The sequence below is a fragment of the Drosophila obscura genome, unplaced genomic scaffold (genome assembly GCF_018151105.1).
Source record: "Drosophila obscura isolate BZ-5 IFL unplaced genomic scaffold, ASM1815110v1 contig_208, whole genome shotgun sequence".
Classification (NCBI taxonomy): domain Eukaryota; kingdom Metazoa; phylum Arthropoda; class Insecta; order Diptera; family Drosophilidae; genus Drosophila; species Drosophila obscura.
In genome coordinates, this window is record NW_024542799.1 from 1,073,946 (window position 1) to 1,146,034 (window position 72,089).

Below are 72,089 nucleotides of genomic sequence, written 5' to 3' on the forward strand. Positions count from 1 at the left end.
TCATTAAATTCATACGCTCCACGGGTTGCACTTTTGCAGAACATTTTGTCGAGGCTTTGTTCCGAGGCGTTCCACTCGGGATTGACCGCTGGCCTCCCCTGGTTGCTGCCCAGATTGTCACTTCCTGATTATTTGGTTTCCGTTTTCATTAAAATGCACGAGCCTGCCTCATCCTTCGCCCCCAAACCTGCCTCCTGCATCACCTCCCTAGGCTGCTGCTGCATCAATGGTTGCATTGGTGTTTGGCCCTTTACATCCTTGGATTTGGTTTTTGGGTTTGGGTAAATGCTTTTGGGGCATTTTTTAATTAAACGACATGCTGCCGAGGCAAAGGCTAGATTTCGGTGTCACCACCTCGCCGCCCTCTGTGGCAGCAGGAGCTCTGGGGCGCTGGGGGTGTTGCAGCACTACCATTGGTCCCCCTTGGGTGTATTGTGTGTGTGTGGCACGTGCAATATGACAAATATTTTAGGCACACAAAAGTGCAGTAGAGCCTGGGATTGTGAATGGGAATGGAAATGTTGTCCAGAGGATGACTAATTCATTATAAAGCTGCTACGATCCCAGTTAAACTGCCTGCAGATACAAATATTGCATTACTATTATCCCATATTCATCCTCTACTTTCACAAAGAAATTTTCGAGTCAGAGAAGTGCCGACACTGTTCCTCACTTAATTAACAAGAAAATAGTTGATCCCTCTTGGTAAATTTACTCCTATTGTCCGTACACCTGATCTTGCCCTGCGTACTCCGCTTGCCCATCCTTCCTGTTGCAACAATTTCATCCGACTCCAGCGCCTGCATTAAGTAAGGTTAAGTTAAACAACTGAATGCAAAATACATTTCACATTTTCATTTTGGCATTTTCGCTTAAAAGCTTTTCCCACCAAATGGAAAGGGAGAATGAACCAAGCAGGGGTAATACACGTAGAAGAAAACCCAACGAATATCAAGAATATACTCTTGAAAAATGGTAAGAGCCTTAAAAAAAAAGTGAATAGGAAAGTTATTCCAAAACTATATAAAATAATTCTAGAATATTTCTACAATTTTTGGCTTGTACTTTTCACTCATTTTTCGCTCACTGTAGAGTGCGGTGCAAAGAGAGAGGAGAGTGTAAGCTCTGTAAACCGACGCTCCGCTTGTTTGGCCACGGCTGACTTCCGGCCTGATTTCCTGGCCACTTTCCACGTCCCACTCTGCCTTCTGCTGCCTGCCTGCCTGCCTGTTCTACAACACACTAAATAACCTTGTTAGCGTTTTTAATTAAAGGTGTAAATATTGATATTTACCCATGCAAAACCTTGCCACCCTGCCGCTGCCGACGGCTCTGTTGCTTCACTCTGCACTCTGCTCCGCTCCGCCCTGTTTTGGCTGCCGCGGAAATGCATTTTCGCAAAAAGCCAAATAAACTACATGGAAATATGAGCCGGTTATTAAATACGGTTATATGCGAGTTTCGCCTCCGGCGGATAAATGTCATGTTTCGGTGAATTACGAAGGCAGGGGAGGGTTGATGTTCCCTTTAGGTTTTTAAATTTTTGAACCAAAACTTTGGGTAGATTTTCTGAAACTGAGTCTACCCGTCTGACTTTTCTCACATTCGGACACTCGTGCATTTTCCGACTGCAGTGAGTGAATGCGTAGCAACGCGTTGGCTGCGCTAATAAGTATGCTATAGGAAAAAAACGAATAATTTGACTAAAAATCACATATTTTGTATAAACTTCTTACCAAAAAGAAGTCTTTCCCCAATGGAAAACTAAGTGTTGCATATAAATAAATATAAAATATAAATAAATATTGCTATACTTATGTATGTATGACTCTTATTTAGATACTAAAATCGATCAAACTCTTTAGTAATTACTGACACAACATCAAAATCAAAGCACCAAAATACACACTGCATGTGCTCCACATCACTCACTCCTAACATGGCTAATACATTTCTTTACAACATCCTGGACATGTTAGCAATGTGGCCCTCTGGCCTTAGCCCCCCTCTCTACTCCACTCCTGCCAGCCGGCCAGCCGCTGGCTATTAAAACGGCAAATGCACTCAAAAGCCTCTTCTCTCCCGGGCTACGCATCAATAACGCACACTTGACGCTCCAAATTAAATAACCATCATCAGAATCAATAGAAATAGATGATGCTGCGGCACATACGGCACCCATAGCCGCTCACACATATCCATGTCCACATATCCACGGCGATATCCTGTTCCATGGCCATGGGCTGGCTGGACACACAACAAATTGAGTTAACTCTTGCCTAAAAGCGTACACCCGTACAATGTAAAAGAGGAAGAGAGAGAGCGGCAGAGGAGAAAGGGCTCTCGAGCCGAGAGCCAGGGGCCAGTTAAGTTTTGTGCAAAAAATGTTAATTTTAATTAAGGCCTGCTATCGACACCCGAACAGACACGACTCTGCCACTGCCACTGCCTCTGCCACCCCCACACGACCAATGCATTTCGAGGCACTCCACTCAACGCTCAACTCTACTCCAAAGTGCAATGCAGCGCAACTGATGCACTTTATGGACATGCCATAGACGGTTCTGTTGTTCAGGCCTTGTTGGGTCTATTCAGTGGAGTGGGAGTGGGAGAGAGACCAGCCCGAAATGGTGTCTGCTCTGGGCTCCTGTTCATTGTGGTCGTGTCATGGACATGTGTAAACATTAACACAACATTGTTGCCCGCCCGCCCACACAACCTGAATAGAGACAGAGACAGAGACGGGGGCACGTCGAACATTAGTTGGAAAGGCTATGCAACAATTTGTTGCACTCCACACACATCGTCAGCGTCATCCAAGCGTTGCTCTTTTATATGATGCCAGAAGCATGGATTGGCCAAAATACACTCCCTTCAGAGAGGGTATTCAGAACGCTATTAACTGTTTGGAATATATCTTCGAATTAGTTTAAGGGCATAAAATGAGTAAATAAATAATTTAATTGTGTTTTCCATTATATTTCCATAGTTTTAGCTCAAATATGATCCATTTCCTATGGTAAAATTCTTCTACCTTCGAGCATTTTTTCTCATTTTCTTTTCCCTAGTTAGGGTATTTCAGCACTCGCTTTCATTTCAACACAAAATTCTGCATTTTTCTGCGTTTCTTTTTTTTTGCATATTTCTGAGGCACTTAAAAATTTAAATTAGCGCTGGCCGAGTGAATTGCATTAGCGCGCTTTTTAATTCGACTCGTAAATATTTCACCTCTGCTCGTATATGTATGAATTTTTCAGCATTTTAACGCGTTCTGCCCAGCTCGATGATTATCCTGCACAGCTTATCAGCGCCTGGCCAGTCCTTTTTTCCTCCTCCCTCTCTCTCCCTCTCGTGTTATTGAAAAGCAATTAAAAAATCCCAGCGCCATGGAGTACGGAGAAATTATTGAATTATAATGCACACACGATGCCCGGGACTGCAGGGGGCACTCCTCTTATGACCTGGGTTCGGGTTCGTGGGTCAAGCTCATAAATATAAATAGGTGTTCGCATTTTGGAAGAGGTTATCGCTGGTGGAGAGAGGCAGCAGATCCGTGGCTGCCAAACATCAACTTTGTGTTAGAAGGAAGAGACTGATTAATGTAGAAAGTATTTTAGTTCCAGTGCAGATTGAAGCACGAACTCCCTTAATAACTTCCATTTAATTTGTTTATTACACTAAAATTTAATGACAAGCTAATTAAATACTTCTTCATAAATATGATCCCCATTAAAGGACACATATGTGGGTATCTTCAATCACCTCCAATTAATTGACTATATCTGCCCTCGTTCTCTGTATAATCCGGCAATCAGCTTATTGCGATTAAATTCTCATCTCGCGGATATTCGACACCCCGCCAACTCTTGCAACGTCTGCTAATTGCGCCTATCAGATTACCCGACGCCAAAAGCTATTTTCAATAGCAAACACAACGCCTGGCAAAAAGTGCAAAAATGAAATTTTATAATTGGCTTTTCGGGCCAAAGATGAAAAAATATAAAATCGTAGGAAAATGAATGCTTCGCGGTGCATTCGAAAATAATTAGCATAAAATAAAACACAAACATTGAAAAAGCTCGCAAAAATATTAAATTTCAGGCAATTAAAAAATGCGCAACGCAACGCTGGAAAGTGCGCTACGGATTTGGCTTTCAGCCCAAAAAAGAAAAATAAAAGGGTTGCCAGGCCATATCAAATTACCCAGCAGAAGCAGAAGCGAGCTGGAAGCCAGCAGAAGTCTCGACTTTTTATGTGGCTAAGACAAACAAATAAATTGAAGTATTTTCCATTCGGGGTCCATTCCATTCTGCCCAAGAAGCTTAGAGCCATAAACACAATCAAAGCCAAGGCAAATAGTCGTAAAGGTCATAAAAATTGTCTTAAACGAAATGAGCGAACAGAACCGAACCGAACCCTCCCCCGCACAGCACAGACAGACTGTCAGTCACTCAGCCCATTCCCCAAGCCCATTCTGCCTTTATAGATATCGTTTTTTTTTTTTGTAAACTGTGAACAGAACGATAAAAATGTGGCCCTCGACACCTGCGACCACAATTAAGCCGCGTTAAGCGCCGCCCATTCGCGGCAGACTTTTGGCACGGGTAAACCCCCAAAACTTTTCTCAACCAAATTGAGTTAAAACTCGACTAAAAAAATGAAAAAAAAAAAACGTTTGGCGTGGCCAATTTTTTCTCCCTCTATTTTCTCTTACAATTAAATGCCGCCCAGCGGTCGAGACTTTTACGTGCTGAAAGTTGATAATTTAATTGAAGTTGTTAACAATTTTTTGCTCCTTTTTTTTGCATTATTTCTAAAAAAGAAATAAAATATGTATATTGCAGAGAGGGGGCCTTATTAAAATTTGTTGAAATATAATTAAAGTCATGCTGAATTTAATTGCTCTGCTGACAAGGGTGTTGCTTCAAAAACCAAAAAAAGGGGTCTGAAGATTTAATTTGGTTTAATTTTAAGTGATTTGGAGGAGGGGTAAGATAAAGGGCGGCGCAGCGATTAGCAGGTGCAGAACTTGAATAAAAATCCCTTATATTCATTACCCACTCCCAAAATCTGTAACCTATTCCCATCACCAAAAATCGCGTAAGATCTACAAAAAAAAAACCTCACTTTCATTTTCAATTTGGCAACAATTTGCTGTACGAGTATGTAATCCAAGACTCAATCAAGAGTCAAATACTAATAATGCAAACAGACAGACTGAGCCCCAGTATCAAATTTTTGGCTAGAGGCGGCACAGAGAAAAAAAATACATCTGAAATTACCATAACCAAAGCGGAACCAGGAGCCAGGAAAGAAATAAGACCAGAAGCAGGACAGGACACACACATCCCTGTGTTATATCTGGAGGAATCATTGCAATTATTTGTGGAATGCATTCGGGAGAGAGAAAGAGAACTTTATTGAGGCGCAAAAGGAAATGGAGAAAGCGCAAATTGAAACAAAATGTACAAATCAGGCGGCAAATTTGCATGCGACAACATTTCTGAGACTCCCAGCTACAGAGTTCTCCTCCTCCTCTGATGCTATGCGACAATGGGACAAGGGGATCAACTTATTGGCAATTTTTATAGTTCATCGAGGGTTGCAGAACAGCCAACCTGCCAGTCAGCCAGCCAGGAGGGGTGTGATGTGGTGTGGTATGCTGCGGATGCGGTGTCTGTGTGGGTCCCAGTGCAAATTTATGTTTATTGAGGCAAGAATTTCACGATGTCATAAGAGTTGGTCGATGGGAGAAAGACCATTGAGAAGCCTAAAAGCGAATAGGAAATACTCTGTAAGAAATTAGAATAAAAGAAGGAAAAAACATTATATAAGAAAGATAAATAGAGTAAGGGAATATATAAAAGAAAGGAATTAGAAGAATGGAATATTAGGGGAGCTGCATGTAACTTTTGCGTACTTCCCTTCTGGGTTCGGGTTCCCACAAGGTGTATGCCTTTTTCGCTATGCTCCGTTTTGCACTGAGAGTATCGTATGCAGATTTCTGAGGCACGGGATACCTTCTCTTCATATCATATCAATATCCAACCGATGTCATGGCAACTTGGGCATAAATTTATGCAAATTTCTGAGCAAATAAGTGAAATATTTCACTTGTCCACCACGCTTTGGTTTTCTTTGGCAATTTCTTATTTAATTTTTTCGTGTTTCTCTTTCTCTTTTTATTTATGGCAACTAATTTGGCAAGGAGAGGGCGTGGCCACTCGTACACAAATCAATTCCACTACATTGAAGCAAAAATCAATTGGAATAAAAAGCGATATGGGGTTGGGGGAGATGGCAGATGAAACTCCTTCCATGCAGCGAAGCGCAAAGGCAGACAAACAGACAGACAGACAGTCAGTCAGTCGAACTCCTTTCCTGGACGGGCAATTATATCTGAAGGAGTCGAGTGGGCTCCACTACACACCACTTGGCTCTCCAGCGAGAACACAAGTTTATCTGTGTGTGTATCCTGGTTCTGGTCCTGGTCCTCGTTCTGCTCTCTTGCAGATCCCTTTTTTCAAGGACCTAGGACCAGCACACCCCCCATGGCTGCTGCTGCAACTCAATTAAAATGAGCTCAGGTGTAAATTTTATTGAAAATGTTTAATTGCCGACGACTTGGCATCGTCTGGCTGAGGAAGCCTCTGCCTCAGCCTCATTATCTGCCCCATTATACTCTCGCATCGCAGCGATTTTTACTTGTAATTATTTGTTTTTGTATGTCTGCCCCACACACACACACACACTGTTGCGCAATATTCTTTGTCCTTTCGGGTTTTTCGAGGATTTATTTCTATGTATGTACGTATTTATATATTTGCCTAAGCTGCTTCTGACATTGTCATGATGATAATGCTGCTGCTGATGCTTATGCTGGTGTTGCTTCTGCTGCTTCTGCTGGTGTTGCTGCTGCTGCTGATGTCGTTCCTGAATTTATGTGTATTTATGTGAGCGAAATCAGACCAGAAACAGGGAAATGTATAAGCAGTGGATTCTGCTAGAACGAGGGCAGATCCATTTGGTTTCAACTTTTGTGGAAGGAATAACCGAAATACTCTTTGAGCACTCCTCGCTACTAACTCCCTCATAGAACTGGCGCTAGCAACGATGTCCTGCGGTGCCTTAGTGCATATTGAAATTTACACAATTAACTTAATTGCCAATAGTTGTGCTACGTCCATCTACGTACCCGTACCCGTCTCCGCCTCTGTCTCTGGTTCCCACTTCAACCGCCACTCTTCTTCCCATGCTGCCTCTTGAGGTTGTTGTGGCAACAGCAGCACTTTGTTCACAGCTATGCTAAGCTAACCCTTGTGCCGATCTATTTAATTTGAACAATTAGTATGACCGAATGTCAAGCATTATCTAATGCGAGAGAAGGCAGTCACGTGACCGCACGAATGCAAAACAGATTTGCGTGATGAATTTATGACTGACATTGATGGGCCCCGGCCACGGCCACGGCCCCGGCCCCGAATCCAGTCAGACACTTCACAACATGCAACAGAATGCGAGGACCGAAACCCGAAGGGTGTTTTCTTTTAAAGTTGCTCTTTTTTCACGCCCGCGCCTTTTCGACAATCCTTTCTCCTTTTTTTTTATAACCCTTTCATTCAGCTCGATCTGCTGCTGCTGCTAAGGGGATTACGAGGCCGAGGTCGTGTGTCTGATGTTGATTAAACTGCTCCCATCTGAAATGAAATGCTCTTTCTGCTCTTTCCGCTTTTTCATTCATAATTTATGCAAGTTGCTGGAAATTCGATACACCCGCATGGTCTAGAATTGCTTTAAATTCAAAAGTACAGTGCGTTACGGGAACATAAGAGGAGCATTAAGCACAACGTACAAAAGAAAATGCATATAATACATATATGTAAATAGTTGTGTTTATTTCACTCCTCGTCAGCGGATTATCTTCATAAATTATAGCCATAAAGGTCACTTGGGTAAAAGTAAAGTATTCGATAATGAAAATATTACAGCAAAAGTCAAAATAAAATCAAGGCTAGTTCACAGCCATAAGTTTTCCACGTCTCCATATTGCAGTTGAATAAGTCCTGTTAATATCCGTTTCCAAATCCATTTACTTCTTCGGTAGAACACCCAGAGAAAGAACACCTGAAAATGTAACATTTACACATTTAATACAATACATTAAAATAAATATATAGCTATTACTAAATAATAAATAAATAAGAAAATTAATAAATATATTAAATTTTTATTTTAATTTTAAAAAACTCTCTCATACATTTATGTTTGAGTCAAACTAAAATTATATTTAATTTTACCATGTTTGTATTTAAAACTCCAATATTTAAGTAAACTACATTTGTTTTTTTTTTCTCTGAGTGTCGCTTTTTAGTTCGAAGACACCGAAGATCTTCCTTATACGGTGATATTACAACAGATATCTCTAAAACTTCTAACCAATAAATTTTCCCAGAGTCCCACACTTTTCTCCCCTCTAACCACGGGCAAATCAAAACAAAAATCAACATGGAACAATTAATAACAAATTAACATGATGGGGTCGCCTGGCCGGAAGTGAAACCAAAACCAAAACCGAAACCAAAACGGCGCTGCCCCGAACCACACTATTCATCGCATAATGAAATGTATTTGTACAAAAATTAAGCGACAAATGCTTCGTTTCGAGTCCCAATTTCTGTTTGGGCATTGTTTTGGTTTTTGTGTGAGAAGTTTGGCCCTCAAATATTTACACTAATCATTGTAAAACATATTCCTCAAGTGCTGACTGCCCCGTGAGCCCGCAAAATGGTCGGAAGGAAGACCGAAAACAATGGATGAGGTGGTCTCAGGTCCAGTTTCGGTTGCAGGAGAACAAGAGAAACCTGGCCCGAGTCACGTGCCTCCCTGCACGTGTCCCTTTTAATGACCAGCGAATTGTGAAAGGAAAACACACACAGAGACAAGGAGAGAGAGTGAGAGACATGGAGACAGGAGAAACCAGCAAAAGGAAAATCAAAAGTAACGCGGTTCCTCCTTTCATACGATGCGATATATATTGAAATCCAATTCAATGAAATTGTTGCCACGCTCGAGTTCCATTAGACAAAACCAATCACAACAGCCAGGAGGTAGAGTGGGGGCCATGCCCAAACCATCCACCCACTCAATTGTTGGTCAGTTGAAAATATTTCGACAATTTGCATGACCAACCCTCCTCTGGCTCCTGCCCTGCCCCCACACACACAAAGGAATATGTCAGGCAGCAATTGAACTCTTTTCTCTGCCATCAATGAAAGGTATTCCCTCCATTCACCCCCAACCCTGCCCAGAGTGCTGGGCCCTTTTTAATTGAGGAACTTGGCTGCGGCGTGTGTCGGTGTGGCCAGCGAGACCAGAAACAACAAATAGATGACAGCCAACGCCTGACAATTGTCCTTTGGGCGGCAGGCATGGCTGCATTGAAAACAGGAGGCATGTAATCGGGGAGTAACCGACACTGACCAGGATTCCGAAAAAGGACTGGGAGCGGGGTCGGTCTCTTCTGGGTGTAATGTGAATTACAGAACAGGAGAGTTTTGAGATTGAGAGAGAGAAAGAGGAGTTATCGGACGAGACAGATGCTCCTCATATGTCGGCATTGAATCATTTATGATTCATTTGCGAATAATCAGATTTGATTTTAGTTTTCTCTTTAGGAAGGAATTTAGTCACAGGGGAGAATTTTATGATCTCCAATCTAGTAGAAAAACCTGTGTCACAACTCTATTGCACATTTTTCTTGGCAGTTCCTCCCCAACAAGTGTCGAGCAATCACTTCCAGAGACAAACTCATCATCTGGTAGACAAGTTCAACCAACTCCATCATATAGCTTACACTTGATTCCTCATAGTAAGACGCAATATATCAAAAGTGAGGAAAGTACTCCGATACTTGGCCACTTTGTCAGTCCATAAACAATTCATTTATTATCCTCGCAGGCTGCCGTGTGCTCTGACTCTGACTCTGATCTGATCTACTCCTCGTAATGCTGCATGCTTGATTTACTGGCAGCGGCTGCAAATCATCGCCCTGGCCCAGGAAAAAGGGATAGAGACAATGGTCATATGGGGAAAATATGAATATATTCACTCTAAGCGTGGTGTGTGAGGAGCAGAGGGTGAGGGTGTGACATGGTCGTGTAGGCATGTGCGATAAATTATCATGTGTGGCAGTAGAAGGCGAAGGGAAGGAAAGGTGTCGTGTCCTCTCAGGCATCGTAATTGGTAGTCAAATATGTGGGTCTCCGCCCTCAACCTGGTCTTCCCCTGTTCAATGTCCCCTGTTCCCCTTTTGATATATTGGAATGGATTTGGCTGGCAGACAATTTTATGATCGCTGAATTTATTCGATGCATCTCCTCCCAATTGAAGCCCTGCCATAAATTTCAATTGTTTCCCATCAGTCGAAGAAATCCTTCAAAAAACGGAAATTTATGCCTCCTGTTAAAAAACGTTTTGTACGGAATTTGTTCTCCTATTTCAAGTTCTTTTGCTCAAAAATTAAACGAGTCAAGCTACATTTTTTAAGAACTAATAAATATTATCCCATAAAAATGGAAAGGCTGCCACAAAGTTGCCAAACCACCCTCGGGATGGCAGATAAACAAAAATTGTTATAAAGAATTTTCAAAAGAATAATTGCATATGAAATTGCCGATAAAAAATTACCTTTAATGTGCCATTTTTACTTTTGAATGTCTGCACAGAAAAAGATGTGGAAAATGCATTAGTAAAAGTGGAGGAATTTTGTATACTCTCACAAGAAAAGACTAAGGGATATGTTGGACGAAAAAGATTTCCTTTTCATTTATTTTCATAAAAGTTCCTAGTATTTTCTTTCTCATTCTGTAGAGTATTCACCACATTCCTTATTCCTAGGATTCCTTTTTTAGAGCATCTCACATATCCCACAATGTCTGTGTGTGTGTCTTTAAAGTACCTTTTCGGGGGTGGCATATAAAGTCAAACGATTTTGTGTTATATCATTTAAATTAAAAGCTGAGCTGACAATAAAAAGTATACAATAAACATTAACTCTCCGACTCAACAACTCAAAAATTGTATTCCATTGTATTGTATGTATCAGGGAGCTTGGACTGGCCTCTGTTGTGGCCGTAAAACATTTAATAACAACCGAATCGGGCTTTTGATATGCCCAGCAGAAGACATTTCTCCCGCAGCAAGCAGCAACCCCCAAATAGGGGGAGTTTAAAATAAGAAATGCATTTAGCATTTAATCATTTAAGTAACAAGTGAGGAAGAAGTTTTTAAAGTGGCACTTTCGTCGCCTTTTATGCTTACTTGAACTGACCGCAGCACATCAGGGGCGCCGCCTCGAAGAAAGAGATCTTTCAACAGTCATTCCCAAGACCTTTCCTTTTGTATTGGCCAGTAAATCGGCCCACCCACCCCCTCCCCATTGGTCTGCCCAAAGGAAGTTGGCTATTCTTGTCCAAGTTGTCCAAGTTTGTTGTCCTTTTTTTATGGCCCTGAACTGGACACACATAAATTTCCATTCCATTCTCACATGTGACGGGGACGTTTTCCCACAGTTCACTGCAAGCGTTTTTCGGGGGAGTCAAATCAAAAAGGAATTATTCTTGGCCCATTGGAGAGAGAGAAAGGAACGAATACTCGGGTTGGGTTGTTGGTTGGTTGGTTGGTTGTTCCCTTTTGTATAATTCCCCATTTAATGCCTAAGCCAACACCTCAAAGGGACCCCACAACAACTCTGACGAAGATGAATACTCCTCCGCCACTCGATTTGCATAGTTGGGGTCTCGGTCCGGTGCGAGACAAAGGACCTCTCTTTCGGCCTGCCCTGCCCTGCCTGGCTGAGGCTAAGGCTGACCTAACGAACCATAAATTAAACACGCTTTTGATGTCTTGGTCTGGCCAGAATGTTTACTTACTAAAGTTCTCGCAACATTGTAGGTTTTATCGCCTCAAATTCGATTATAATGAAACCCACCCAAAAATAAAGACCATTCTACGTTTTTTGGGCACTTGTATGATCGAGCCGAACTAGCTGTGGAAATTAATTGTGCTACCCTGGGAGTCGGGGCTCTGTTCTGCTAAACAATTTGCATAAATTACAATAGGAAGAACCAAAGCAGCAGCATCCAGGCCACATATCGCACTGGCAATAAATTCAAGTCAGACTTTTCAGCCTGGCTTAAGTCATCAAAATGTGGCAGCCCAAAAAGAAAAATTGCCGGACAGCTGCACGGAAAAGTAGTTTTTTTTTTGTTTTTTGACAGAAAATAAGGAAATAAAAAATAAAACAAACGGTTAGAAAAATTGCAAAATAAGTACAAAGATTCTGGGTTAACATCTGTGGCCACAAAGCATTTTACTCAGGGAACTATTTAGTTTGGTTTTTTCTATATAATTATACTTTAGAAATGATAATTTTGATCATATTTTTCAACTCGCCAAAAACTAAAACCCAACTGTACACAAAGCTACGACAATTACTCATCCCGAACCGAACCGAACAGAGCTGGCGGAGGAGAGGAATACTTTCTGCCGCTCTGCCATATGAATTATGTGGCAAATGCCTCGTTATTAATTAGACTCATTTGACGCTCGAGAGATTGTTGCCATGAAGACACCTTAATTAAATGTCTGTCTGCGGTGGATGAGTCCCAGATTTAGCCGCAGAGTCAAAAACTCTTCTCAAAGGGTGGTTCTGTTCTGTTTTTTGGCAACAATATTTTGCATATGGTTGTTTTTTTGCTCTGATGATTGTGCTGCCTGCTCCTGTCGCTGTCCCTGGAGATTTGTCATTTTAATTTGCATAAATCAATTTGTTAATTAGTGCGGCACTTTTGGTTGCCTCTGCCACACACAGACAATGGGAGGCGATTAGCCATCAGTTTTGGGTATTTCCACACAATAGGTAGTAGATGTACAGCAAGATGCTCGTGGTTTGAGTTAATTAGTTTTGGCTAAACAGATCTATAAGGAGTGGAATATAGAACATTTTAAATACTAGTTAAGAGATGTGAAATATATATCTTTGCAGGGAAAAAAGTTTGTAAAAACAATCAAGGCTTTGGCTTTGGCCTTCAATTAATTTTCTAGTTCACTCACACAAAAACTAATTTTTCTGCTTTATTTTCATTTTATTCGTTCTATTTTCTGGAAACCAAATCAAGCACAAATAAGAGCCCTGATTTCATTACACCGATGAAGAGAAGAAAACCTAAACTTCTGCATGTCAATGTCCCACACCTCACATAAAGACAAAGCAAATAAACAAATAAAGCTGCCAGTTGCCAGGGCAATCAGCAATCGGAATCTTTAATCCCATTTAGTTTTCGCATCGAACTACCGGGCGGGCATTACTTCAATTTATTCTGATGGCCAATAGCTGAAAATATAAATATTTTATGGACAATCCAATCCAATCCGGACAGGAAAAGCTTTAAAGTGCATTGGCAGCTAGCTTTAAGCTGCTGCCACTTGAGTCCCACTTTTATGAATGCCCCCAGAACACAACACACATACATAAAGGAAGAGACACCGCAGGCGGAGAGGAGCGAGGAGACCGTGCAACAAACCGAAGATGTGGCGGCAGCCATTTAATGTCACTTGGGCGCAACCATCAAGCATATTACGAGGACGAAGGAAGGCCCTTCTATGGGGTTTGCTCCTCTCTCTGGGTTCGTCTTTTCCATTATTTTAGCTGCACATCTGTGCGTTGGATTTCACATATTCCGACTATGGGCTACCCTCTTAAATACCCTCGAAATGCAGAGGACACTGCAGACCACGAATCACGCATACACGATTTAATATACATATATTTGTTCACTTTCCTCCACCTGTTACATCAATCTTCTGGAGTCAAATATACCCTTCGTACCCTACGAGTACCCTTATTTGATAACAACAACAACAGTTTACACAACAAAACAAACCGAAACGAAACCATAACAGAGACAGCGGAGGGATGGGAGAGAGTATTGCCAGCCACATGTAGAGTGCTCTGTTCTGGCTTTGACTTTGACTTGAGGTGCATCCCGCCCGCCATCATCCAAAGTAAAATGCATTCAGCAACAATTGTTGCTAGCTGTAAATAAACACGACTTGCTCCGCCCCCCACATGTGAACTCCACACCCACACATGATATGTACACACACTTCTGCTCGTGTATGTATGTATATCAGCGGGGGCAACGGCAGCAACAGCAAACAGTGAAATGATAATAAGGTATATAATTTAATATCAATCTGACAGCCAGAAGGCAACAAAGTGCGCCAAAGCCAGCGACCGACGACGACGACTTTTCAGCGTTTTCGACGCTGCTTTTTATGCTACAATTTTTGTGTTGTGCGGTAAATATACACTGATAAAAATATAGATCGATTAACTATAGCCATAGAGGTGTGACAGTGGAAAAAATTATAGAATTTTCTCTAATGGAAATGTTGTAGATAAATTCTTTACCCATTTTTAGCCCCTATTGAAAGATGAATGGTGCCTGGCCCCAGGCCAGGTAAGAGCATCACTTAGTCGCTCTCAATTTAAGCTTAACTTGGCCTCTGCTCGCCTGAAATTTTTTTCGCCGTCTTGTTGTGTTTGTGCGCTGCTGCACATGCCATGCCATGCCCTCTGCTGCGCACTTCACTTTTATACACGAGTATGCATTGTCTGTCCGTCTGTGTGTCGCTGCTGTCGTCGCGGTACCCCTGTCTAGAGGTACTCAAATGCTCTGCTCCTTCTCCTACTCTCCATCCTTTGGCACCCATATTATTTCTGCTCATCTCACCTTTTTGCATTTTTTCTGCTCCTTGCTACATGTATTCTGTTCCTCTCTCTCTCTCTCCCTCACTCTTCTATTTTGTTTGCTAACCAAATAAATGCAGTTTGTTGTTTGTGTTGAGCCAAGCAGAACATTTCCATTTGAATGTTCTTTTAAGCGAAAACAATTTCTTCTTTGTTTTGCTTTTGAGAATGTCTCTTCACATCTTTCCTGCTGTCAGGTATCCACATCCAGTATTGGCCTTTGTGCCGGAGTGTTTAGCAAATTAGATCATGGATTTTCCCTTCTGATTTTCGGAAGGTTATCGCTTGGATGTCATTATCGGGTCCCGCCCACACACACACACCTGACTGCCCCCGGGGGTAATATTCGTATTCTTCCCCTTTTGTTGTGTACCTTTCTGATATTTTTTTTTTTGTTCTTTAAAGTATTTCGCTTGGATTTTATTTTACATTTTTTTATGCGGCAACTATAAAAAAGTTTTTACATTTTTTTACGGCACTTATTTCTGCTTTCTTTCTCTTTTTCTGCTGCGGGTAACAAAAGAAGTTTTCCGAGGGCGAGTGCATTATATTTTGGACTTACGGAGAGAAGTTGATTATGTTGATTTGTGGAATTGATTTGCCCCCGCAGAGGATGGAGTGCAGAATAGAGGAGCCCACAGAGAGGAGACCCAAGCACTCCACTCCGTCGTCAGGCACTCCTTTCTATCATAAAATATTCGTGGCATGTGGCAAAGAACATGTTAAGCGATTGTTCTTTCGGTTGTCAGTAGATGTAATGCTAATGCAATGGTTAGAGAGATAGAAAACTGTTGAGAAATGTTAAAAAAAAAGCATCTACTATTAAAAAAAAAAATCTGCAGACATTTTAATTGGAGATCTTCTGAGAAGTTAATTAGCGAGCTTACTTAAATGACATCGCTGGGAAAATTAAATTTTTTTAGACTATAAATGAGAGAAATATATTCCAAAAGCCGATTTTCAAGCCACAGACCTGAGAATCTGAAAACTATATAAAGAAACAGTGGAGCGCATTGGAATTTCGAATTTCCACAACGAATGGCAAATTCTAGTACAGATTTTACTAGAAATTTCGTTAAAAGAAAAGAAGGAATTTAAATATTTCAGATTTAATAACATTTTCCAAATAGTAACACTTTGTAGGAATTAAAAATATATCAGGGACATAGTACTAGAGAATTCAGTTCGAAGAAATTTCTGTGGCACCCCTGACAAAGATATTTGGGATATACAAAAATGTACTAAGAAATTTCGAAATTCATCACAAAGTTCGAACTGAAACGACATTCGAGGTTCCCCTCAATGTTCTTCGCTGCTTCCCCTCAATTTCGAATTTCGAACTGCGTAAGGGCGGAAAACGTACGCCCAAGCGAGTAAGGGGTGAAACAACGTAAGCCCACGGAAGCATGCACAGTGCACGTAAATGTAACATGCCACAAGTGTGACTGCAGCCGCGCTCTCTCCGTCTCAGCCTGATACGCTCCCTCTCACAGTCTGGCTTTCGCTCTCTGTCTAGGAAACGTTTACTGCACGTGACGGCAAGAAGCTAAGCATTACGGCACTGCACAGCGCTCTGCCAACAGGCAGCAGCACGTGAGAGAGAGCCACAGAGAGAGAGACAGACAGATAGAGAGAGAGAGGGAGAGCGGAGCGCGCTCTCGTGCGGCATTGGGTGGCATGTGGTTTGGGTGGTTGGAGTGGTTGGGGTGGCTGGCTAGAGACCTTGGCCGCTCTTCCCGGGTATAAATACGGGCGCACTGGCAGGCAGCGCCTCAGTCGAACGACAGAGCTCGACCTGTGAAAAACTTTCGAGGAAAAATCTCAAGCGGAAAAGCGCATCAAGTGAAACACCGTATCCTGTTTTTTGACGTAACCTTTGCCTACGAGTCCTGCCATGGCCATTCCCTTCTACGAGAACGAACACGCGTCGGCGGCGTCGGCGACCGCGCCTAGTGACATAACTGCCACTGCCACCGCTGGCGACCAAGTGGATGGACCGCCGCCTCTCGGTACGCCCGGATTCGACCAGGTGGACTACGACGGACCTCCGCCGGCGGCGGCTGCAGCGCCATCGTCAGCGGCAACAAGTGAACCGCCACCCAGCGCCGAGGAGCAACTGTTGGCCTGGAAAATGCTGGCCCTGACCATGTGCAAGGTCCTCAAGCAGTTCTGCCAGCAGCACAAGCAGACCAACGGGAAACCCAGCCAGATGACGGCCACCGTCCAGATTCAGCCACAGAGCCAGTAAGACCCACTAAGTCCCCCCTCCCCCCAAAAGCAGAATCAAAGCCCGGTACGACCCGTACCCGTAGCTCTGAAGCGGCTCCTAAAAGCGCAACTTGTGATTACTTTACTGTTGGAACACGTGAGAACTAGCCAAGCCCCCCCCAGCCCAGCCCACCCCAACCCTGGGACAGAAGGAGACGGGAGAGAGAAAGAGATTTAGGAGTGAAATGTGAATCAATTTCCCAAGGAAAAGAAACCCCAGAAAGTAATTTTTATACACGTATTTTCTTTGATGGAGAATTGATTTCGAAATTGTCGTCGCACTTTTTGGATAAGCGCAAATGTGATAAATAGTTTTGCTAAAAATATTTCCAGTCCCCCCCCTATTTGGTAAAATTATTTAAGTTTAGTTTTAATCCTAAGTTAAGTTCTCCCAGATGGTCCCGCGAGAACCCAAGATGATACCCGCAAATGATGATCTGGAAGCGGCAGCTAGTTTTCAGAGAGAAACCAACTTAGTGGATAAGCCAAAAAGAAACTCTTCGAATATGCAATTGCTATATATCCATCGTATATATAAGTCTCAATATCTGTGTGTGTAGGTACAACTTTTTTACAAACAACTCTCTTGGTGTCTATTTATGAGATACATATCCATATGTATGTGTATCTCAGAGTTTCAACTTCCTAGGTAGATTGCTTCTTCGACTTAGCAAATAGTTATGAAACCTATACAATATATGAATATATTTTTGATATTTTTATATTTGCTTTGCCATCGATAAGTTTACGCTGTGCGTTTGTGTCAATTTAGTTTCTAGTTTCCCCACTACTCATAAGCAATACTGTGGACTTCACTAAACACTAAGATCAACGGAGCAGAAGTAGGAGAAGGAGAAGTAAGGACGACAGACACACTTTCGTGTCAGGAGGAGCATACACATAGTACAAGTTCAAAAGTAGAAATATTTACAACATCCATAAAACAAACAACAAACTAACCACACAAAATAAATATTAGCTATTAAGAAATTTAAATCTAAGTTAAGTAAACCAAACAAAATAATAGTATGCATAAAGCAAATTACAATAAAATATGATATAAAATGTATTGGCTATTGAATTTATTTTGATTGGTGCGTCAGTACGTATTGGATTCCAGATTTTTTTGGAATGGCATTGGATCATCATAGAGCTCCATGGGCCACATGTCAGACTATGACCATCAGTTTTAGTCACAATCTTATTGTACTTTCGACTGTTCGGTTCGCTCGATAAAACATATGTAGAACAAAACAAAAGTTTCCAAAAATTTCTAAACAAGTTTATAATATGCTACCGTTTGCTGTGACTTGCAGTGATGCCGTGCTGGTATTAATTTACAATATCTTTTTATATTCGGTGGCTCCCATAATTATAATCAATCCAGAAAGTAAGTGCTACCAGAACCGAGGGAATTTTGTTCTGAAGCTCTCTACTCTTTCTACAGCTCCACAAGATAATCAGCGTATAAAATGGCAAAGTAAATTTCGGAGCACATGCCAGAGCATCTGGCAGAGCATAGTTGGTAACTGGTTGCCTACCAAGCAGCAGCCCACACTGCAAAAGCCTGTCGCTACATTCTTTGTATTGGAGGACATGTTTTGGTTTATAAACCTGGCCATAAACATACTGATAGTGGTCGCAGCAGTTGTCCATTACCTTTCGAAATACCATTCCAAAAATCGTCCCAATCTGCAGCAGCGCAAAAACAAATCGAAAAATCTAAAGCTAGTCATATTTTTATGGAAAGTCCTGACCTCAATCCTAGTGCTGTGGGTTTCATATAAATCCGTTTTCCTGTTTTGGGCATTCTGGCAAGGACAGCCGACCGTTGGTCTCGCCAAGTTCCAGATTTGCGTTCTGGGTATGTGCTGTGTTCACGTCCTACTTATTCGCAAGTCTCTGAAGCCGAGATGTGGTTTTCGCGAATTCAAGCCTTTGATCAAAGCGATGCCGTCGCAGTCGAGTTCATGGCACAGTTTTTTACGGTCGATTGATCGCTCCTAAAATGAGATTTATTATAAATTTTATCCGAATTAAATTAATTATTATTATTGATGAATTTGGAATCCTGGGTATCCTTTGTTCTTCACTTTGGAGAGCTGTGACAGTACAATCTAAGGTAAACTTTTGGAAGTTGGAAAAAGTGTAACCAGGTTCGGGCAATTTAAATGTCCTACGCATCCCAATTAGCTCGGGACCCCTTCTTTGCACAACTAATAACCATAATTTACTGGCACAATCGTTGAGAATGCTTTACCACCTCAAAGAGAGTATTATTTCTCTCAGCCAATCCCCACCATACCCCATACATTACTGTTGCCAGAGCCAGAATGAGATCAAAGCCGTTTTGCCAGACAAAGGACACTCGATAATTCCTCATATATCTCCCCCCTGCACAAACCCTCGGAAAACTTCATACAATTGATGCGGAAAAATGTCGCGTGGCGCCCCCGTAAAAAGGCCTTTGGGCAAAACGAACGAACGAAAAAAAACAAGACGGGAGACGACAGAAATCTTTCAACACGCGATTTTTTAATACGCTTTGTATAAAGGCAAATACGGTGAAAGGATGTGGATGCTAAGCTGCTTTTTTAATTTTCTAAAATCCAAATAGAAGGCATCGTCCATCGAAGCCATCAATCAATCCATAATAATATCAATCAGGGCTGGGCAAAGAACAAATAACATTTGGCCAAATCAACTCCTCCCCACCACTCCGTACCCTGAAGAAGATTTTATAATTTTTTTTTTTTTATTTTCCTTCCAGGCAGATAAGCAGAAAGTGAAGGATTTCGTGGGTTTTCAGTTTGGGAGTTGGAAAAATGCGCATTATGGGAGAGACGGCGGTTAACTGTCTGAATTCAATCAAATGTCCCCCCGGGAATTTGCACTTTTGTTTGCTTCCACTGCTGGCTTACACATCCACACATGATACCCATACAGCCAGCCATCCTTCAGCAACCCTTTCTCTCAGTACGGAGAAAGTAGAGAAAGCGCTGCTCGAGTGCATGTGTGTGCGTCCCGTCCGTCCAGTGGGTAGGGTGAAGTGGTTTTGGTAAGGTGACCCATAAACAAACAGATTTCTATTTTTTTTTGCGTATGCAACATGTGAGGAAAATCTTAGTGGGTGTGTGTGTGTAGGGTATGTAAGGGGTGTATGCAGCAAAGTGAGGCATACATCAAATGGTATCATTTCCAGAGCATCGTCTAGTCTAGTACACGAAGCCATATCCCTCCATCCTAACTACTTTCCTTAAGCAAACATTCGTATCATCCATACCAAACAATCATACATATATGTATGTATTTATGTACATAGATCTGTGGCTATTTGAGTGCCTTTAGAGGCATTTTTTAACTTAATTGAAAGTACACAAATTTACTAAGCAAATCAATTGGGTTTTTTTCTGTACTTTTTTGCAGTCCCTGTCTCGGGGGTACGTACGTACAGAATGTTTGCGCACTCAAAAACGAGATTATTAAAAATAAATTAGAGGTTTCTTTTTTCCCTAATACTACTCGTAGAAGTGGTCCGCCGTTGCTGATGCTGCTTCAGTTGGTTCTGGTTGGAACGTGCTCAAGTGCAGATTCATTTCAATTTGGATGGGCCAGAACCTGGTTCTGGTTTAGGGAGTTACTTTGAGTTGGATTTGTGGTCATCATTAGTGTGCTTTATTAAGTGGAAGCTCTGGCAGCGGATGCTTTAAGACCTAATCTCTCGTAATGCATCTGCTGGAGGCTTCGGCTCAAGGTCGTCTTTTGTGCAGAGTTTGCTTGCATATGTTGCATCTTTGAGCACGTACCCCCTCTCTGCAGTAGAGCCAGCATACGCTGAACTAGAAAAACACGAAGCACAGGCTAGAAGGAATAGGGATTTGCTTCCCTAGGGTTGGCTGAACACACACGCATCTGGTATCTGGGTCAAGGTGAAGAAGCGCACTCGGAGTGCACTCAAACTGGTTGCACGTATAAATCAAGGAGCTTGCACTGTTCAAAAAAAATAAAAAGACAAAGTTTAAGTGAATGTGTCAAATGTCTGTGGCAGTTGTGGCAGTTACAGGAATAGCTGCAAAAAGTAAACATAGCCCCCCATGTTAGATCACTGTCTCTTGGGATGGCACAAACCGATTGCAAAGATTTATCAATTCGGATCGAAAGGATATTTACACGAAATACCTAAAAGCAAAAACCATTCAATTGAATTTCATGCTCCAGCGGGGTGGATCCCATCCCTTGCCGCAGAGGAGGCGCTGCTTGCACTTCATCATTACAATTAAAGCAGATCAAAGCAGTTGCCGAGTGCGAGAGCAGAGAGCGGCATAAACAGGAGAAGGGAGACAGAAGGAGAGAGGGAGAGAACGCGGACAAAAGGCGCGAAAGACAAAAGGCGGCGACAGTCAAAAGGCAACAACAAGTTGGCAGCGCCAATGTCAAAGGTAATGACAGAAGCCAAACAATTGAAAAGTTGCAACAAACAGAGACAGAGACAGCCCCAGCCCACTGGTTGGGTGTGAGAAAGAGAGTGGAGAGAGAGAGAGAGTGTGGAGAAGCGGAAGGCAAAAACAAAGAGACTTCGTTAGCTTTGGCTACAAAATGCAGCAACAGAAAAATGTATAAAATAAACAGAAAAAAAATAATGGATATCTAGGCTTAAAAGCCGATGCTTTTAATACCCTTGCAGATCCAACGTGCTTTTGAGTGAATTATATATAAAATGGTATTCTGAGTTGGATTAGATTTCTTTCAAATTAGCTGGAATATTTTCTGGTTTAATGCGAAGCGCTTCTCACGAAGATTTTTCCTGCAAACTTTATCTACACAAACTCTTAGTTAGAATCTCTGCCTTCGGTCTATTGCCGACATATTTGCAATATCGTAATACACCCAGTGCAAGGGTATACAAAAATATGGCAAACAATTGTCAAAGCAAAAACGAAAAGCGAAAAATAACTTGGCAACAATTTTCGAGCAATATATTTTCCGCTGTTAAGCAGAACTTTTCACGCGTTTTTTGATGTTTTCCCTGTTTTCTGAAAAGTGCAAAAATAACAAGGAAAAATTGCGTAGAAATATTTAATGAGGCCAGAGTGCGAGTGTGCAAGTGGGAGAGCAAAAGAAAACCCAGCAAAAGAAAAAAAAAATCTAATTTAATAATCAAATAAAAAGCTGGTCAGAGGGCAGCAGAGCAGGGACAGGGCCAGGAGCAGGAGCAGCGCTGCCCCCAGGGAGTAAAAAGAGAGACCCAGAGAGCGGTAGAGTGGAGAGTCGGAGAGAGAGTTATGCAAATACAAGAGAGATAAGGGGAAAAAATGGTATTCGCATAACTTGAGCGATTTGACAAATTTACGAGTGAGTTTAGCGGACTAATCATTAGAGATCTTTATTCCACTCCCCCACAAAGAGCGCCACCCCCTGAGGCCAGCATCAACATGGAGTGCCTGGAGAGGTGGGTGCAGGCAGAGAGGATAGCTGCGTTGACAACGGACGTCGCTGCTGTGTGGCCTCCCCCGCTGACTCGCTGGCAGAGCTTTTTTTATGTCTTTTCTTTTGCTGAATACCCTTATTAAGAGAAGATCGGGAGTCATTAGGTTTATCTATAAAACATGTACGCGGCAGGGTTTTCAAACTGGAAGACTGTCGGCAATGGGCTAATAAATCCTATTCTACTTGGTTGATCTTCTTTGCAATCTTTGGCGGTCTTGTCTCGAAATTCTGCTATCTGAAAGAAATATATTTGTTGCACAACAAGTTCCTATAAGAATCAAGTTTAACCTGATGTTTATAATATTTAAATACTTGTAAGAGTATTTCGTATTCAGCTCTGTGCCAGCATAGACTTTTTCTCTTTATTGTCATAATTTTTTTTTTTTTGTTCGTTTTGCCTTGCGTAAAACCATACAGCAAAAAAGAAGGAGAAAGGAGAAAAAGAAAATCTCTTGCACATAATTTTAATGTTTATCGTCTTTTATTGTCAAACAAATTATTTTTGATATTTGTGCTGCAGGCGATTCCAGCTTCTGCCCACACCTCCACTCCACCCCTGTCCCTGTGTCAGGTGATGCTGTCTGGGAAATGATTCAGCTGCTGTTGGTGGGGGGAGGAGTTACGTACGTAACCAAGGAGATCCTGCAGCCACACACACACACACACAGACACACACGTCTGGTAATTTGATTAGCATGGGGGGAAAGGCAGAGAGATGCAGAGGGAGATAGATAGAGAGAGTGGGAAATGGGATGGCATAATAATCATAAAGAAAATCCAGAAACGACATCCTGATCTCTATCGGGGCCAAAGTCAAAACAATTTAATGCATGAATAAAAAATAATTTCTTTGCGAGGACATCCTGCTGCGGAGTTTTATTAGATTTTGGCCAAAGAGGAACTTCATATGTAAGTAGCCCCAAACCCCAATCCAATTCCTACTAATACTCCATCCAAGGCTCCCTTATCTCTCGCTGGATTTGTCTTCTTCCTTTCATGTGTCCTTCATCTCTCAATACATCCCCACACACACACACACATTGTCATGCATATTTGATTATTTATCCAGGAACATTAAAAGCAAAAATTGAACGAAAAAAATTACATCCACTGCCATTTTGCATATGAATTAAAACGCAATAAATTAGCAAAGAACTCTGTTTGAAGCCAATTGAACTTCAAGCCAAAGGATGAACCAATCGAACCAAAGAGAAGACGGAGAGGGGGGACTGCTACGGGCGGGCGGGCACACAGGAAGCTTTTGTTTGCTCTGCTAATGCTTCGACATCGTCTCGTTTGTCGCGAGATTAACTCAACGCCAAGAGCGAAGAGCAGCAGAAAAAAACAAGTATTAAGTACTGGCTAAATTAGACATTAAATCAAGGGAAATTCTAAGCCATATAAATTCTTTGGAGTCCTATTTTGAGGCCCTCGTTTAGCCAGTATTTAAAACCGTCAGCATAGCAGCCAGACAACGGAAAGCAATGGCATCAAAACCAAATGCAGACGCTTTTAATAAGCTGATTTGTTATTTATAATGTTTTCCTAATGATTTTCAAATTTTCCCTTCGAATTTTGTGGATTCGGCACAGAGTAAATTCTGTGGGAAATGGAATATTTAATAAGGAACGAAGATAAATTGCTAATATAAATTAATTTTTCATTTATGTTCCTCAAAATAGACATATAAATTGCAGCCCAAAATTTCAGTTATTTATAACCAAAAGAATATAATTGTAACAATCATAAAATCCATATAAAAACTTCCCTTGAATATGTTGTCAGTGAGTATTTTAATAATAAATTTAAAATAAATTTAAGCGAGCGATAGCAAAGCCAGTAGGTGATTGCCCCCCCCCCTGATTATGAGCCAACATAAATTAGTTAGTGCCACCGCAGTGGCGATAGCCTCGGCTGCCCCAAATCCGACTTAATACGCTTCACTTAATTGTTTACAGCATTAATGCAAAAACCTCAGCAAATCCAATAAACACTCCCACAACCCGGCCGTAGCGAGCCGAAACAGGCCGGAACCAGAGCAAAGCTTCGACCGCAGCCACAGCGAGAGGCTGACTGACTGGCAGCGGAGTGGAGTGGAGTGGACAGCCCATCAATATTACATCACAACATGGCATTGCATAATACGCACATACCGACCAAAATCGCGGCCCAGGACATGCCTCAATGATATCATTGTAGGAGTAGGATGAGTAGGAATTGAATGGGGTTGATGTTGCTGCTGCTGCTGCTGCTGATGATTCGGTAGCAAACATTAATCAGCGAATTATCAATGCAAATAATTTTCAACACGCCTGAATGCGATATCAATCAACGGACATCGCTTCCGCTGCAATAACCAGCGACGATGACACCAACAACAACATCAACAGCAGCAGGAGCAGGAGCAACAACACCAGGAGGAGGACATGTTGGCTATGTGCAACACATCCCAGTCTGGGGCACTTAACACACAATTAAGTGCAAATAATTGCAAACGCTGCATATAAATGATTTGTTTAAGCCAACATGACAGACACACACGAACGGCGCAGAGCAGAGCAGGGCCCCGGCCCGGCCCGTCCATGGCAATGGGATAAATCACCCTGCGGCATCTTCATTTTTGAGTGCTGGGGCAAGAAATTTGACAGTGGGACAGAGCCGAAGAAACTAAATTGGGTTACAGTAAAAGTTAAAAGATATTTAAATAGCTTCTTGATTGTCTTGATTCAGAAATTCGAATTTTGTATTTAATTAATTAATTTCTATGTAATTACTGGATCATATCTGGTGGTCACATGTCTGAACAAATATTAACCATATATGAATCTCTTTTTTTGTAGCCGGACATTTCAATTGATCCAAAAAAGCCATAAATCATTGTAGAATTTATTTAGAAGAATTAAAAAATTATGCTTAGCTTATTATTTATTATTATTTATTTTGCCAAGCATATAACCCTGGAGCCTACCACTGTACCAGCCAAAAAGGCTTTCTGCGGCAAGCGAGCGATAAGCGGATAATGAATTTTGAGTTTTGGCAGCGGAAGCATGCAGCTGACCAGAGGAGAAGTCGACAGTGGGGGAGTTGGGGAAGGGAAGCCTTGTAAGGTGTAGAATTCCCTCTCCCTAGCGACGGCTATTGGTGCGCTTAGGAGCGCCCCCCTCCACTCTCGATCCCCCACGCTGAAGCTATTGGTCCGCTTAATTAGTATAATCCGCGTTGAAATTACTCAAGTGTGCATTGTGCGCGGGAGGAGGAGGAGGAGCAGGAGGAGGAGATGCAACGCATGGCAACGCATGTGTGTATGAGCTTAAGTGGGAGGGAGGCAGCGCGGAGGCAGCAGCATCCTGATTATGATAAGATTGTATGGCATAGGTGCATAAATTTAATGACAGCAATTAAGTGAAGCGCCAAAGTTTTCGCAAGAAGTCTTATCAGAGGAGCAGCACAAACACACACGCACACACACACTCACTGATGGCCAAAAGTGCATTGCATAATTGAATACGTTTAAGCCAAGTTAATGCGCATTTCATTGGGCCACGCTTCGTCCATTGGAAGGGGGGCAACAGAGAGGGAGAGGAGCGAGCGAGGGGGGCATCGCGATCATTTGCATATGGAAAGAGGGGGACGGACATGCATGTAAGAGTCATTAAATATGCAAATTGCAAAATAAATACACCCAACAAGCGACAAAAAGAGAGACCGAGCGAAACGATATGAAATCCAAAGAAATAATTTTTAGCCGAAGCTTTTGCTACCCTGCCAGATCTATCTTTTCGATAACAGCAGATGAATGACCACAGCAGTAAAATTACAGATTTTGTGGCACTTGTTTTTGTTGGGTTTATCGTCAGTTCTATTTCCGCGGTTCATCATTAAATCTCAGCACAGATATCATAGACAAGGGAAAGTGATCCAAGAGTTCAGGTACAACTAATTCCTCTTCTCTTCCCTGTCAGTACCTTTGTTGCCTTGGCCATGCATATTTACTTTATTCAAGGGTATCAAACAGAATGAATATATAAAATTCGCTACCAATGCGACTTATGTATGTGACAGAGAGAGGGCGCAGAGGAGGGCACCGAATAAAAGAGAAATGTGTAAAGTGTGCATTTAAGCAGCAGTCGGAGCCGCAAGTGGGAGCATGCCATGTGCCTGCACTGCCTGCCGCCCACTGGGCACCTCCCGCCTTGCGGTCACTCTTCGAATGAATCACTGGCGCCGGCCAAAGACGCCGACGACGGCGACGTTCAGTCTCTGCTGCCAGACTCCCTCTCTATCCAGCGCACACACACACACACATACCCGGAAGCCGTAATGGAGTTTTCATTCAAATTATTTTCGGTCGGAAAATGCAAGCCAAGAAGCCAAGGAGGCACTAAATTGCCTGAATTGATGTTCTCTTTCCTGTTATGCTCTCTTCTCGGCACCGCTAAGTGTTGGTTGGCCTTCTCTTTCTACGCTTTTGGCCCACACACACACACACACATATTGGTCCCGTTATAAATCAGTGACGGAGGTGGAGCTGCATCCAAAATGAAATAAAAGGATATGAGCCAAGGACCCAAACATTTAAATCTGCTTAAAGAGAATTTGTGGCAGCTAACCGAAGTATTTTCTGCCCCTCTTCTGCTTTGTGCTTTCCAGTCTCTCATTTTCGCATCAAGCTGCTGGCCACATTTCATGGGTACAGTGAAACCCACATAAAATATACATATGCACATCCTTTGGGCACGGACTCTCCGAACAATGCAAATTTGTTCACATAAAAATTCTTTTCGCACTTTTTGCATCATTAATTGTGATATTTATGACTCGAACCTTCAAGCCAACAGCAAATCAGATTGGGGGGTGGGAGATCTGTGCGACATTTTCTATGTAAATTTGAGCGCCTTTTATGGAGACGTACGTGCTGGGGCGGGGAAGGTGGACAACAAACACATGCATATGCCACTGCGAAGGTGAGAGAAAAAGAGAGCGAAAGAGATTGGCTCGTGCCCTCGGGACGCTCTGGCTGCACTGAAAAAAATTCGAAATTTAAATTAACGAAAAAAAACGTTCTATGGAATTCCGATTTTATACATACTTTGATTGATTAGCTTTAATATTACATCCCGGAAATACATATGTACATATGTAGTACATACCATTCTGTATTATATATTTTTTGCAGTGTTCCCCGAGTGCGTTGTGTTTGTTGTTTCAATTTCGTATAAACATGTAAATAATTTCCAGCTGATTGCACAAATTCGTTGCGGGCTTGATTTTTATTATTGCATCCATTGTTCTCTTTCTCTCTCGCCTCTCTCTCTCTCTCTCTCTCTGTTTTTCCAGCATCTCTGGTGCCTCTCGTTCGCTCACTGCAAAAGAGAAGCAGCATGCATAACGAATTTTGAATTGCCGATTTCCCTTTTTTCCCTCTGGCGCGTTGTTCGCGCTTTTGTTTTCAATTTGCCATAAGTCTGTCAATTGGCGAATTAATAAACTGGAAAATTCAACACAAACGGGGACAGATTGGAAAAGTCATTTCAGGGCTCTCGCGAGTCTTACCCACATGCAAAAGCGTAGGAAATGCAAATTTCCCCCTATCGGAAGGATATACTCGTAAGTTGGGAATATCATTTCCTTTTGGCTTTGGATTGTGTTCGGTTAGGGGAAGTAGAACTCCTGAATATTTGCAAGTTTAAGTTAAGTTTTGCATACCGAAAATTCCTAAACTTACAAGGAAATATATTAATTTTCAGTCACATTATCCCGATAGCTTACCTCGCGTTGAATTAAGTTGATTTCAGAAACTGTTTACAGCGTTTATTCAGACCCCTTTCCAAAATGTTTAGCCAGTTAGTTCCACTCCGACCACAGACAATGGTTTTACAATGGTTTCCTACAAAGAAGAAAAAGATACGTGAGTTTAAAGTTCATGAACCTTAGAGCTTAACTTCCTGTTAATTTGATACAGTAAACATTTCTCTTCCATACCTCATTATGTAAATTTAGACAAAATTAGTCATCAGCCTATTACATTTTTACGATATCAGGTTGTAAAATAAAATTTAAAAAAACTGTCAGCGGGTTTTAGAAAATTAGGATTAAATTATGTAAATTTACAAACTTTACGACTGACGAAGTGCAGAAAATTTTTGCACAACATTTTTACGACTTTCCAATAGTCAAATTTTGCGACTTTGCCCTAATTAGCCATAGACTGGGGATACACAGGAAGAATAATCATAAAATTGTGGGCACGTGCAGGGTCGGGGCCAGAACAATTTTGCCAACATCTGTCCGTCGGGTTCAAGCCTACGTCATAAATGTCGAATGCCAGAAAAGTTCATAAATATATTTTTAAAGTTAAATGAAATGATTAGCGACGGTTGAGTGCCAAATTTTCGCATCTCTTCTCTCGTTTTGCTGCAGGCGCGATAAAAATGCAATAAAATTCGCGGCTGACAATAAAAAAAAAACGGAATTCACTTTGATTTTCACAGGGTTGACTGTATGTATGTAAATGGGCTGGGGTATGTACGGATGGGGTTGACAGGGAAAAAATGTTTCGGCAGGTTCGATGAATCGATTTATACAATGGAATTAATGTACGTAGTGTTTTATACACCAGTTTGTTTTTCTCTTTTATTAATTAGGCAGAAACAAAAGTTATGCACTCAAAATGTTTATGTACTAAGAAACAATGGCCTAGCGATGACACATTTCTTAGAGGTGGTGCACAGTAGACCGATAGTAAATTCGCATTTTATGCACCAAATAGAAACGCGGAATTGAAAAATAAAATAATACCTACATCAAAGAAAAGTGTAATTGACAGAATTGTTCCATAAAATGAATGGAGAATACAAAATATAGTTGGAACCAACTCTGTGTCCCGATTTGAATAAATTATTTCAGGCCTTTAAATTTCAGTGTGATACTCGTACAATTCCTACGCTACAAATCATGATTAATATATTGAATTTTAAATGGAACGTTGTAACCATAATTTTTTAGCTCTATATTTCCAATACATATATATATATGTTCATGTAATATTGCTGCATAGCTATAATTAACACTAAATAATTGAATGATAGGGTAAAAGAGGTCACATTTTGTTTACCCTAAAAAAAAATGGAATTGGCACAAGCCGACTATTGGTGGTTTGGGTACCTCCGTCAAAATTAAATTTTTGCTCAGTTGCAGTTGCAATTTCGATTGACCCGTCCCTAATCAACTAAGCCACTAACTAGTTGCTATTGAAACCCACTGGCACCGGATCCTGCATGATTTGAAATAATTTATGCATCGCTCTCCGAGTTAATCAAATTGCCGAGAGCAGGAAAAATTCCTTTGGACGCATGCGATGCCATGCAATGGCGCTCCCTGCCACAAAGTGCAATCAAATCAGGCTGCCGGTCTGCAGGCCAATCTAATTCAATTTTCAAAACAAATTCGTGTCATGCCCCGGACACAACGCAAATAGAATGTCACGCGCTTCAGAGCCAAAATTAAATTCCCCTCAGAGCCGAAGGAAGCAATGAAAAATACCCAAAAAAAGCACAGCACTCGAAAAACGAGACACATGTGGCTACAAACAAACAAAATACAAAATACTAGAACCGAAAAAAATGTCCAATTTTGTTGGTCAATTTTTGGTTTAGAGAACGGAAGTAGAGGAACAGGCGACCAGCAGCAGCAGGTGCCAAAACTGACGCCTCACTAAATTGTCGGACAAACACAGACACTCCACGGCAATGGGAAACGGTAACGGTATGAATCAAGCAAGAGTGCTATACGGTAGGGTGTAACACTACTTGATACCCTCTAATTGGAGCAAGCAATCAGTGTACGCGAAGCACTAAAGAAGGTAATACTTAATAATATTGCTAGACGGCCGCTTGGGCTTCTATAGCCCTTGCGAGCATAGCTTTTGATATTTAGGAAACTTCACAGAATAACGGACAGTGTGTCTGTTGATACTGTGAAACCCACTGTGAGTAGTTTCCTTCTTTTGCATTCGTCTACAAGACGCACAGCACACCCTTGGTTCCGAGGAGCACAGGGTATGCAACAACTAAAAGCAAAGCAAAAATGCTGAGCCCGCAGCAAAGTGAAACCAAACTGGACTCTGCCAGCAGTCGAACATTTGATGAATGTGTGGGTAAAGCTCCAGGCCACAGGTTGGTCAGCAGGTGGATGTGTTTGGGGTGCTGGGGGTTTTGGGGTATTGGGAGTGAGCCGCAACATGTTGCGGTTGCTTGGGGTATGGGAGAGCGAGCGCCACTCCGCTTATAAATCTCACACACAACAAAAGAGTAAAAAGAGCAAATGGAATGGCAGGCGGAGGACGGAATGCAACAATGAAATACGCAAAATATTGACAGGACACCGCAGGGAGAAAGAAAGAAAGAGAAAACAGAAGAATCGGAGGCAGGGAGAGGCACAGTTGAAGTAACGGAACCTCACACAAAATGCACTCGAAACATGCGACTGCCCGTTACAATTAAAACACAAAGAGCTGGAGAGTGTGAGACAGAGAGAGAGTGGGGTTGGGAGCCGGAGAATAGATGCGAGGCCCGCTACAACTCCAAAAAGTGTGGGGGAGATGGACACACACACTCTCTCTCTCTCTCTCCTTCTCTCTGTCTCTCGTGTAATGCACTGGACAACCTGGGATGCGTCATTTGGCAGCGCCATTGTGCACTGGACAGGCGGCACAGTCCAGTCATGGACAGAGTCAAGGACAGTGGGACAGTCATGGACAGTCCATAGACATTGGGACAGCAGCATCGTTGACGCTGACACAGCTGCCATTTTACTTGAATGCTTCGGCTGCCATGAATAAAGCATCTCTTGTATCCGTTTGCCCATGTGTGTATGTGTGTGTGTGTGTATGTTCGCTGTTATTAATCCGACATGATTGGCAGCAACGAAATGGACAACAAAAGTGGACACAGGTGGATGCGGCCCATCGTCCTGTCAGCGCCGCACGAATATCGAAAGAGACGCCGACAAATTTGTTAATTTATTATGCTGGAGCGACGCGGCGGCGGCGGCGACGGCGACGACGACATCGAGACTGAACTGACTCCCCTTCGACGTCATTTGGCACAACCATCCCACCCAACCCACACCACCCGAGCGGAGGGTTCCTCCTGAGTTTGGGGCTTGGGTTTGAGTTCGGTGTTCGCTGCTGTTCCATTCAGCTCATTTGGTTAGCTGCATGTCAAGTGGTTCCGACTAACGGCAAATCTCATTTCGAAACAAGAAGAACAAAACGAAATACATCCTAAAACGACTATTGGATGCTCTTAGAAGAATTTTGGCTGGAAATGCAGGATATAAAATTTGAGCGTTCCTTAATGTTTATCAATATGATCATCAATTCATGAAAGAACACCAAGGAGTCATTGAAACGCTTGATATTTGCTCAGTGATCGTTTACCAAGATATACTTGTCAGTCCTTTCACTTAATCAGTTACATAATCTGTAAATATCTCAGTCGAATTTCATCTAAAACTACTTATTCCCTTTATACTGTAGGAGTATGTTAGGAAGCTGCAACTTTGTTGCACAGATTACAGGTTTTGATGCTTGTGGTCCGAGTGTCCTTTTTAATAAAGCAGCAGCAGTAGAGACTCGCCAGGGCCACCTCACAGCCACCTCTTTTCGGTACTGTTCTGTTTTGTTCACTTGATCATACAAATTAAGCCCCTGCGTACTGTTCTGTTCCGTTCCCTTCTGTTTCTGTTTGTTTGTTTTCCCGGGTTTCCCGACACTACGTGGACGTGGACGGCGGCAGAGTCACGGCGATGGCCTGTGACTTAAAAGTGAAATATTGCAATCAGTCAATGGATTTTACCAATGTTATGCCCTCCTGTGAGTAGGCTTCGATTTTAATTAAGGAATTAGGCAGAGCACTGGGGAACACAGGAACACTGAAATGAGCAGGCGACACTGACGAAAAGCTCATTAGGGTGCATCTGGAATTCCAGGCGGGTGGGTTGATTGGGGATTGCGGATTACGCCAGGGATGGAGTGTACCCATAGTCAAAAGTGAAGGAAATTTTAAAGGGAACGATTTAAGGAGGAGACCATATCGTGGGGTATAAGAGCTTCCTTAGAAGTCAATTGCAATCAGAGGAAAAGTCAAATAACTTTAAGGAAATTCCCTTCGTTTTTCCTTCAGTGTTTCATCCCATGAAAGTTTAAAATTCAATACACTTTGTTCTTCTTGGCCAAGCATTAAGCCAAAACCACACAATTGACCAACAATACCTCGAATTAACTTTGATTAAACATTGGCCGAAAGGATCATCAATAGAGCACCTCAGGGACAGACCAGGTACAGAGAAGCACAAACAGTCAACCCCACACACAGACACACAGGTGGCCCCACAAACATTTGTACAAAATTTCCAACGTTTAATAATCGAACTGGGAAAGAGAAAGATATTCCGGGCGGGGAAGTGGACATGAGACAACGACAGCAACAGAAATTACACAAATGCTGAAAATGGGAGACTCAGTTGGAGAGGATGGTGATGAGAGACAGAAAGGGAGAGAGGAGAGAGAGAGAGAGAGAGCCACTCAAAAGGGAGTCCCCACATGAGGGCAAACTCTGAGGTGAGTTGTGGTGAGCGGAAGGGGAGTGGAGTCCGGGGTTGTCCGGTTGTGTGGTTGGCACACCCAAAGTGGCATTAGAGATTTATCAAGTGTAGCGTGACGTGGCATGGACTAAGTCACAGTCGCACAGGATGCAGGACTGGGAAGAGGCTCCCCACTCTATGCACAGAGTGTCCTCTCCATACACACACACATTGCATTACGTGTAGCGTAACAAATGTACAAAAACACGTAAACTCCACATGGGAGATGGGAGGAAGTGGAGGAAGGGCACTGCCAACTGCAGGCAAAAGTGGAAATGGAACCCGGACACTTTGACTATTAAGCAGCAGAGACACACACAGGAGCAGCAGGAATAGCACCAGCAGCAGCTTGAGAGTTGCCTCCATCGTCCTTTTATCCTTACTCTCCCTCACACTGTCCCTTTTAGCCTGTTCTTCTTCTACTTCTACTGCTACTTCTGCAGGAGGCTATTCGATGACAATCAATGGTTTTTGGTCTGATGCACAAAACTGGAGCCAGGAGTTCAGTCCGAGACTACTTCTGGCTGCTGCGACTTGCCGTACGTATGCATGAGCATGTGTGCCTGGGTCCTGGGTGGCTCCTTGTTGCTGCCACGCTTCATAAAGGATTCAAATTCGAGTGCATCAAGCTGAGCGAAGCAGAGTGGCCCGAGTGCCCGGTCTAATTCCAAATAAATGAAGTGTATGGCAAACAATGTGGTTGAGCTCGGACCTCGGAACTTGTACGGGGCGTGTAGGGGGGCGGCTATGGGGTTCCGTGCCTGGACAAACTTTATCGTTCTATCACAAGCCAACACCAACTGTGCCTCAGTATTTGTCCCTCATCTCTGTGTGCGGTTTTCCTTGCCACTCGTATCTTCCCAGCATAAATGCATTTCGTTTTTGGCTTTTTGTACTTTATCTTTCTGTTCTCTGTTATTTTTTTTTTCTTCTTCTGAAAAATTAATTAACTCTGGCCAATGCAGAATGCAGGCTCCCTCTGGGGCCTGTTACTTTCAATGTCCTTTGTGGCATCTCTTTTTGTGTGTCATTCTCGGCCTAACTAATTAAAAACTGAACACAGAAACCAATCATAACATTGCGATGACAATTTTTTACTCAAACCTACTCCATATGTGCTGGCAAAGATTTATGAGGAGTTCAATGTGTTTGAGGTTTGGATTGGTTGAAAGTTTTGTGGAACATTACAAAATACAAGAAAAGCATCGGATTTAATTGCTTAAAAATACATTCAGTTATTGACTGCAAAGATTCGTTAAATATCTAGAAAATTGCTTCAAGGGATATTGTTTTTGAAGCTGCCAAAGAGTAACTTCTAGTCGTTCCGGAGAACCAATAATTTTTCCTGATTCATAAAAGGAGACTTAATCAAGTGCAGCATTTTGTTTTGTTCATGCAACTCGAAATTGCAGTCGAGAGCTGTCAATCAGCATGTTGCAGGTGGTGCACACACACAACACACAAATGAGGGAGGAAGATTCACCCAAACCAGGATACACCCAGACGAGAGCAGAGCAGAGCAAAACACCGACACCCCACCCACGCATCATACGGTATTTTGTTAAATGTGGCTGATTGCTTTCGAGACAAAAGAGGCACAAGAGTCCAAAGTCGCTGCATAAAATCCCATTTAATGCCAAGGCCCGTCTAATGCGCCACATGTGTCTGCCAGGGATGCAGCACGCCCCCAAACCGGAGCACAATCCCAGTCCCAGAGTCCCAGTCTCCTGAACCCACCCACCCATCCGACGCGATGCTGCCTCGAGTGCAGTTTTCTCTGCCATTCTAATGGAATTTTCCTCATGACTTAATTCAAACAATAAATGCGCTCAATTGAATGCAATTTTCATTCGGCGTTTCGCTTTTTCCCTCAAAAAATTGTAAAGGATATCCCGGCCACATCCTGCCCAGCATGTACCCCGAGAGTCCTGTGAGCTGTGGTTACACACACCACTGATAAAGCCACTTGAGTGCAGCCCAGCCCAGCCCAGGACAGCAGCCAAGTAAGAGTCGGAATTGTGGGTCTCGGTCTCTGAACACATTTTCGATGACGTTTGCAAGTTTTTTCTCGTTCCGGCTGTGTGTGTTCTTTCCGTTTGCTTTGCTCTCTTAATAAACGTATACAATTTGTTAATTTGTACAGGATCAAACATGAAAGTCGTCCACTGCTGCTGGTGCTGCTGCTGTTGCTGCATCCTGGTAATTAGTTACTCCTGCAAAGCTCCCAAAAGCTAATTAGATTTTGGCCCAGGCAAAAGAAGATTTCATTAAATGCATTCGTTAAATGAATTTTGTGTGGCGCACAGAGGCGAAGGCGGCAAAAAAGGCTTAAATGGCGGAGATTTATAGGATAATAAGGGCGGGAGTGAAAGGGGTGGAGATAATTAGAAAGGGAAGGAAGGTGTAATCAAAGTGCCAGTGTTGGTAATCATTAATGAGTGGGCGGACTTCAACATTCGATGGAAATGAAAATATCGAGCAAATACTGGTAGAACGATGCTGAATAGAGGTGGAAATAGCTTGCCTTGTGGGCATACAGGGGGGAGATAGTGGATAACTTTATTTATTAAGTGTTTAAACATAGATAATAAATGAATGATAACAGTCAAATTAGCTCCACCGAAGGCTGATAAGACAAATGACACTTATCTTTTGTAGCGTATTTTAAAGAAGATGAGTTTTGGTTTCAATTTACCGTTAAATCATTTATTTTAAAAGATGTTCATAATCTACGATGAATGAAATATTTAATGGATTTCCTGACACCTAATTAAAGCTTTTATCTAAAATTCGGATTTACATTTTAATGCAAACCCTAAAAAATCATTGAACCCTTATTGGATGAAGAATTTTAACATTTGAAATTGATAACCGTAGAACCTAAACCTTATGGTTTCGATTCCACTCAATTAGAACTCAAAAACTACAATACAATTGCAACAACAGAATATTCAAATGAGCAGCAACAACAAATAAAATAAATCTAACCAACAAACAAAAAAAAAATAATAAAATTAAAAGTAAAAAAATCAGTGTTTCATTAATTAAATTAAAATCCACTTAGAAGCTCATTAAATGCAAATCTCAGCGGGTGAAATTTAATATGAAAAAACCCTCGCACACGCACACACACAGCAAATAAAGGGAAAACAATTCTAACCACAAAAACGCATTAAATGATTTGCGTAATTTACACAAAAAACACAAAAACAAATAGGGAAAAACCAACAAACCCCGAAAACAGGGAAATGGAAATGAAAATGGTATGGCATGGCATGGAAAACCGTAACCGCATGTTAATTAAAAATCAAACTAATTTCCTAATTGCAAAGCTTACCAATCATTAAACACCAAAACCGGGGGACGCAAAAAAATACACGAAATTCCTTTGATTTATTTCCAATGTGGTTACGAGGGGTTACGCAAACAGAGAGCGGGACGGAAGACGAACGACGGACCATTTGACCAATTGTCACACGATTAAACAGACAAATTTGAAAATAATTTTTCATTAAATGCAATGCAAATCAAATGGAAAGCCAATCTGTGGCAGCGCCATCGCCATATGCCATAGACGGTGGCAAGGGTGATCAAAAAGAGAAGGGGAAAACAGTGCATTAATCCTGTTACATGTCCATGTTCCGTGGCAGCTTTATGAGAAGGATACTGTGGTGTGATCTGAGCCGCCCTTTTTTTGCATAACGTTTGATCAAGGGTACGGCTATGGCTAAGGGTATGCCAGCCTTACTGAAACGAGGATTTCTAGGTAGGCTAAAGTGGGTGTATTTGAAGTTAGGGAAGATAACCGTTCATATTTAAAGAAATTATTTTAATTGGTTCATTATTGTGTCGTTTGATCAAGCGGTATCTACGAATCGATTCCACCGGATTTCTATTATTTGTTCACTCCTTTTTGGGCTTAATTAAAATCCGCAGGGCAATGTGTTTTTCCCTCTTTCACTCTTTCACCTTGCAACACAAAAAAGCGAATTTACATATCCCAAGCTGATGCCAAACACACACATACAAAAAAACCCTATACTACAGTTGCATATATATGTATATACCTAGTATTTGTGCAACATATGGGAATGGAAACAGCAAAACAAAAACACACACACAACATTTGGACTCAATAAATTTCAATTTATTTGCGTATATCATTTATTTTGCGTAATTTTCAGCTTAATTTCAAGCGCAAAAAGAGTTTGGGAGTTTGGGTTTTTGGCGTATCGTGGGGTTAGGTCTTTTAGGAGGGTTTGCGTGGGGAAACCCTCATAAATCAATTAGGATGCTGTGCCAGATTTTGGCAGCCAATTTTTGGTTTTGCGGCTTATTTGCTGTGCATAATTTTTTGTTTTTTTTTGCCCCGGCTGTGTGTAAAATTTATTTTGACATTTTGCGGTACAGAATCGGGGTTACGGTTTTGGCTTTTTGCTCAGGTGTTATATAAAATGTCCTTGTTCCCATATGAGTGGTGCGTATGTGTCTCTGCTGTGATATGATTAATTGCCCGTTTGAAGCTGATTTATGAAGTGCTCTCGGCCTAAGCCAGTCTCGCCAATCCATTGGGTTGACGTGGGGACGAGGACGACGAAGCTGGACCAAGCGGTGGCCAGGCAATTAGAATAATGGATGATGAGCGGCATGGGTGGGGACAAAAAAGGGGGTTAGTGGTCTGGGCTTCAGTTTGCTGATTGCTCTTCCTTATCCTCCCATCCCATCTATCTTTTGATAATGAATCCTGAACCCTTGTGGTCCTAGAGTGTTGGTAAAGGGTTATGGATTCTAGAGGTCTAGAGTAGACAAGAAATAATCTATGGAACTATTTAGTTAAACGTAGAAGGTAACCAGATAAATTAATGCTTCATTCATGCGAATGGGACATCTTATACTCCACATTAAACTGATAATTGCAATGGAAGTATTCCTCACCCTTACCCTTAATCCACTCCCACCTACACATCGCTCTTCTAACCCTTTTCTTTGCTTATCCGAGGCTGCTGCCTTCTGCAAGTGAAATGTTTGCACAGTCGCCACACAACCTAGGACCTAACTTCAACAATAGTAAAAACAAAAACCCCGAGCTGAAGCCAAAAAGTTTCCCAAAAAAAAACCCCGCTAACCAAACAAATGCCGACGGCAACAACCGCGAAACGAGAACGGCAACCGGAACTCGCGACTTCTTCACGGAGCAATCAAGCGTATGAGCAATTTTTCGTGGCAATTAAAACAAAGTCTCTGCGGCACACGTAAAGGATTTGCGGCTGAGAATCCTTTTGGCAGGGAATTGCTCTTAGAAGCGGAATCAGCAACAGCTTCTACCATTCACCTCTCCCTCTATTTCCACTGTGTGGGAGAGTTTTTCTTGAATTAACTCGACAGCCGACGGCAATGGCTGAGTTTTTGGGTAGTGAATGCCGGCGACAAGAACAATAAACAGAAGACTTTGAACGGAAGGTGTAAACGTACGACTTTCTGATACCCTAGAAGGGTTGAAAGGAAGCAGCAGATTTTATATCGAATATATAAGCGATTTATGATCATGTTTAATCTGCTGCAGTTTACATACGAACCAATTAAACGCATACAATTCGATTTTTGTTTGAACTTTAGCATCATAGTTTCCGTGTCCATTCTGTTGCCTAATTTCGATGTCCGTGCCAGAAGTGCCCCCTGTCCAATACGCCTTGCCTCCTGCTGGGTAAAATAATTGCCCACTCCCTCCTCCGTTACGTTCCTCTCAGGGAAAGTTAAACAAATGTAATAATTGTTCGAACAAACTTTTGTGCAAACAGTGGCGGCAGGCGGTCGCAGGGCTTTTGGGTACTAAGCCACGTTCCTCGGACGGCATAGATTCGGGCAATTTGCTGTTTGGTTTCTGTTAATGTTTGTCGTCGCTGACAGCATTGTTGCCACTATTTTTTAGGATTGCTGTGATTGTTTCTACTTCTGATTCCGCTGCCAATTCTGCCTTTGTTTGGGACGAGGCGCGTGTCCTGCTAATGCGCCCGGGGGTGTCAAAGTCATTCCCATTCTCAGATAAACGCGGGTTCTGTCTCTCAATGGCTTCTATTATTTTTGTGTGATTCGATTTTGATTTTTGACGAATTTGTGTTATTTTTTTGTTGTACTCTTTCGGCGTGTGTCTGTGTAAATGTTTCGCAATTGTTTGTTGGCATTTGTGCGTACGCCTCACGCACTCTATAGAGCACTTTCAAGGGTCCCGTCAACCCTGGCCTGGTGCGTGAAAGAGCTAAGGATGGGCAGGGACAGGAGCTGGGGGTTAGCGCAGCCATAGACACGTTTTCCATTTAGGTTTATGCAATTTTTCAATTCTAAATTATAAAATGAAGTCATTTGAAAAACGTTTTCAAGGGTTTGTTCGTTCTCTGAGTAAGGGTTCCATATCCCATGTTCCTACCTATGAGAAGGGTGATCGGTTGATCTCAAGTGGTTTAAAGGCGGGCGTGGCTCTAGTGGGTTTCGAATGGTAGTTTAAGTGCGTCATAATAATGGGTTTAATTCAGGGCTCGGCACCCATACAGTGAAGTCGCTGTGCGAGCTAAACCAAGGACGCCGAACCGGTCGCTACCTGCACGAATCTATGTGGTTGATGCTGCAATTATTTCGTGTTGAAACTTCAAGAAAAGTTTAAACAAAATAATAAAAAATAAAATTATAAAAAAGAAAACGTAAATAAAATAATAACAAAACCAAACAAAATAATAATAAAATAATAACAAAAATAATATTGCCCAACCCATGAACTTTTGTCTAGTATCAGTAGTTGCGTACGTGGCTCTGATGCGGCTGTCAGCAACTGTGCCGCTGATCTGGTGTGAAACGGCACAAGTGCCGGCTTGCCGAGCCATACGAGCGCCGCTGCTTTTATCTGTCGGTGTACCGGCAGCGCAGCGCGCGCCTGTCCCACCCAGGGTGGGCCGTGCCGAGCCCTGGTTTAATTTGACAGAAGCGAATAATAACTAGGAAGAGGTAGACGGGAAAAAAATTATTAATTACACGCGCACAGAACCTTAAGTCTAATGAAAATAAGAAGCACTGATGATAGTTTCACAGAACTAAGAATAAGAGGGAGTGTGATAAGAGTCCAAGCTCACAGCTCTGCTCCGAAATCGGACGTCGTGTATGTCTCCGCACCACACAGCAGAGAACGAAAGCGAAAGTGAGTGGCCGTGGTGGGGGGGGCGCGGTGGGCTACATGCTCGGCGCCGTCGCCGTCGTCGTTTCCCCGCTCCCCAAAGCAGAGACGAAAGCGAAAGTGTGTGGCCGAGCAAAAGCTTGTGTACAAATGTAGCTGTGTAGATCACAAAGTTAATGTAGGTCAGGGCTTTTTTCCACTCTCGTTCTCATTTGCTGTTATTAACATGACTCTGTTACGAACATTAGGGAACGAAAGCGAAAGTAGCGTGGCTTCTTTTCACTCTCGTTTTCGTTTGCTGCTACATTAACATACCTCTGTAACAAACAGCAGAGAATTTGTTCTGATAAGAAGCAATGATGATATTTTCACAAAACCAAAAAAGCAGGGGATAACTAAGAAAACTGTGATAAGAGTCCATGCGCATGCAGCTAACAGCTCTGCTCCGAAATTGGACTCCGCGCATCACACAGCGTGGGCTAGTCAATGCTCGGCTTGCAGATCAGCCGTCGTCGTTTCTTCTCTCTGCTCCACATCTCAAAGCAGAGAACGAAAGCGAATGTGTGTGGCCGAGCAAAAGCTTGTGTACAAATGTAGCTGTGTAGATCACAAAGTTAATGTAGGTCAGGGCTTTTTTCCACTCTCGTTCTCATTTGCTGTTATTAACATGACTCTGTTACGAACATTAGGGAACGAAAGCGAAAGTAATGTGGCTTCTTCTCACTCTCGTTTTCGCTCGCTGCTACATTAACATGCCTCTGTAACGAACACGAGTTCTGTTCTTTCTATTTTAGCTAGCTGTTAATTCTGGACTGTGTTGAATATAGCCTTTTCTTATTTTCCCTACGGTTTTCTTAGTGTGAAGACAACTCCCAAGAGATCCCAACTTTATTAGCCACACTCATTCCAGCCACACACACACACACACTTAAAATCCCACTCCATTCTAACACTTAGCAAAGCGTTGATGAGTGAAAACAGCCGTTAATGTGCTTTCAGCGAAAGAAAAACCGAAAATCAAATCATGCTTTTGGGCTTAGCTTGGGTTAAAAAAGAGAATATAAACTATGACAAAACCCAACAGAAGCTTCCACCTATCCACCCGAGGCGGATTCCACCCCCTTCGGCCCGAAGAGCACTTCACAAAAAAGTGTAGAGAGAGACGAGGCAGGGGTAAAAAAAATCAAATGTTCTAGACAACGACGGCGGCATGGAACACGTGTCCTGCTCGGGGAAGCTTACAAGGACGACACGTGACCGCCATCATGTTTGCTTACATTCACGACTGACTTGACTGACGTATGTATGAGTAAATGACGATGATGTCGACCCTGATGGCGATGATGACGATTATGATGATGTTGATGACTGTGTGGCGATCAATCAAGGTCCCAATCGACAATGCAAAACACAGTTGGAAATCAGTTACCAGTGTAGGTACAGTTGCCACCACTGACCACTCAGCCCACACACACCCACTACTTATACTCACCCGCTGACTCTCTCTCTCTTTGGAAACAGTGTTGGCCATAAATTTACAGCTTCAATTTGGCAAATGCATCGGCATCGGCGTTGACTGTAATTAAAATTGCATTCGCATCTAATTAATTGGTATGCAAAAACCAAAACCAAAGGATGGATAGAGAGATAGAGACAGAGACCAGAGACCAGAGCGAGAGCCAGAGACTAGTTGGAGAAATTGCAAAATGCAAATTGCAAATCATCGTCAGCCCACATCGAATGCAATTTATATACCCCCCCTGAAGGGTTTTTCTGTGGGCAGGGACTACGAATGCGACAGGGTTGACCATGCAATTAAAGGCAAAGAGGCATTTAAATCGCCTCAGGGACAAACAGACGGACAAAATCCGTCGGCTTACTGCGATTTCAAGTCACGGATTGCAAGGATTTCCAACCTCCGACTCCCAAACTGCATCTGCATCATCCATGTGTCGACGTCGCGACACCTTCAGTCTGCAGTCTGCAACCCTTCCACTGTCCAACAGCCTGTTTCGGCTGTCACCTCCTTAGTCCTCATACCCGTCCAGGACTGCCATCGTTGCGGCCTTTTGTGCGGACTGCTGCATTGTGCTTTTGGCAGGCCCCATGACATGATTGGCTTTTAACGCTCAAATAAGCTTAATTGAATTTCTTTTCATTTGCTAACAAAGTTTCTGGTCTGGACTGACTGGGACTTGTTAATTAAAAGTGAATTAGGCGTCCGAAAGAGCTTTTGTTCGGCAGAGGAGCAGCAAAAATTAGTCATTAGAGGGATTGGGTCTTATGGTAGATACGAATGAAAGGATTGAATACTTAACATCCGAATCTTCTCTCAATTGTTTCCTATGAAGTAATTATATCTGCTGGGTAATTTATTATTTATTAAAGATGCCCATTAGCCTCCTAGCCACATTAGTATCTCCCTTAAACATATCACCGAACGCAATTTGTAATCGAAGCTTATATAGTTCCATGCTGCCCCCGCCTTTTAATTATAGTAATATTTGCATTTAATTAGAATCGAGGCCAGCCAACTATAAATATTAAATTACGCGCAAGCTGCAAATTAATGAAATTCGACTAATAAAATTATGTTTAATCAAATGCACACAAAAGAAAAAAACACTGCACATCCTACCATTGCCATGGCAGCGCTATGAAATGTCAAAGTAAATGTCCCTCGACCCACCTGACCGCATCGTGTCCATCAAAAGGATATCTGACTGGCATATGGGAACTATCAAAATTAATGGGGCTCGTTTCACGGATCGACCGCAACAAAAAAGAGGAATATGTACATATATGTATAAAGGAAATAAAATTTAAATACCTGTATAAAAAGTATGAAAGGAAAAAAGAAAATTGCCGGCAACTGCAGTGACATTTTAGCTATCAAAAATGTATTTGCATATAAATTAACGATGGCCGAAAATGCACCTTTTTTTTAATAATGCAATTTAAACATATTTTATTTGCATTTATTAATGGGCCTAAAGTCGGTGAGCGACGAGGTAACAAAATGCCAAAAAAAAGCAACATCAAAGTGTAATTTTTTCGGCCTGGGGGGTACCTGGTTCTGGTATTGGACCCTGATACTGGGCCCAAATCTCTTTGCTGTTTTTGCATTATTATCCTTTATTTCTCTCACTTATTTTTTTTTTCACTCTTGCGGACTGTTACAAAATGTGTGTGTGTTTTTACAGCATTACCATAAAAATTGTAAAATGTGGAAACCGAACGAATATTGTTTTTTTTTTATCCTGACCACGTCAAAACATGTGACGGGTATTAAAAAGAAAAAAAAACAAAAAAACATACAAGCCGACACATGGCAGGGACATTGACTTTGGGGTCCGGCTTTGGCTTTAAGCGGCTTCGATTTTCATTTCGAAGACCGAACAACACTTTTCCCGCAAATCATGTACGAAAATTGATGAGGGAAAATTTTTCGTGATTTCGTGCACATTCTCTGTGTGGGGTGTTGATTGGGTGCAGGGTCTGGGTCTGGGTTTCAAAGGATTTTTCATAGCCAGCGGCTACTTATCATAAAAAAAGCAAAAACAGCAGAGGACAGAACAGAAAGAAAAAAAAACACCCAAACATAATGCAAACCTTGTCAAGTCATGTGTGTGGGTGGTTCCTGTGGGCTGTGTGTGTGTGTGTGTCCCAGCCATAATTGAGTTGTAGCCGGTGAGAAAAAAAAAGACTTAAAATACGATCTCATTCACACAACCCTTTGTGGTTGGTTGTCCTTTGTTTAGTGAAAAAAATGCGAGTGGATCCATTAGCTGTGGGACATAGAAGTCTTTAATATTCTATTATTACAGATCTATGCATAATAGATTTATTTGTCGGCCCTTCTGACTGGTCTTAGAAATTATTTTCCATCAATGTTCACCTACTTATCCTTCTTTTATGTATCACTATAATTCGTAATATTTAAAAAGAGCATTCCAAAGTCTCCATAAACCAACTGAAATCATCTTTACCTTCTTGTTTTTATCATAGAATATTTTTATATCGGCAAATTTTATGTTGATTCGGTTTTTGCACCCATGCAACATGGTGACTGTGTTCTCTGTTGCTGAGTTCTGTTCGGTTATTATTGAAAATTGGGCAAATTGTATAAACGCACATATGCGTGAAATTCGAATTCTGGAGAGGGTGAGATCTCCGGGGTGGTATGGTGGCTGGATGGTGGCTGAAAGGGTTGCGTTGCAAGTTGCAGGGGGAAACTAATTCAATTTACAAGTGATTTGTCCAGCCACACAAAACCGATTTAGTTTTTGGGCCTTGAGTCCTTGTGCTGTGCATCCCGGATCCCGGAGCCGGGATCCCTTGACCAATGACAAAATTCTCACAAATTTATGCAAATCCCATTTAAATTGTTTGCATTGCAATTTCAATTTAGAAACAAAATAAAACCGAAGCACAATGATTGCCGAGAGAGGGAGGGGAGGCCGAGCACCCAGCCCCCAGCATCCAGACAGACACTACCTACAAATGACAGCAATTTATTTAAATATTTTTTTGCAACAATCATTTGGTGGGCCCCCGTCCCCCGCCCTTTGAAGTAATTTTGGCACTTTTTGGCAGGTCCATTAACAGAAATCCATCAACGAAATTGCCAGGTTTCCCTCATCATCTGCTGCGGTCCTGCCGCCGCTTGTCATTTCAACGCCTTTCGAATGCTGGCGCCGTTTTCAATTTGCTTCGCGCTTATCAGCCGCTCTGATAGGGCGAACGAGAGAGGTAGAGACAGAAGGAGGGAGACCAAACTTTATGTCCGTCGTTTTCCAGGTCTGGCCCACCTTCAATGGGTGTGAATGTGGATGCAACTGCTGCCGCTGCTGCTGCTGGCTCTGGCTGCTATCACTGGCCATAAAAACAGCTTTCCGGTCGTTACTCATTCATGGCAATCAAAATGGTGCCAAAATAGAAAAACGTCCAGCACCAAAAAGGGAACACAACACGAAACCTGCCAACTGCCAACAACAAAAAAAAAAACCCTGAAAGAGAGTGAAATGCAGAAGCGTATTTGAAAATTTGCATATCAATGCGTTGAACAAAGCCGTACACTGAAAAAAATTGGCGAGAGATAGTAACCAAACTGAACGAGAGCAAAACTAAAACAGAAAAGGAGAGTTTTGAGCAGGTTTGCTGTCTAGAAAGGAATATATTTGGCAGGGTTTCTATTATTTTTAATTATTATTATTTTACCATTTTACGGAAATTTCGGGCCGTGCTTGTGGACTCAACCTGCCCGATGTCTAGGGCCTATTACTTATCGGGTTTTGTTTTGCTGCCATTCAGCAGCAGAGCAAATTATCAGATAGCATTGCCCACAGAGCTCCCTTTATCATCCTCCTCTTGCTCCACTCAGCCAAATAGACAAACCAGCACAACAACAACAACAAAAAACATTCGAGTAAAATATTCAAATGAAATGTGAAACGCAGCAATTTTGCAAAAACTCCCCAAAGCCAGGGAGAGCTCGGGGTAGACCGAAAATAGTCGGTAATCCGTCAACGGAAGTCAAACGTATTAGCATCCTGGCGATTTTTCATACAAATGGCGCCGTCGCAGCAAACGGAACGACTGAACGCGAGGACCTGAGCACCAGAGCACCAGAGCAAGGACTCTGTGGCTGGTGTGACGGTTGGGCATGATTGGTCTATCATGGCAGCCATCTAGTAACAGGGCAGAAGAGAAGGCACAAACCTGATGACATATTGCAACCATTTAACACTGTCGCTTGTAAGGCTACCGGGGAACAATGCCGAACAGGGATCCATCTATAACACGGGGTAGACACAGGAAGCCCGACCAGAGCTGAGCTGGAGTCTGGCTGGCAAACAAACAGCAACAAAAAAAAAAAAACAATTTCGAAGGAAATTGACTGAAATTTTGCAGTGTTGCTTCATCATCCATGGGGCCACATGGCTCCTTCCTGGCTCCTTTAGCAGTGCTAGCTGCTGCTACTGCTACACCCATTCCCATGGATAGCTGGATGGCTCGATGGCTAGATGGTTGGGTGGCTTCCTTTCAGGAAGTTTGGCCCTGCTAACCACATGCTGTGCTTTGATAATGAGAGCAGCTCAGCTCTCCTCCGTTCGCCTGATTTGAAATATTATGCTGCGGCAGAGAGACAAGCAGGAAGATGGAGATGGAGCGGCATCCCATCCTGGCCAGCCCGGACTATTCTGACCATCAAGCAGCTACAGGAGCAGCACCGGGGAACCGCATCAGGAGCGAGAGTATCATTCATGCAAATCTGATAATTGAGGGCTTGTCGCTTGGTTGAAACTTTGGTTAAAGTGGTCGACCAACGGACCAGAACCTGGTCTGCACACCATATGCACTGCATACCCAAAAGCCAAAGCACCAAGCACTTGGACAATTTGATATACTGAGATTAAGGCGGGAGGGCGAACCTTAGAAATTGATGACTGAGGAGGGAAGGGATTCTCGGCTGAAATGTTCCATATTTCATCATATGAATTATTGTCAGCTCTGTTGAGAGGTTAATGGTGTTGCGGATTTCCCCTAGACTCTATGGGGTTTTACGAACATAGTTATGCAAAAGGGATAACAAGGGGTGAAGTCACGTTTAAATATGTAACTTAAGGGATATTTTCATGTAATTTTACATATATTTTTTCAGGTATAATCTGTTTGAATGATTGAACGATAAACCCCCAAACCCATGACAAATCCCATTCGCATTCTCACCACAAAAAAAAAGTGTGACAATATCATAATTTGTTGTCAACTTGCATTACAAAAATTAAAAAAAAAAAACAAGAAACAACAGAAAGGCAGGAAGGAAGGAAGGACCAAGCCCCACCCCGCCTGGCAGTAAGCATTAGTCCCTGGGCAGATGACAACCAGCGAAAAGATCAAAAGGATAAACAAACAAATGATTGTGGGCGCAGCAGTAAAAAAAAAAGAAGAAAAAAACAAAGAAGTAAACAGAATGCAGCAAAAAAAAAAAAAACAGAAAAATTGTTGAAAAAATTCTGTAAAAAAGTAAGGGAAAATCGACTTCAGTTTCAATTACAAAATTACAGAAAACAGGCGTCAATCAGCCTTAATAATGGGGCGCGGCCCAACCCCCAAAAAGCGAGCATCATCGTCATTCCATGTCGCTGCTACTTAACCCTTTACCCAGCCAGTCGCCAGGGGGTTGATGGCGAGGTAATGCCAAAAGTTTTTATACATTTTGAGAAATATTTTTTCAACACAAGAATCACACAATGCTCTGGTTTTATTTATAATGCCGCGCCACACAGGAAGTTGATACTTGAGGATGAAAATGTTTATGCGGGCGCTGGACGGCGTCGGCCACGTGTCATTGAAAGGAGTACAGGACCCGGGCAGAAGGACAACCCAGTCAAGGGAAATAATCAAGCATATTAATGACCGACCATAAAGAACCACTGAAAGAGTTAAATGCATTCAATGCAGGCGATTCCCGGTTGCTCTTGTTCCTGCTGCAGACCCTGGACTCTCGGATTAAGCAGGAACTGACCTGAGTGGAACTGCGGAACCAAGGATCTAAAAGAGCGAGAGAGAGAGAGAGAGAGTGGACCCAGCTGGCCATGTGCTTAATTACGTGTAGTGAAAACCGAATGGGAGGAGAGCATCGCTAAGTTTGTTGACTTTTTCTTGTACTTTGTTTTATTTTCCCATAATTAAATCTCAACCCCTGATCGGGGCGTGGGCTATGGAGTGTTTAAGGTACAGTTGCGTGTGGCTGTGGCTAAAGTTTAATGACAGACCTTTAAACTGATTGGAAAATTAAGCAGAATTAAGAGAAAAAATAAAAAATATTATATTCCGATTATTTCCCCCATTACGTACAGTTTGCACACTGGAAAAACTTTAAGTACAGTTGTGCAGTGGACAAGCTAAGTAATCCTAAACCGCAGTGGAATATAAAATCACAAGCGAAGCCCGTCCACACACACATCAATCAACTATAATGATCTTGGAAACTTTTGTGCGTGTTTGACTATTATCAACTGTAAAATATCAAATAACCTTTGCGGATAACTGCCAAAACCATGGCAAATGCCAGAGAAAGCATCGCAGAATGAAAGCATATATATATTTTTTTGGGCATAATGATTTGGCAAAATGCTATGGCCAAAGCTAACACAAGCAAACGGCACATATCGCACGGACATGTGGACCACACGGACACAGGCATCAGATTACATTCTTGTGGCGAGTGTGTAGACCCCGCACCGCCAAAGCAGTCCTCCACACGTGTTGCCCGGACGATATCAATAAAAAGAAGTCGTCCTCGTCGCAGTCGTTTCCAGGCAACACAAAAAAAACAGAAGAAGAATCGCCGCAGAATATATGCGAAATTGACAAATTGACATGCGTTTTGGCTTAGAGAGAGAGTGGGGTGGGTTAGGGTGAGGTCCATTCCAGCCATCATCTGTCCTGGCATTAGAAATAATTGTGTGTATGACATTTCTGACAGCAACAGTCAAAGGAAAAACGTGAGGTGAGGGTCTTAAGGCTTCCGGAGGGAAGTTTTTTCTTTTTTTATTTAGAAAATTTCTTTGGTCATCTTTTGGTTCGTGATTTTTAAACTGATTGGCAACAAAAATAATCAAGTCTTAATTTGAGAACATTTTTTAATCCCTTGCAAAATCATTTAGGAGGCATTGTCCTGAATCGGATGTGCTGAACTACATCACGCAGGAATGTAAAGCATGAACTTTAAAAGATATTTTGAAAGCTCAGGGTATGAAATAGAACTTACCAAAAAATGAATATCGTTAACATATGTTTGCGTACACATATGTATGTATGTAAATATGTACCTTCAATCTTTTCAGCTCAATATATACGAAAACTGATGAACCTGGAAGAGTTGGAAATTTCTCACTTAATTGTAAATGATAAATAAATAATTGTAAATGAAAATGGCTTGCAATATATTTTTGAAATATGTTTCCATTTAAAGAAATTGCGTACCTTGAAAGTTTTGGCCCACACTTTTGAAACTCAGAAAGATCATTTTTTGTACCCCAAATTGGATGTTCTTGAACTTAGGGATTGCTTAATAACTTCAGCTCCAATCGTTAAAGTCGATTAATATTGAATATCATAATCACGTTGAAATAAGCAATACATATGAAAATGTACGTGGGCTCACTGGACTGTTGAAAGTCTCCAAACACGAGATTGGTGATTGATTAAACAAATTTGGACTAAAAACTATACTCTATAGTCGAATTTATATTTTAAACAATATTTACCTCATACTATAGAATACACTCTATTTTGTCTGTGTATGTATTTGATGAATTTCCAATTAAACAATCCAAAGTTCTGAGCTGAAAGGAAACTTTCATGTAATTTAATGGCAGATAGACCCATAACCCATGCGAGGGATGAACTGCCGGAGAATGGGCAGATTTATAGGCCAAGATTATGAGTGGAGAGAGCTTCAGTTTTCTAGTTTACGATCCTTGAACATCCTTAGAGCGACTCCCCAGACATTTACATTTACGATCGGAATCATAAAAACTGAAGCGCTGCTTATAGTTTTCTGCTCTATACGAAAGTAATTAAAAGGGGAACAAACACAGCTGCCGCGAGTCCTAAAGTCACTTCCTGTGGATGTTTTTAATCCTTTTCTGTTCGTCCTTTTTTTTTTGCATAATTTTATTGGCGCATTTTTTTATGTTATGACTACATCTCCAAAGGGAATATGCAGCATAAATGAAATAAACGTTTTACGACGAAATGGAAAACAAAAGAAAATACGTGTAAAAGCAACAAACAAATAAAAATGATGGCAAAAGCGCGAAAAAGAAATGAAAACAAACCCCGAACACGGACGACTCTCTCTTCCGCTGTCTGCAATTGTTTATCTAAGAGGATAATTGTCTAAAGGGTTGGCGCAAATGAGTTACATCTTCATAAGCAATAAAATCATTAGGTTCTTTGCTTTTTGCTGCCATCAACAGAGAGCACAGTGGGGCTGGGCTGGGGCAGAATGTCTCGGAATAAGCTTGGACATGCCCTAAGGCCCGGCAGACAGACAACAACCCCTTTCCGACCTCGTCCTGGCTTTGGGTGTTCCACTGTAGCAGCAGCAATAATTTTATTTGTTTATATAATGCTCATTTCTATTTGTTTATTAACTTTGGCAATGCTCAAATACGCCTTGATGTTGAAGCGAGTCCGAAAAGGGAGTCCCTCATCTCTGTCCATTCCCCTACCTTAAGCTATTTGTGACAACTTTGAATCCCAAAAGAATTCTGCCAAGATATCCGTGAAACTGAATGCCAACTGCGCGAATAGGAAACAATAAAATGTGTTCGAGAGCAAACCTTTCGTGTACGAGCAGCTCAAGTTGTCCTCTGGCCTCTGCCCTGCTTGGCTCTCTGTCGCCAGGACTTACAAACTGAGTCGCATCAAGATTGAAAGCGTTCTCCCGTCCTCATCCTCCGCACCAGGAGTTCATCTGTCAAATGTCAGAGGGCGTCCGTCCAGACTTGGGATTGCCCTGCATTTACATTAACTAAATTAAGTGCTCGTTTTTTTCCGTCTTAGCCCATCCTTCTGCTCTAGGGGTCGGGGTGTGCCGCTTGGACGATGCATAATTTGTTAATTTAGCAATTGCTTGTCCTTCCCTCCCCTCTCCCGTACCATTCGTTTTTTCTTTTCTACTTTGCTGTTCCTCTTTGGGATGTCCGATTACCGAAATCTGTGGAGTGAAGAGATATGTTGCCAGGGCGAGTAAATTAGTTAAGCGGATTGAGCTGTTTTTTTTTCGCTGCTAGTTGCTGGAGCAGGAGTAAGACTTTTGGGTAAGAGATGGATTAGATGAGGCCACATTACGAATGTTGTTCAAATTGGGACATCTATGGATGGGATTCGTGATTTTGGGAGTGGGTAGAACAATTTGCTATTTATTTTATTGGTCTTTTTCCCCTTACTTTGATAGACTTCCAGAATGATTAATAAAATGTTGTCAACATTTATGTAGTGTTTTATTTTTAATAAAAAATGACATTTAAATAGATTTCTATCTGCACTTATTTTTCCATATTTTTTGGAGAGGTTGCAGAGGAACAATGGAACTGATACCAAAAATTTTGCTAGAGTTAGAATAAAATGATTTGTATACTTTTAGAATACGCCAAACACATTTTTAAATTGAAATCCACAGAAGTAGGATTAACTTTAAAATAAATTTACATATCTAAATGTTTTGGCATGTCTGCCCACCACCTTGCAGCTGCGTCATGTGGCAGCGGCACCCACCCAATCATATGCTCAACATTTCGAGACAAACAAAATTCTAATTGGAAATTAATTGTGCGCTGCATCTAAAAACAACAAACACCAGAGCAAACGGATTCCAAAAAGGCTGTCTGAAAAAAAAAAAAACAAATACGAAAAATAGAAGAAAAAACAAACAGAGTGAAAAGCCCGAACCCGAAGCCGAGGCCGGAGCCAGGAAAGCTTAGCCAAGACCCAAATAAGCGTTAAATGTTGCAAAAATAACAAAAAATAAACTCCTCCGAATCCAGAGAAGTGGAAGTGGAAGAGAGCACAAGGATGAAGTCCCTGGCAAACACTTGTGGCCGCACCACACATGTGCCGCCCCACTCAACCCAAGGGTACGAGAAGTACATTCGTTCACGAGGGAAGGACTCTGGCAAAGCAAACAAATTAGTCATCATTAGCGTTTTGGCCAGGATCAAGGCTCTGATGATGGCTTGGGTTCGGGCAGATTTGCGTTAAATAAGCGCACTTAATGCGATTACAAAAAAAGCAACAAAACAACAACAAATGTTGTATAAACGAGTATGTATGTATGTATATGTATATTTTTGAAAAGTGAAATATCAAAAGAGCTTCTGGGCCTAGCAAAAATTTAAGTCTAAAGCGTAAAAGCGCATTTGCAACATTTCTGCCAAACGAACAGAAGAAGTAGTAAGACCGATGCCTCCAATACACTGCAGATTTATATTATATATATTTTTATATAAATTTATATTTATATTTTTTATATTATTATATATATTTAATATTATATTTATATTTTTATAAAGCAGTTACAAAATTAATAAAAAATATTTAAAGGCCCAGCGAAGTGGCAAAATGTACTATTTAGTGTCAACTAATAAGAAATGTATTTACTTGTAATTGTAAATATAATTACAGTACAGTAAATGCTCATTTTATTGATGATACCCTGAACAAGGGTAGCCACAGAAAAAGAACACACCAAAATGGCTTTGGCAAAGGGGACACAGTGACAAATGCAGCCGGGAATGAATTTCACTTTGAAGAATTTGTGCATGAATGAACCTGTCCAGCGACATGACCAGAGTCGGACCACATGCTCAGTGGAAGCGACAGGCAGGTGGAGGCCAGGCTTGAAATTATTTTGTATGGGTCTGTGTAGAGAAATTAGCTGCGAGAACTGGCGCCTGCTCTGCCCAGGAGATCCATGAAGGGGTACTGTCCATGTAGTCAAAGAATCACAGTGATGTAAGCATCTGATACAGACAGATAAAGATACATATACATCTATATTTACATACAAGGTAATTAAAAACTTCCGTCAACAAATCACTTGTATTTGGCTGCCCTCAAACTCCCAAAAATTAACCGGTGGTGTGGTCTAATCGAAGCTCAAAAAGGAACCAGTGGGTGAGGTCTAATCGCCATGACAAAGCTTGGCTGAGCAGCACGGGAGAAGGCATCAGCTGCACGCTGGGTGTAAGCGGTAATTCCACATGTCAAATGTCGCAAAGCGCATCCATTTCGGCGGGAGAAAAAATAAATAAAATGAGCCGCCGCCGAGTAAGAAAAATCTACACAATCAACGAACGAGTCCAGGTCTAGGTCCAGTTCCAGCCCCAGCCCCAAAAACCCAACCGAAAATCCGGACGACGACGACCCTTTCGGTCGTCAAGCAGCTGTCATAATGATGGACCAAAGTGCACCATCATGGGTTTGTGGTTGAAAAGAGGAAAAAGCCGAAGGGAAAGGCCAAGTTCGAAGGCCGAAAATGTTGATACCCTTGCCGAACCATTGTGGAAGGACTAAATGTTGATTAAATATCGATGAGATGTGAAGAACGATCGATTCTATGGCAGAACTGACTCCCAAACTAACTTCTCAGTCGAGTATCCAGACTATGGCATATGCAAGGTGTATCTATAAAAGGTAAGGCACTCCTTACCCTCTATCCCACAAGCCCTCACCCAAACATAAATACACTTTTAGGTCATTGGTACGAGAGTGGCGGGTAGAAAGGAGAGGAGAGGGCAGGGCAGCACCATCGACAGCCGAGTGGTGGGCATAAATTACAAAAAGCAATTACAACGCCAAGAACACACACACACACACTCGGTACTAATCATGTGTGTGTGTGTGTGTTTAAAGTGGGTGGGCGCTGCCCACCACCAGTGGAACTGTGGCTGGGGCACAGATGTGCGCGGCACCTAGCGCTCAAAAATTGCACACTAATTGCGCGCCATTTGTGGAGGAAGACCCAAAGTCCTGTTGGTCATTAGCCCAGCCAATGCGCGAGGGCAGGCCGGACAGGCTAAAATGCCTTTATGAGTTATTGTCAGCAGAGCAAGGGCAAGGGCATCATCTCAAGGGACAGTGGTCGTGGAACGGCTCTTGGCGCTTTTATCGCCTTCTGCGATACTTAATTGCCATTGACAATTTATAGGCCAGAATAGGCGTTGAGCATTTTAAATACTCGCAGCCAAAACAGTGGGGGGGAATCGGTCTTAAAGCAAATCATCGAATTGTGGACGATAATTAAAATTAATTTGATTTGGTGGGGGCTGTCCAAAAAATTATGTTCAATATTTACATATATGCAAATGTTTATGGGTGAGGAAATAAATATCACATGTGTCACTGCCTGTCTATATTGTTAGCACCACGAGTGTTGCATGCGGTGGTAAATGAAAAGGGTTTCTTTCCTGACGTCACGCTAACTACAGCTATTGTTTATGCTCGCTCTAAGAACTGAATATCGCTTACTTGTCTTATTTATGCAGCAGATAATTCTTTTTATGGCCACTTAAACATTTAAAACCTATTCCATCTTGATTCACTCAACTCGTTATGTTACAGTTCTCTATCATTCTCGTTGATACCCCGTACTCGTAGGCTACAAAAGAGTTTACTGAACAAATTAAATGCTATGTTAAAGCTACCATTCAAATGATTATTGAGATATTATGGCAAATGAAACAAACAGTAGGGCTGGCTTACATAGAAAGACACTTTTCCAATTAATCTATATATACATATATCCATATCCATACCCGCCCGATTAGCGGGTATCCTTTTGTCTGAATATCAACTTTAGCATTCTGACTCTCGCCATTTTCCTCTGGGTTTTCTCTTTTTGTGTTTGCAAATTTAATGCATTGCGTCAAAACGCCATGAAATATGCAACACATGGCGCCTCAAATTGTCTTTTATATGTCCTCGCCCAGCCCTCAGACACTCCCCCGTAACCAGTGGGGGTTTTTATGCTTGGAGCAGCATCAGTGCCAATGCAAATGGCGCATTAAAAAATTTGCAAATGTCACGTATGCGAATCGTTGCTCTTATCAATGGTCCCGTCCCGCTCTAGACTTAACCAGCGGCGGCAGGTCGTAAAAGATGCCCCATAAAACTAAAGGAGAAAAGCATCGAAATCAAAGTGTATAAAACTGGATGGATACGCTAAACCAAACACTACGGTCTACCCCCCACCGCCGCGAAAGTTTCGACTATTTCTACACATACTTGGCCATAAAATAGATAAAAGAAGAAATTTGAATAGGATCAAGAGGCGGGTGGGGTGGCTGCGGGGACGCCGCCGTGTCTGGCCAGGGCATACAAGTGCGAGTATAGTAGAATACGAGAATATAGTATGCAGGAAACGGCTAACGATACAATCCAAAAATGTTTTATAGCCACGAACACATCATGCAGGGAATGGAGGCAGAAGACTGACTGCGTTTCCCACTCATAAACATAAATTAAATTATATAATTTATTGTAATTCAACAATTTCACCCTATCTACGGATGCAATTATCGTAATTTTTTATTTGGTTGTCTCCACGTTTATTTAAATCAATATATCCGTAATATTTTTCCTCACTTAAATCAAATTAAATATAATTGCTTGGGTTATTGATGATGGTTGAGGTTGAGCTTGTTAAAAATTCTTGATCATTCGCTTAGGCAATAAATTTAATTCAAATATTTAATTAAATTAAAAAATTTGGACTTCGTTTCCCTAAACGAACATATTTTGCCGCAAATATTCTCCAATGTGGTAAACTAATTTCCGATTATTCAATCGTTATCTAAAAAAAAACTCTCCCTTCATTTCAACCCATTCAATAAAATTCCACACTTCGCATTCTTGGAGCTTGTTCATCTGCAATAAAATTGCTTTCAATTTCAGCCATCTATAATTTCATCCCACACTCACCCATTCTTGCGTCTTTGGATCGCGGTAACAAACTCCTTGTTTATCCACTTGCAATAAAAAACGACTCTGGGAATTGAAACCATTTGTCTTTAAAACGTCAATCAGGGAATGGAGATTTTCAGATAATAAGTCCCTTATAACATGATAATATGCACAAAGCGAATTCAAGTTTTTACATTCTCTGACAATTTCTACAAAATTACTTAATTCAAATTAAAATTTTTTTATTTCTAAACGTTCCAGTGTATTTGCGTATTGTACCGTAATCTTACTTATTTGGATGTCATTATGATAATTATTCCAATCCAATTTAAATGATTTAAGCATCGGACATGTGGGTAAATATGAATCTATATCGCACCGCTCAAGTTCAAGCTCTTCCAATTCTTCCAAGCTCAATTCTGTTTCTGAGTTTCTGAATGAATGAAAAGTTTCCCTCAGAGAGTTCAGTAGGTGCCGAGCCACAGTAGTATGGAGAATATTTACAAACACACACACATACGATATCGTCGTAGCATGACTCATAGATGATGTAAGGCTAGAGCCAGACTGCTCCCCTACTCCTACTCCTACTCCACTGGTAAACTTGACTACTGCCCATGGGGAAAATATTAGTGCAACTAAGACTAAAGACAAATAATGACAAAAAGCAAATACACAGAGAGAGAGAGGCCCAGATGAAGAGCAGCCCAGACATGTCGATGCACGCACCTTTCCCAAATAAAAGAACACAACGAAAATCAGAGAACACATACCGAAAATGTCTTATCTAACCATAAAATCTATGGAAAAAAGGGGGGCGAAAATTACTCAAATACAAAAAAAAAACAGAGAAGAAAAAAAGAACCCACACTGACATGTTTGTACAAGACAGGGACGGACAGAGAGAGATCTTCGGTAGGCAAACAAAAAAAGAACAATCAAATAAATTAAACAAAGGCTGTCGACAACGCGACGGACGGTCCAAGTGGATCCACGTCCAATCTTATCGGCATATCAGTTTTCCTGCATGGTGTATCGCTTTTTTTTGCGTCTGGTGTGTGTGAGTGTGAGTGTGTGTGCGCGAGAACAACCAGTGTCCGAATCCGTGAACAGTTATGCACCAGACGGTGAGACGATCATCAAGGCCCAGCTCCTCCGTGCTCTCCCCTTTCCCACTCCTCAACGCAAGACCAGAGAACACACACACACTGGTTAAACAACATTAAATGGGTCTCGTTATGGGTCACTTTGCGGCGAGTATTATGAATTTGACCAAACGTTTGCCACGCGAACAAATCAGAATTGCAGTACCCATAGGGTATACATATGCACATATGTACATGTGGCCTATACCTATCAGTATTGGCTGAGACCCTTCTGTGTACTGCATCTATCACCCGCAACCGATTCAGTTCCCTATCTTAGATAACTGACTTTGGAACAGGCTCAACCTGCAAGGGTATCAAAATGTTCGGCCTTCTAATCTCGCCTTCTTGTGGAACGCAGTGGAATGAGACCGCAAGTGGACCCACCTCACCAACATGCCATATCGGTGCAGCGGCGCTGGTGTTTTGTGTGCATGACTCATAGGCGACGCGGTTCGGGCCTGGGAATCGCTGCCCGGCCTCTGGTTTCGGCTTTAAGCTTCCGACAACGACGACGATCGCAGCGTCTGCCTAAGCAGCTCTCAATGACAGGCGTTACAAAATGAGTGAGTGAGTGGTGCGAGCGAGCGAGCGCGGAGGGGAACTCGTCCAAGAGTGTAGTAGAGTGAGAGTTAATGACCCATGTGCTACGGATCACTTGGCAATTTTCTTTGTTTCTCTCTATCGAGAAATGGGAAATCAAATAAAACAAAATATACATGCATACATTTCTGACAAGATCGACCACCAGTAGAGCTCATAAAAAATTAACACAAATTAACGAAACGAAGCCAGAAGGGAAACGTAAACACCAAAGAGTGAGAAATATGAGAGTGGCTGAGATTAAACAGAGCGCAGGGAGTGCAGCAGTGCGATTATGATGATTTTGGTTCTGGAGAACGGGGTGGGGTTGCGGACACGATACTCGTGAAGAAAAGAAAGAGGGTTCACATCCAGATTAACATAATACAATTAAGGGGAACTAGTTAACATTAAGACAATTGCGAAAAAGGAATACTCTCCATTTAAATGCTGAAACCCATGAAAGAAAATATTATTTATTTATTTATTGACATGTTTGCATATCCCATGTTAAATAAGTACAGAGGTTAATGGATTTTCGTAACTACAAAGTGTGCAGTATGTGCTTTGCCGGAATAAACGATTAAAAAATAACATTCTTTGTCACTCTTTGTTATAGTATGTAAAATCAAATGTCTCTTTCCAAACAAAAATGGAACATACATATGAGAGCGCTTAAATCGTCTGAGTTGCGCAATTTATCGCATTGCTGATATTACTCATTAGCATCTGCGAATGTTATGGAATTTGCACAACTTTTGAGGCAGTCCCCAGATCCCGATCGCAAATGAGTTTCTCGCACAGACGTCAAGAGCAGCCGCAGATAAAGTCGGTGGGACACGTCAGTGGAAAGAAAGAAAGAGACCGATGAAATAAACGTCTTTTAAACAGAAAAATGGAATTCGGAATCATGATTCTTATTTGGTAAGGTTCCGGGATGAACAAATTGCGATTGACACACTTTCCAGAAATGAGTGCCCCATCATGTGGGTCATTTGACATGCAGATTGAAAACTCAATCGAAGGAAATAAAAGCCAATTTGACAAATTCAATAAGCCACAAGACAAGATTCCCATAAAAAAGCCTTATGATTTTTTTTTGTGTTCAGTCAGACAATTAGCTATGCAAATGATATATGGGTTTCCTACTAGCAAGTCAATTTTCAGTTCCAACCCTCAAGTAACCCATTTGGAACTTGGTTAATTTAAATAATATTTGCAATAATTACCCGCATGACTGGTGGGACTTCTTTTGGACCTGAAAGAACCCATGGGTAATCCTTTAGGAAAACAAGAATTAAGCAAACATTAAGATTCCTATCAGTGAGACGAAGACTACGCCTCATTGAGCAATTGGAAAATTAGATGAACATCTTCTAGGGGATGCGGCTGGGGATACCCGAGAGGTAGTCAAGAGGGCAATCATCGAACTAATTGACATTCGAGAGCCTCAATTATATTAAATGCGCAAATTACCCCCGGTAATCGTTTGCAGGGGCAACTTGTCAGCATATTTGGCCCAGACCTTAGACCTTAGACTCCACCCATTTTGGGCACTGACTCAGCCACAAACGAAAAAAAGGTCCAAAGCATAACTCCGCCCCACACACAAACACACACACACACTCAAAAGAAGAAATAATAAAATAAAGAAACAGACCCAAAACAAAATTTCAACTTGAACCACTTTGGGTCCCCCAATGGGCTAAGGCGAAAGAGAGAAGCACACATATTTTTTGGCTTCCTCTTTGCCTTCTGGAGCATGAAATGCTGTTAGGAAATAAGCCACGCCTCTGCTGGGATTTATGCTGACGACGACGACGACGTCGACGACATGAACCCGGAAAAGCCAAGCCCTAGGCGGAGAAGAGAAGGAAGACAGACACACAAAAAAGAACTATAAATGTGCGAAAGAGCTGCAACGGACAGAGCCAGTGAGCAAGCGAGTGAGCGAGCGAGCGAGGCAGACAATAAGTAGTTCTGGCCACAATAGACCTAGACGTAGAAGTACCCGTCACCGTAGACGATGACGCAGAGCCACCCTTAAGTGGTAGCGCTGCTCTATCCATCCCAGTGGAAGCACTTGAGACGCTCGGCGTAAGGTTTCGATTGTGTGCAAGTGTGTGTTTCTGGTTACAAAATTACGGAATTGTGGGTGGAGTTACGTATATAAGTACATTGGAACTGAATGAGTGTACACTCATCCGCAGATTATTTAATGGAGTAAGATTTTGACTGCCATGAGGATGGCTATGTGGAATGTTTTATTATAAAAATTAGCACTTTAACTGTAGATTTTAGACCTCTTGCGGGGCCACCAAAAATTCCTTATTTACCCAAGATAAATGGTAGATGAAGTAAACGTGTACATTATTAAGGAATAAATGATTTTTCTGCCCAAAAATATTCTCTTTCAGTTTGATTTTGATTTCCTTAGAATTCATAAATATTACATATGTATGTAAATTTAGTATATCTACAGAAAGTCCAAATCATAGTCATACACATGTGCTATGCATCATTTTATTTGCATATCAATCCATTAATTCATTAAAAATCATCGGCTGAATTGGATTACGTAGGTTTGTACGTATGTACATATCTGAAACAGAAAGAGATAACAACTGATCACGAAGAAAAACCCCATGGAATCATTTTAACTTTCTTACAATCTGTAACATGACGAATTGACCGCAAAAATTGTAGTTGTTATTATTATTATTCAAGAAGTCATTGAACGAGTCTCAAAACTCAGTAGGAACAGTAGAATAAAAATTAATCATACGTAGTATAATCCTCAACGAAATTTTCGCAAATATTAATTTATAAAGGAATTTTCCAACGAAAAACGTACAGATCATATCCGACTTGTTCCGCTCTAATGGGAATAAAGATTGCACACGAAATACAAAAATGACGACGGGACGAGCCCATTGTTGGCAACATGCACCTTATATGGTATATGCATAACGGTAATTTATGAGAGATTGTCATAATATTTAGTCGGAAGTGTTGGGATCATTTGTAAGGGGATGCTCCAGATAAAGAAAGATGCTGTCGTTGGGGGGGCTTGGAGGGCTTGGAGGGCTCGTCGGGTAAGACAGATAACCCATGGATATACTAGGCCCACTTTTTGCCACTTGCCCATAATTCACGTGTCACGCTGTCACTCTCTCTCTCTCTGTCTCCCTAAAAGCACGAGAAATCTTCTTCGTATGTCTTTCATCATCGTCATTGCCTGACGATTTAATACAATTAATATGCTAACTGTACTTCTCGCCGAATACAGTTACAACAAAGGCAGCTACGTTGCCAGCACGCATGGCAACAGGCGCGCAAGGTGGCCGCGCTGCCACCACTTCCACTGACACTGCTTCTGCTTTCTTGCCTCTACCTTTGCCACGCCCACGCTCAAGCGCCCTGGCAACAACAAGAAATTACGGGTTTTTTTTTACATTTTCGGGGAGCAGAAAAAATACGAAAGAGCCGATGTCAACAAAAATACCAAAACAAAAAAATTCGTCTAGAGAACAAGACAGAGAGAGAGAGAGAGAAATGCGAGCACAGGCAAAGCACATTAATGTGCGAGCAGAGCGAAATGAGAGCAGAACAGAACAAGCAGCACAACCACCGCAGCGGAGCGAGAGAGAGAGAGAGCGGCTGGTATAAATAGCAACGGGCAGGCGCTCATCCCGCATTCAAAATCCAGCCAGCGAAGCGTGCGGACGTGAAGCAAAGAGACAAATGATACAAAGCTAAATAAAGATATAAAGAGCAAGAGCGAAAGCCAAGAACAAAGTGAACGAATTCGAATCTGTGCTGGTGCTTGTGTGTGCGCGCGTAACAATAAGCAAAAGCAACAAAGCATTTAGTTAATATTCAAAGAAGAGAAAGTCATTGAGTCATCATTCGATTGCCCGTAATTGTGCAATTAAAAAAGAGACACAAAGAGAAGAAAGAGCAGCAGCAGAAGCAGTAGCAGCAGCAATGGCAGTGGCCTTTTACATACCCGACCAGGCGACGCTGCTGCGCAAGGCGGCGCAACAGGAGCAGGAGCTGCTGCGCCTACGCGACTCCCAGTGGCGCTTTCTGGCCACCGTCATCCTCGAGACCCTACGCCAGTTTATGGACAGCGCGGCCAGCCAGTGCCTCCCACGGTCCGGGGGCGGGCGCAAGTGTGGCAAGTACCGCAAGCCTTCGCAGTGAACAGTTCCGTGAGAGCCGAGGAGTGGAGAGGAGAGCCAAAGCAGCAGCGGCAGCAGCAACAACAGCAAAGAGAAGAGAACTACAATCCAGTCCAGAATTCTAAGTACAAAGGAAAAACCCCAGTCATGAATCAGCCACATTTCTGTCCAGGATATGCTTAAACCCGCCCAAAACCACCCAACGACCACTGCCCTAGGACTCCCCCCGACAACCTCTTTTTAGTTTACTCATCAAAGCGATTGTGATAATGGTTTTGCTTCTACGAAAAAATTATACAACAAAACATGTATGCAACACAAAAAAAATCCCTAAAAAAATATTTTCACAAAAAAATCATTTTGTACGGAAAACAAAAAAATAGTTTCTCTAGCAATAATTTCAGTTTTGTAAGCATATTTAAATGAATTCCCAGACTCAACTCTATGTATGTAATCTGAAATAGTTGTTAAGATCTTTTGTAAGCGATTTTTTTCCAAGTTTTTTAACTCAAGAGCAAGACACACGAAAGAAGAATACTGAAACGAATGTCGACGATGAAGGTTTGCCAGAAATTGTATCAATTTTTTGCCAAACATAAAAGTCAATAAAATAAACAATGAGAAAATGTAAACGAAAACACACACACACGCAGTCTGATATTTCATTTATTGATGGCGGTAATTTTTCAGATTAAAGACGCAGGCGGAAGCACATGACGGAACAGAATTGATGAGCTATCGCAAAAATTCAGGAACGAACAGTCAATTCTGTTGAGATTTTCTTTTTGAAGAAGGTTTTGCCGTCGGATATTCAAGAAATAAAATCAATCAATTGTTTTCCTCACATTTCCGACGGGTTGTTCTATCTACATTTGATATTAAATATGACAAAGTTATACTCTAAAATAGAGGTAATCTTGTGACCAGAAATAAAGATTTAGAAATACAAAAATTTTAAAGGCAACTAGTATTTATTTTTGGCCACGGCTTTGATAGATTCTATTCTTTTCTTCTTTTTATATTCTTTAATTTTCAGACCATGCTCACCGACGCGTCGGTAATAAAATTCAAAATAAACTGCGATCTTTCTTTAAAATATAATAAATGGGAAACATTAATTTGCATAGAAGATAGAAAACACTAGTTAGATTGATTTCCGACGGCAATGGTTAAATGGCAAATATGTACGAGTACTTTGAATATTTAATAATAGTCAGGTTGCTAATTATATACTTACATAAATCACGGAATTTCGAATATTTAAAATTGGTTGAGGTTTTGATCTGTAAATAAAGAATATAATAGATTATTTTACATGTATGCATGCTCAGCGTATATAAAAATAAAGTAGGGGCATTTCATATAAGCTTCTCCCCCTTCAAGAATATTTCTGTTGTTTTGGGGAAAATGGTTTCATCTAGACCAACTTTTCCACTCTGGTAAAGTTTCAGCCACTCCGACAACGTAGTTGAACAAGCGCCAGTCAAACACGCAGGGAAAATTCAATTATGCAAAAAAGAAATGCTCGTACAAAAATATTTTCCAAGATTTTTGCGCTGCGAAACTTTGTGGCAGCGGAGGAGTCTCTGCCCCGGCGACCCCTTGATAATGTCAAAAAATTAGGTGCTAACAAAACAATTTGCATTCTTAAGTTAATTTTTGGCCAAAGTGCTTGAAGGCAGAACAGCAGCAGCAGCAGCAGCAGTAACGCGAGTTGCTACACAAAAAATCAATGAGCAATCCTAGAGGGTCTCGTCAGCACCAACCAGCCCAGCTCCAACCGTGGATATGGCCTGGGCGCCGCTCGACAAGGACTTTTAATTAAACTTTTGCACTTATGCAGCTGCCGAAACTGCATCCAGCACATCCTGCAGTTCAATTCACTTTGATTGCCCGAAAAAAATTCATGAAAAGTTTTCCCCGCTCGCGGAAAAAGAAATCAAAAATTTCACTTTGCCAAACAAAACTAATTAACGTTAAACAGATAAAAGTTGTGCCTGGGCGGTGGTGCGGCGTGGCGTGGCGTGGAGGTGCAGCATATGAAAAATAATTAACACAAGTTTATGATTATGTTCGAGTGGAAGTTGCGCCAAATGTCGAGCGATTTGTAAGCAGCAGAAGTGGAGCTGTAAAAATTACAGACAGAACACATTTAATCCCTGGCAAAACGAATGAAGGGATCCATTTGGCCAGAAAACTTCCAGCTCGCTCAGCTGTTAATTAGTTGGCAAAAGTGTTCTGCTCCAATGCCGGGAGAGAGATCGGGAGAACATCTCGAACAGAGTTAAGTGAACTCGAATCAAAACAAAAGTTTATCCATAAATTTCCAGGAATTGTTTTTGCCTTCAAGATGCCTCTTGAATCCCTTTTTTTTGGTTGCTTGTGTCTTTGGCCCTAACCTTGACTGATCTCTATCTGTTCGTGCCATACCTTCCACATAATTGTCTGGCATTTAGGACGATTCCATTCTTCTGTTCTTTTTCTCTTCTAAATGAATTATTTCGATCAGCCGAACACAGGCCACAGGCAGAAAGACAAACAGACAGACAAACCCAAAGATGTTTCTGCAAAAAATTAACAAAGACCCAAACAGACCCAAAAAGGCAAATCCCTAAACAAAAGGCAAATATTGAACTGTGAGAGAGCATCGACTTAGGGCATACCCATTGCTGAATAATTAGGAACAACTGAAAAACAGAGAAAGTCTTTTGATTAAGTGGCTTTGAAGTGAGCGAGTGAGTATTTCCAGCAATAGATTACTTTGTTCAATATACTCAACTACATTCAAATATGCATACGCTCTGCTTCAATATTCGTACCTCTTGAATAACCCAAAATATTTGTATTTCGTTTTTTGTGGCTTCTTTCTTTTGGCCACAGTCCCTGCCACCCCATCCATATTCGGGTAAAATAAAATCAAATCAGTCAACAAGTAATGGCAGTCCAAATGAAATTACAATCGGACTGTGTTCAGCAAAGTAGAAATGTTCCTGTAAGGGAATTATGAGTGCAAGGGTGCTGTCCTGTCCTGGCTCAAGGATTAGCCCAAAGCAGTCGTGGGTGTCGTGTAATCAATTGGAAAACAGTTCGTAGCCATGCCCCGTCGCTGGCTATTATGACAGTTGTGAAACTGAAGAGGAAATTGGATTAGTCGCCAGCGAGAGCTGCGCCACAGAAAGTTGCTCAAAAATGATACACATTCTGTGTAACCTATGAAAAAACGCCCCCAAAAATGTAATCAAAATGGAAAAGAAAATAAGAAGAAAAAAATTATGCTCAACAATAACATCATTTATAAGCCACGAACGAACGCGACAGGACAGTGGCGGCTCCATGAAAACGAAACATTTAAAAATATACTTTGATTGATGATATCTAGTCACAGCACCAGAGACACAGTCAAGAAGTCCAAACGAAGGACACGCACACGTCAGGAAACGAACGAAAAACGATACAGAAAAAAAAAGAAAAGAAATGAGAGCAGGGAAAATACATTAATTATTGAAATGTCATTAAGAGGAAAACCCAAACTGACATCCTCCAGATTCGCATGAATATTTAATAGGAAATTTCATTCATGAAGAAAAGAAAATTATGACAAGACGATGCGTGACCGACATTCAGTAGTCAGGATGTGCGTTGAAGGAACCTTTCGCCTGGGAGGTGAAGCAAATCACGCAAGATAATGCTGATGATGATGGAACACACTCATCATTCGCAGCGTATTAATTACAGGGTGGGAAGTCCGTCTCAGGACATCCATCTGTTTATAGAAAGTCCCAGACCATTCATCAAAGTTGAGCGAACATTTTAATTAGTTCTTCTCTCCGAAATCACGAGTTAATAGTTCTCCAAACGGCAAATTGTCTATAGACCTATTTGAGTTATGGTAATGCCCTCTGCCACACCCCCATATACAAACATGCCCCGTCCAGCCGAGTAAAATGCATTCAAATTTGCCAAAAGAATCTCTCTGAGACACATAACTGTCACAAAAGAGGACAACCCGTCGTGCCACAAATTTGTTTGCGAAAATCCGTGCTGATCTCATAATTGGTAGACCGCATGATGGAATACCCTGCAGATCAGTAGGAAATAAACTAGACTAAAATTTGTACTGATAAAAGACAACTTCCAATACCGTGCATTTGCGTACCAAATCTCCACCCAAAATAGGAAAACTGTCGGCAAAAGAGTATGTGGCAAGAAGGAAGGAATTTTCGCGCCTTCATATGGAAATGCGACAGGCGTCAGAAACTATAAAATAAACAAACTTCCGTTGTGTGGCAGTGTGTGGCAGGGGATCATCATCTCGGGATGATGGTTCCGATGCGAGCTGATGAGTTTGATGGGCTCGACATACGCTCTCTGGCCGGGGCGGACCATTGATTGCATCATAAATAATGAATTTATGCTGACAGGCAGTCGTCAGAGTACACAGCGCACTCTGTGAGGACCTCCGTTTGGTCCTACATGGTGGTTGGTCGTCCTCGGTTGGGGCATCCTTTTTCGTCAACTAATAAAATATGTTTTTATTGCAATCAACAGCGAGAGAGACAGAGAGGAGGGGAGAGGAGCACACACACGCACCGCGTATAAAAATTAATGAGCCACGGAGGCGCGCACCCTTCGGAATCCGGCATCAGGATCAGCAACGGTATACGAATGCCAGATCCCAGATCCTTTTGGCAATGCAAAATACATTTCCATTTTTGCGCATTTTCCTGTTCTGCATTCTCTGTCTCTGTTGTTGTTTCATCGCATAAAAGTTAATGTTTGCCAAACGAAATGTTAATAATATTCATAAATATGTCAGCTAATAAAAATCTGCGGTTTGATTGTCACCTTTATGAGGCTGCAGCCACCCAGGACTCACCCATATCCAAACTGAGACTGGCTTTTACATAATTTTGCATGCATCTCCTTAAGGGTTTTTTTTTCCTTTAGCATAATTTGCCTTGTCTTTGGTTATTTCTTCGCTAAGTGAGTAAACCTAATTGGGGTTTATGTAGGTGCTAATTGAGAGACATTGTTCTCTAAAGATGCTGGATGGATGTCTGGGAACGGGAGGTGAATAAAACAAAATGGAAAGTTCTTTTTATCAAATGTCTAAGATTAAATGCTGGGAATATTGTGACACGGAAAGTCGGAGATCAATAAGAACTATCTTTAAATTTAACTCTACATTTGCCATACAGTTTTCAGTACCCACAAACTATATTTGCCAAGCTTGCAACAGTGTTGCATAACCGGCAGCTGTCGTCGGTTTGGAATAGAGCAACTAAAAGGCAAAGCAGGAAAAACGATGAGCCTTCCATTCTCCCATCCACGGGACGCGACGCGTTTCCCCGGGGATGATATTTTTTACGATATTAAATGCTGAGATTTTTATAGATTTATATCCACAATTCGACGTCGTTTCTTTGCTTTTTATTGAAATAGGAAACTTTCTGCATATTGCATGCATCAAATGCTACGGCAACAACAGCAACTTGCCACATTCCTTCGGGGTATCTCCGCTTCTGACCATTTTTATGACAAAGAATGAAATGAGACGAAATTATTGACGAGCAAAGGCGAGTAGCAGCGACAAACGGAAATCGCTGGCAATAGTCGAGAGGGATATAAAAAAAAAGCGAAATTACTTTTGATAAAACGACAGAAACGACTTCGAGGACTCGTAAGGACTCCAAGGACTACAGCAATAACACACACAACAAAACTACACATAAGCTTCAGGCCGAGACCGAGGGAAGTAGCAGGAAGTCAACTACAAGAGGGCGTTGATTTGTCACAAGTAGAATTATGAGGCAAGGACAAAGAAGACACCAAACAGAGCAGCTGCCACAGGAACTGGAACAACAACAAACACTTCAATTACCGGAAAACGTGTCCCTGATAATACCATCCAAAGATTCCAGCCCAAGTAAATAAAAAGTAATTTCATTATTTGGGTTTTTTTTTATGGTTGCACTTTGACAAAGAAGAACTTTTGGCACGGGAGCTACTCCCTATAGATGGATGGTCTGGATAACCTTTAAAAATTACGAATCCATTTCCAGTTAAAACTTTGCTTAAAGCCACTTTCCCCACTGCAATGGGAGTTGCAACAGAGTACGAGTATTTATTACAAGTATTTTTGTTGCCTGATGTTTATTCCTTTGCATTAATATTAATAACGCGTTTTCAACTTTGTTGCACAGTGTTGACATGTGCCGGAAGGCAAGAAGGTAGGAAGTTAGGGGATCTGCATACGTCTCAACGGGAGGTTTACGTCCTTAAAAAGGAAGCACAGTGGCAATAAGGAAATAAATGAAGAAGGAGAGACAGTTGCAAGAAAGGAAAATAAATGAGGGAAAGGTGTGTTTACGAATAGTTTTAATGGCTTATCATTGTTACTGTTTTCTCATTTTCCCCGATTCGCCGTTTCCCTTTTTCCCACCCGTCAACGTTTCGTTTTTTGGTTTTGTGCAAAAAAGGGAAAACTGTCATAAATGTCATTGCTCGTAAAAGGCAAAATGCAATTTCCACGCCCCTTCAGCACTGCCCTGAAAATCGTCTTCGCCTCCTGCCGGCTATACGTATATTTTTTATGTGTGTGCAACCGAAACCAAACCAAACCAAACCCATCCCAGATCCATTCGTAGGATCCCCGGCTGCGTGTGAAATTATGATAAATGTGCATAAAATCGCGCCAAGGAGAACGTTGCACTTTTGCCTTGCAATTCAGTTTCAGCTCGGGATCCGTTCGTTCGGTGTTGTCATAAAAAATTGGCCAAATTGCCGGCCAGCACGCACAGGACAATGCCAGCACTGCCCTGCCCTGACCTGCCCTGTCTCTCCGCACAGCTCACAGTTTCCTCCCGTCAGAATGGCATTTTTCATTGCATTTTCTTTTAATTAAATTAGCTTTTTTAATGCTTCCTCTTCTTGTCCCCCTGCTCTTCCGTGTGTTTTGCTCTGTTTTGACTTTGGTTTGTGGTCATAAAAATACGAATGAAGCGGCGGAATAGTTGCGCTACTTAGGATCGTCTTTCACCCGTTGGGCGATGGGCACACCAACAAATTTCGCAATAAAATTCCACAACAAAAAATTAGGAATTACTCAATGGAAAATTTTGTGTTTGTCGTTAAAAAAATGGGACAAAAAAGTCTTTAGGGAAAGGTCTTTAAATGCGAAACGATCAGCCCCTAAATGACATTGCAGCATTTTGATAGCTAAAGAAAAGCCTCGTTGGTGAGAAACACATGAGTTTGACCTCCTAGATATTCGCAGACATTTGGAAGTACATTTTGGACAGCCACTAATGTAATTCAACTAACCAAAAGGCTGGACACTGGGATAAACCAATAAAGCAAAGTCCAGGCCACAAACATTTTCCATTTCCGCTGCCCGATGTCTGTGGAAGGGAGGGTAGGCACAAGAGGACAAGCCAAGACTTCGGCCAAGACGCAGTTGAAGGAAGTGAAGTCCAATTGACCGGCGCTCAGGAGTGGACTTTGCGGAAATTGCAAAATTTCTGCATCGTAATAAGATGAAATTAGGTTTGGGGTCTTCCACACACACACACACACACACAAAGGATGAGGAGGGATCCTTGGAGCCTTGAGCAAACAAGACAGAGACCAGAGAGATGGTAAGGATATTCATAGGAGGCGCAGCCAGGCGGCAAATGAACCACTAATTGCGTGACGAAATGCAATTTAGTGAACTTTACCTCAAGCCCAATCCCGATCCCCCAAGTCCACATGCTTCGGCTAAGTAAATACTTAGGTCCTGATGCTTGGTCCGTGTCCAGCATCGATTTTCGCAATTAAATGGAAAACGTCATGGCCAAAAAGGGCTCTGTGTAATGACAGTAATGCAAACATTCAGCCTGGACAATATCCTTTTGTTTAACTAGGCAATTTAAAGTGTTAATCCCTTCGATCTGTCTGTCCTTCCGGCAGATTCTGTCAACCCTTTGAGGTCTCCAGGCCCGGCTCGGCCCGGCCCGGCCCGTTGACAATGATAAATTACTCGGACACTTTGTGTTTTAGCGTGATTTATCGCGCCTGCCGACACAGGACACACGTGTCGCCTCAGCCGTCCTTACTTTTGGGTTGATTTTTAATTAAATGCAAACAGAAATGACCATTTGATAAGGTCGAACTCTTGTTCGCAGCCTTCTGTGGGGCTGTAACATTTTCCAGGCTTTTTAACTCATATTTAAAATGCACTCGTGCGCCCCTGAAGTGGGGAACAAACAGCGGACAGCAGCCAACTGCAACGCATTAATTTTTATAGACTTGACTGCATTCATGAAAATTCATTGGCATTGGTCCCCACCTTCATTGCGAATGCGGTCCGAGAGCAGTGGCTGGGCAGTGGCAGTTCCTCTCTTCTTCCTCTCTCTTCATAGGCCGTTGCACTCGGCACAACGATTTTCGACTTAATGATGTTTTCCAAAATGCATTGGCAAATATGTTTCGCAATTTTCAGCAGAATAAAATCAACTGAAAACGAGAGAGAACGCGCTGCCGAGGACATTTTAATACCCTACCCTACTACAATAGCAGTTTGTTGATGGGCTTCCTGATCTGTCTTTAGTAACAAGTCACCTGGCCAAGTGGTTATACCTTTTCCATGCCCAGCCGGTTAGGTCGATTGCGGTCCCCAGTCTGGCTCCCGATTACGGGGGCATCTACCCAAAAAGCCCAGCACCATCAGTCAGCATTTTCAATATGTTTATGTGTAATTTTCAAATAAAGGTTTAAATGGTTTTTGGCAAACAATTGCAGCCACCGAACTGGATACCATTGTGGGATTCTGGACGGTACGGTACTGCGGGGATATATTCAGGAAGAGTGTTACATTGCGGTTGTTTGTTCTGGCCATTGGTATTGGTGTAACGATTGGGTGTTTCCTGTTTTCCGTGTTCCGACTTGTGCGTGTTGAGGGCTTGTAATCAACATGGTTGCGGCTTTTCATTGCTTTTTGCTTGATTATTTTGCAATATTTTATAGATTTATTTTTGCTGCCTCCACGGCAGAGAGGATGCGGCACAGGGAGGAGGCGGATATGGCAGTAATTATCGAAAAAGGAATTTGTCAGCTGACCATTAGCCATGATTACTGTCGAGCTAATTTAATTGAAATTCTTCATTCATTATTTGACAGGGTTTTAATGTTAGTTGGAATGGAAGATATGGAATGATGGAATATCTTTAAAAAATAATAATTGATATCAGTCTGCTATAGAGGAAACATCGATATACATAATTAATCTGTACAATGTATCGACGAGCGCTAGTAACTCCCATCCCTGACACATATGTATGTACGTAAATCCTCTTTCCTGTTTCCGGGTTCTCTTTGATAAAACGTGTACGTATTGTGGGCCAAAATGTTTTCAAAATTACCTATAGAGATCCTTGATAAAGTATTCGGATACTTAAAGGACGATGACAAACTGAATATGGCCCAAGTTAACCAACAGCTTGGATGCGCATTTGCCTACCATGCTAGAGACAAATATAAGGAGATTGATTACTACGAATATACAGATGACAAACTGAAAGTTATTCTGCCATTATGTGGACCCACAGTTGCCTATATAGATTTGCTGCTATACAATGAAAATAAGCTAATTTTTGAATTAATATCGCAGTACTGCATACACCTAGAATCTATGAATTTGCATCTTTACAATTTAATCGCACATAAATTCATTTTAAAACTAAATAGCCATTATGTGGACCCACAGTTGCCCATATAGATTTGCTGCTCTACAATGAAAATAAGCTAATTTTTGAATTAATATCGCAGTACTGCATACACCTAGAATCTATGAATTTGCATCTTTACAATTTAATCGCACATAAATCCATTTTAAAACTAAACAGCCTGAGGAAAATTAAGTTGAATAAAATGCAGAATTGTCGTGAATCGGATGTGCTCAACTACATCGCGGGAAAGTGTAAAGCATTGACTTTAAGTATTTCGGTTGAGCAGGGTATGAAATTTAACTGAGACAAACAAAATATTATTAACATTGTTATATATGTATTTAAATATTTATTTTTAATTTGTTTCAGCTCAAAATACACGGAAACTAATTAGTTCGGAAGAATTGGACACTTCCTTATCTAGAAATGATAATATTATTGAAATATGTTCCTATTTCAAGAACTTGCGTACCTTGAACCTTTGGGCCGTCACACTTTCAGGAACACAGACAGAAGATTTTGTATATCCTGAGTTGAAAAAGCTGGAAATTTCGTCTTGCGAAATATACCCATACGTATTACCCACCTGTCCGAAGCTCAAATCGTTGATATTGTGTT

At 41.7% G+C, this 72,089-nt stretch overlaps 3 protein-coding genes and 2 long non-coding RNA genes across 5 annotated transcripts in view; 4 read left to right on the forward strand and 1 right to left on the reverse strand.

Annotated features, from left to right (window-relative positions):
* The first annotated feature begins 16,602 nt into the window (after nucleotides 1–16,602).
* LOC111064780 lies at nucleotides 16,603–18,106 on the forward strand. The gene has a single exon (XM_022352554.2). It carries the CDS (start codon nucleotides 16,707–16,709, stop codon nucleotides 17,058–17,060), a length of 354 nt encoding a protein of 117 aa, XP_022208246.2. The 5' UTR covers nucleotides 16,603–16,706; the 3' UTR covers nucleotides 17,061–18,106.
* Nucleotides 18,107–18,278: 172 nt separating this feature from the next.
* Nucleotides 18,279–19,138, forward strand: LOC111064778. Its single transcript, XM_022352552.2, has 2 exons — nucleotides 18,279–18,470; nucleotides 18,528–19,138. The coding sequence occupies exons 1-2, from the start codon at nucleotides 18,371–18,373 to the stop codon at nucleotides 19,085–19,087; spliced, it is 660 nt and encodes a 219-aa protein (XP_022208244.1). The 5' UTR covers nucleotides 18,279–18,370; the 3' UTR covers nucleotides 19,088–19,138.
* Nucleotides 19,139–28,441: 9,303 nt separating this feature from the next.
* Nucleotides 28,442–29,236, reverse strand: LOC111064786. Its single transcript, XR_002606905.2, has 3 exons — nucleotides 29,057–29,236; nucleotides 28,550–28,585; nucleotides 28,442–28,454 (listed from the first exon to the last, which is right to left on the reverse strand). It is a non-coding gene; the product is annotated as an uncharacterized LOC111064786 (long non-coding RNA).
* Nucleotides 29,237–61,271: 32,035 nt separating this feature from the next.
* On the forward strand, nucleotides 61,272–62,394 carry LOC111064783 (cell death protein rpr). Its single transcript, XM_022352555.2, has one exon. It carries the CDS (start codon nucleotides 61,568–61,570, stop codon nucleotides 61,784–61,786), a length of 219 nt encoding a protein of 72 aa, XP_022208247.1. The 5' UTR covers nucleotides 61,272–61,567; the 3' UTR covers nucleotides 61,787–62,394.
* Nucleotides 62,395–71,978: 9,584 nt separating this feature from the next.
* Nucleotides 71,979–72,089, forward strand: part of LOC111064787 — a 908-nt gene continuing 797 nt past the window's right edge. Inside the window, exon 1 of the long non-coding RNA XR_002606915.2 lies at nucleotides 71,979–72,089. This exon is cut by the window's right edge and continues 290 nt beyond it. This is a non-coding gene — a long non-coding RNA (uncharacterized LOC111064787).

Excerpts from the sequence above, each read along its gene's own strand:
- LOC111064780 (XM_022352554.2), top strand. The coding sequence starts at position 16,707 with ATGGCCATTCCCTTCTACGAGAACGAACACGCGTCGGCGGCGTCGGCG.
- LOC111064778 (XM_022352552.2), top strand. The coding sequence starts at position 18,371 with ATGCTACCGTTTGCTGTGACTTGCAGTGATGCCGTGCTGGTATTAATT. Across the intron at positions 18,471-18,527 it reads AATTATAATCAATCCAGAAA|CTCCACAAGATAATCAGCGT; the intron begins GTAAGTGCTACC and ends CTCTTTCTACAG.
- LOC111064783 (XM_022352555.2), top strand. The coding sequence starts at position 61,568 with ATGGCAGTGGCCTTTTACATACCCGACCAGGCGACGCTGCTGCGCAAG.